The sequence below is a fragment of the Lynx canadensis genome, chromosome D3 (assembly GCF_007474595.2).
Source record: "Lynx canadensis isolate LIC74 chromosome D3, mLynCan4.pri.v2, whole genome shotgun sequence".
Taxonomy (NCBI): Eukaryota; Metazoa; Chordata; class Mammalia; order Carnivora; family Felidae; genus Lynx; species Lynx canadensis.
This window is the reverse complement of record NC_044314.2, coordinates 26,982,218-27,054,306: the sequence shown is the minus strand read 5'-3', so window position 1 is coordinate 27,054,306 and position 72,089 is coordinate 26,982,218.

The following is a 72,089-nucleotide window of genomic DNA, read 5'->3' as shown; positions in this document are numbered from 1 at the left end:
ACCAAAGCTACTTTGCAACCCAAATGCTCGTCTTACCAATCCATTATCAAAATGAGACTTGCTGGGTACCGTAGCGAGTCTTTCTGGGTTCTCTCCCTTAATGGGTCGAGTCCAAGCTGCCTCTATTATTGGGAGAAGCTGGGGGCGACTGAGCAGTTTAATCTGCTGATGAATGGGGAAGGGAAGGTAGAGAAAACATTCTCACATCCCAATGAAGAACGACACAAAAGGTGGGCGGAGCAAGCCTCAATTAGAGCCAGCTACGTCAGCTGGGTGGCAAGAAGGCGGTGTGTGTGCCTGCCGGTGGTTTGTTTGCAGGGGATTAATAATTCAGCCCCGGGAACCAGGTTAGGGCTTATGCACAGCAGACTTGCATAAAGGTTAATTGGTATTTATTGGGCAATGGTAAGTGGCATTTATGCTATTTTGGTATTTTTCGGGACTTGAGGGAAAGAGAAAAGAGACAGAGACAGGAGCAGAATGGGCTGTGGAGATCCAGGGAGGCCTTTTCTCGGGATCAGGATTTCATGAAATCGTTCTCCGGGCCCCAGCAGGGAGGGGCTGGGGGGCTCAGAGCCTTGACGGGCTTGAGAAATGAATTTCTGTGCCGCCTCCATTGTAAGCCTTACACACGCTATTTACACTTGACATGTCATAAATCTGATAGCACCCAACAAGATGGCACCGGCTTTCTGTCCACTTTTATTTGTGTGGTTGCAGGAAAGGAAGCTCCATGAGCAAGTGACAGGCCATGCAAGCCATTTGGTCCAGGGGACTTGGGGGCTGGGCCTGGGGACCCTAGAAGCGGGGATGCAGGGCTAGGGATCACTGCCTGATTTGGGGCATCAGATCTCCTTTGTCCAAATGGTGTCTGCAGGATGTGGGCTTAGGGTCAGGGCGTCTCTCTAGCTCCTGGAATAACGCTTACTGCGAGGTGTGTGGTGTGTGGGTGTGTGTGGTGTGTGTGTGTGTGTGTTTGAGCTACAAGAAAAATTATTTCTAGTTTCCCTGTATGTATAATCAACCGTCTCACTTACTAGGCCAGAGCTCCTTGGGGACAGCATGACATCTTGTTCATGTCTTTCAACTCAGCCTGAGACCTTGGTGTTCTTCTAGGTTGTGATTGTTAAATGGATAAATTGGTCGGTCTGTGCCTGCTCTGGCACATTCCGTGGGGCGGATGTCTTCAGTCTGTAGAGGATCGAGCAGCCATTTCAACGCAGTAATGACTTATCTGAGCAGCCCTAAAAGATTGTCCCGTATCCACACATCTCATTCACAGCCTCCTTGACTCCTTGGACCTCCACACTTAGCCCAACACTCCGTGCGTATCAAAAGTCTTCATTTCACCGGTGCCTCTTTATTTGACAACAATTCACAAAAGCCTCTGGTCCTGGAATCTGGGGACTGTCCCTCAGCTCCGGGTTTTGCATTAGACCTAATGTTTTGTTGTTAGCATTAGTGACATTCTTCTAAAGAAGAGTCTTGCTCTGAGGAACAGTTCCTAAGGTTTTCTCTTTCCTTTTCCTCTCCTCTCCAATCAGGGTGCACGAAAAGGCACTTCTCACATAACATGCTCACGTGACAAGGGTCCACTCTGCTGGTCTCGAAAGTGTCACTTACATTCTCTTGCTCTTTTTTTTTTTTTTTTTTTAAACGTTTATTTTTTTGGGACAGAGAGAGACAGAGCATGAACGGGGGAGGGGCAGAGAGAGGGAGACACAGAATCGGAAGCAGGCTCCAGGCTCTGAGCAGTCAGCACAGAGCCCGACCCGGGGCTCGAACTCACGGACCGCGAGATCGTGACCTGAGCCGAAGTCGGACGCTTAACCGACTGAGCCACCCAGGCGCCCCACATTCTCTTGCTCTTGAAAGCATGCTTCCTTCGGGACTGAATGTTAGCATTTTGGGGGAACAACTCCTTCTTTAAGCCAGCTCTCGCTGAAACATGAAGATACAGAACAGGAGACCCTCTAAAAGGGCTCTCCGTGCATGTTCTTGTTTCAGTGTAGGACTTTATTAAATCATCTGAAGGCCTCAAGATTCCCTGAGGAGATTCTCCTATCTTCTGTCTTCCGTGGCTTCAGACCCCTGTTGGTGTGAGTGTTAATTTGATTTTCTACTTACTCATCGTCCCGCTGAAAATTCAGCCCAAAGGCTTTCTGTGGACATCAAAATAGCTTGCTTCTCTTCCTTCCCTGGTGTGTGTGACCAAGGCCCTGGAGAAAGTGGAGGGTGTGACAGACACCCGGTATGGGGGCAATAGGAGGTATACATGCGTTCAGAGGGCCACAGGGAGAAATTCCCAAGTGAGTGTCCCCGGTCCCTATGTCATCATCCTCATGGTATCCCAGAAGCCTCCCTTGCCTTGCTCCCTTCCATCAGGACAGAGATGTCAAAAGCTGGCAGAGCTCTGGGCACTTAAACTGGCATCTGAGCCTGGAGTGAAAGGGGTGGGGTGAATGGAACGGGGGGGCCCTGAGCCAAGCTTCCTGAAATTAAACATGTTCCTCCTCTCTTCTGTCATGCTCTGATTGAAAGAGCCGGGGAGCCCCGGTTTGAATCCCAGCTCTGACGCTTAACAATCATGCGGTCTTTCGGCAGATTACACAACCTGTCGTGCTCAGTTTCCTCATCTGTGAAATGGGAACAGCAATGTCTGATGTATGGAGTGTGGTGAGATGATGTAGACAGCACTACGGGTGGCAGCTCAGAGCCCCGTCAGATCGCATGAGTGTGAATCGAATCCTTGTTCTGTTACACGCTAGCTTTGAGAATTGGGGAGAATCATTTAATTTACCCCCTGAATGTGGCAGTTACCCCGTCTGAGAAATGGGCTGAAGAGAGCGCCCACCTCACCTGGTTATCAACGGGTAGGTTGGTGGTGAAACGTGTGGCCTCTGAAACTAGACCACGTGGGTGTGAGTCTCAGCTCGGCCATCTCCCACCCGTGTGACCTTGGGCCATCCACTCGACCTCTCTGTGCCTCAATTCCAACATCTTTAAAATGGGCATTGTGTTAGGTACCAATCTGTAACGCCAATCTCTGTTGCGAGGGTTGAGTGAGTTAATATACACAAAGCGCTTAGAGCGTGGCCCGGCGTGTTACAAGTGCTGGGTCAGTGTTTGAAATTATTACTGAGAAAATTCGGTGGAACGATGCCTGAGGAGTCGCCAGAGAGGTGTCCGGTGCATGCTAATCATTCAACAACCATTTGCTAGGGCAGCTGGAACAAAGGGTGGGCCTTCAAAAAATATCACTTCTCTTTCCCCCTGTCCCAGATAGGTCGAGGGGGGAGCCCCTAGCCTCTTAGCCAACCCACGCAGGCCGGGCAGGCTGGCAGAGAAACCCCGAAGCTCAGCACCAGGGGGACGTGGGGGGATGGGGCTGTAACGTGGGCTTAGAGGCCGTTTACTCCACCGGCGCTCTTGTGGTTAAAATGCACCCAAGGAACAAAGGAGAAGCCCTGCCCTAGGCACTCTTGGTTTTGGTCAATATGCTGCCAGGAAGCAGAGGAGACACAGAGCGAAATGAAAGCAGCACTTATAAATACTTCAATAATAACGAAGACAGGATTCATCGAGGTTGCTTGCAAAGTAAATTATTCCAAGATGCAGAGACCTGTCAGAAGGATTGTGAACTAGTTAAAAGGTGATACTACAACTTGCGAGGAAGCACTTGAAGAGCGGCAGCTCGAGCAGTTATTCATGCCTCCGCGCATCCTAGCATAATTTAAGAAAAAGGGAAACGGACTTATCAGCTCTTCGTAGAGTATTCGTGCTCTCTTAATGTGAAAGGTTACCAAAATTATTTCCTGACTTACTGATTCCGTTAGGTTTTATGTTCCCCTTGGTATTGTTTTCTTATTTAAACCACGTGGCAGTGCTAACTAAGGCAGCACTGGCCTTCTATTTAAACAGTTCGCTTCTCTGGAGGTGTCTCAGGACCTCGGGAAATCTTGCAGGGGGCTGGGGTGGGGGGGGGGGGCTTTGGGGGAGGTCTAGGAGCATAGGGCACGAGAGGGGCCAGATGGCGGACCTGGATGTCCTTGGAAGGTCAGAGTTGGAAGGAGCTTCCTAGCTCTGGTCCAACCCCTAAACGGGAAACTGAAGGCTGGAGAGGACTTATCGAAGCCTCCACAGATTAAAGAGTGTCATGCTAGAGTCCTATCTGGTGACCCTAGCGCCACAAGGCACCCTGCAGTGGGCCCCCAGAGATCCATCCCGTGTAAGTGCTGACTGTGCGCATGGCACTGAGCTAAACACTGTGCCAACTGGGCATTAGGCTCAGATGCATGAACCGGAAAAGGCAAGTAAGGGCGACTGAAATGAAATAGCGGTTTTAAACAGGGGGCTTGGGTGTAAGTTGTTGGTTGTGTGAGTTAGAGCCAAGGTCTCGCCTACCTCCTTGGCCTTTCCCTCAGGCCCGCGACGTGGTCACAGTTCCAGCCATCACCTGTGTTCTCAGCAGGAGGAAACACCAAGGTAGAAAAAAGAAAGCAAGACTCTATTAGGCAAGCAGACATTCCCAGAATTCCCCACGGGGTTTCCACTTATATGTCACTCTCCAGCAATCCTCGGCTCCAGGGGAGCTGGGAAATTTCGTTTATTTAGCTAGGCTTAATGAGCCCCCACCAAAACGGGGATCCTGTTAGAAAGGGAGGAGAAACTAGATGTTAGGTAGGCACTGACAGTTCCTGCTATGCCGGGATTATTTTGCTTATCTCTCACAACAGTCCTATGGGACAGATATGACTATTATTCCCATTTTACAGATGAGAAAAGCGAGGCCCAGAGAGATTAGGTGATGTGCCCAAGGAACAGAGCTGAGACTTAAACCCAGGACCGCATGGCATCAAAGGCCTTGCTCTTGACGGCTGTGCCCTCCCACCTCTCTGGTAGGAAATTCTTTCCTGTTCTGAATCCGAGAACAGCTTCCCAGAGCCTCAATCTCTCCCTGAGCGGGTGGGCAGGAGGCATTCCAAAGCATCAGGAACAACTGAGGCAAAGGCAGCTCTGCCCAGCCCCCGGCACAGTGGTTTGCACACAGAGCATTTGCTGTGAGGAGGTGGGGAGGAAGAGAGGTGGAAATTCAGTAGGAGACGAATAAAACAGACACTTAGCAGCCAGTGTCAGCCCTGGGCGGAAGGGAAGGTGGTTTCCAGAACCTTCACCTCCTGCCCCTGTCCTGGTCTGTCCCCCCCTCTGTGGACCCACACTCTCCTTGCAGCTGGTCACTGTCCTGTGTACGGTTTCTGCTTTACGAAACCCTGCTTCGAGAAAACATCCTCTACCAGTTAGCTTGCACCCTAGCATGACTTTATAGAGAATCATGGGGGGGATGACGAAGGCATGTAATTTACTCCCACCCCCTCATTTTCTAGAGAAGGAAACTGAGGCCAGAGAGAAGTATATCCACACCATTTTATACAGAAGTCAGTGACAGATTGGGAAGGCGGCCCAGGACTGCTGACTCCCGGTCTAATGTGTGTGTATGTGCTTGTATGCACACATGTACCTGGTGTGTGCATGCACTTGGCCTTGCTGCTGGTGGGACGCAGGCTGCCTTGGTTAAGGGTGGGCCAAGGATTCTACCCTGAGGACTTTTCTTTGGCGTTTTATAAATCAGCCAGCAAGACAGCCACTTTCATGCTGCAATGTCATATTCAAGGCCCAACCCAAGATCAATTGCTGGCTGAGTTTGATTCTCCGTCACGAAGCCTGGGTCAGCCTGTCCCAATCTGGGATATTAGCCAAGCTTGGATTTTGATGCTTTCTACTCAGCCCTTCTTTCTTTTTCTGGTCCCACTCCTGCTCTCCAAGGCTCCCCTTTTTCCAGGTTCACCAAAGACTTTAACTCTAGGGTACTCTAACAAAAGAGGTTTGTTACCGTGAAAGAGAATACCCTGCAATTTGACCATGCTGCCATAAGGGGGCGGTAGTTCCATTGACCAGGTGCCATGAATGATAATGTTAAAGGTGAAAACCCACAGTTAAAGAATGTTTTATTTGCCACTGTATTTTTTTTTTTTTTAATCTTGAATTTATCACTAATATTTTAACATTAGGAGACAGCACATAAAATCCCAACTTGGGGCTTCTTTTGAAATAGCAGGACATTTGGCAACACTCCCTCAGGCCTACAGCTGGCTGGGGCTAGGTAAGGCTTGCCCCTCTTGGGAATGGCATGCAACCTCCGTTGTTGCTGTCCTCTTCTGGTTGACGGTCTCTTATTTATGTTACCTGTCTGCTTTCCCAACCCCCTGGTTTAAGCTTTAAGCATGCACTTGAGTTAGAAATAAACATTAAAAAAAAAAAAAAAAAAAAAAAACTAAAGTAGCATCACTTAAAAAAATCCAAACAACTGAATTGATGTGGCAATAAACAAACTCAATATTTGAATCTGATGTCTTAGGATCAACTTTTAGATTTTAGACAAAGATACCTTTCTTATGACGCTGATCTTAAACTTGAATCAGTTTCAGTTTCCAGGGCATTCCACACTTTCTCTTACTTCTAAGATGACAAACCATCCCAGATTGCCTGACTGAGGGATTTACTGGAATGTGGAACTTTCAGTGCCCAAACCAGGAAAATCCTGGGCAAGTCAGGACAAATCTTTTACCCTACTTAGCTCTGGACCTCCCTCTGCCTAGAACTCCTCTCCTTTGCCTGTGTCACTACCTTCTCACCCTTCAGGTCATGGCTAAGGCAAGTCAGTCCTAACTACCCTCCTTCCTCCGGCCACACCAGCCCTTTCCCTAACCCTGCACTCCCGCCTAGGCTAGCATACTTGCCCACCCGCTGGTCTCCCCACTTGACCCTCGGGGAGTCCCTGCGCACTGACTCATGGCTCTCCTGTTCAAGGGTGTGTTCCCAGCACACGACACAGTAAATGGCACATGGTAGGTGCTGAGTGCCGAATCTGGACTAATTCCTTAATGTCATGTGTAGTGTCTAATTGCTTCATATTCCTCACAGTCCTGGCACATAGGTGCCCAGTAAGAAGTTTGTTGGATTAGGGGCACCTGGGTGGCTCAGTCGGTTAAGTGTCCAACTTCGGCTCAGGTCATGATCTCATGGTTCATGGGTTTGAGCCCCGTGTCTGGCTCTGTGATGACAGCTCAGAGCCTGGAGCTTGCCTCGGATACTGTGTCTCCCCCCCTCTCTCTCTCTTTCTCTCTCTCTCACTCTTTCTCTCTCTGCCTCTCCCCCACTCATGCTATGTCTCTCTCTCAAAAAAAAAAAATAAACATTAAAAAATAAAAAAAAGAGAAGTTTTTTGGATTGCATTGTATTGGACTGGCCAAGGATTTGGATAGATGGTATCTCTTCTGATAAAAGAAAAGGATAAAGGAAAGTAATGATGTCCCACAACAGTCTCTTTTAGATTCTTTTGACTATGATTTACAGGGAGAAATGCATTTTGTATGGGGACCCAGTAAAGTCCGCTTTCCCCAACCTCCTTCCGCATGTGAAACAAAAGTGTTGTATTATGGGTGGTTCTCCTCACCACACAACAGAGGCTCTCGGCTATAGTCCAGTTCTATTCTTCTCTTTTCTCTTTCTTCTCTTTCTTCTCTTCTCTTCTCTTCTCTTCTCTGTCATCACAAACATTCTGGTGATACCTTATTAAACTGACCTCATCATCACTGATGGGTCACATCTTAGAGCTTGAGGAACTTCCCAGAGTGAAACTACTTGTCCAAATTCTTAGCAGACTTTGGACGTCCAATTTCAGGTCCTTCTCAGGCACAAAGATGAAGTGGAAATAACCCGATTCTTACCATCTGCTAAGTCTTGTCTCCACACAACCTCTTAATAATCCAGTTCATACTCATCTCTACTGATGACTGATGGTAATTACTATGTGCACCACCTTCTGAGATACTCTGTTTCCTTATGTTTACATTATATTGTTTGTCGCCCATATTGTTCTCTTTGCTTCCTCAAGGTTCCTCATCTTCCTAAGTAGATTCGAAGCCCCTGGTGAACAGCTACCATGCCCTATATATTTTCTATGTTCCTCTTTTAACAAGCATGCTAAAAGGAAAAAGCAAACTTGTGTTGAATTAGAAGTGTCTTATACCAAAATGGCATTTCTAGTGAGGGCCCAACCACTCTGTGTTAACCACTCTACCCCCTTCCGTAACTCCTGGTTGCCTGTGGTCAGTAAAGGCCCTGATCATCCATTTTCCCATCCCGCTGAGGACAAGAATTGTCCGAGTTGCATCAGACTCTACTTTCAGTAAGAGAGTTGAAAGCAACACAGTGTGCTTCCACAGCCAGTGATTTGTCTGAGTGCTTAATTGGGGACGATATTGCCATAGGTCTTAAAAATTAAGGGGTGGGGAAGGCTGATTTTCAGGACCTAGAATGGTATGACTAGCCCTTTCAGGCCCTGTTCTAACCCGAGATTTGGGGGCTTCTTGTGAGGGCACGTAGAAGCATGGAAGTGGCCAGGAGAAGGGCAGGGGATTCACCCCCAGGGACACCTCTGAGCACTGTTCACTCTTGCATGACCACAGTGAATGACTAGGATAGATTTAATCTCTCCATTGCCACGTTTCCAATAACACACCAGACTTCCTTGTCTGAGTGCCTTGAATTGGTTACGGGTTGCTGAGCTATTGATCCCTCCAGCCCCCGGGGCAGCCAGGATCCCCAGAATGCATACCTCTGGCCTCTAGGACTGCCCCCCCCCCCACTTACCTCCACATGCTTTACAAACAGACTCGTGTTCTGTCTGCCTTGACTCGAAAAAGGTGAGGACGCTCTTATACTGTGCTCCTGTGACCCCAAACATAACACAAGAAAGTGTGCTCCACCTGGTATCCAGAGACCTTGGGGCCCAGTCCTGGCTCCACCCACCATTAGGAAGAACACCTCAGACCATCATATTTCTCATCTGTGTTACGCTAATGGCCTCCAAAAAATCCATGCAGGTTACCAATGCTGCGGGTAAGAATACATATTTAGTATTTCTGGCCAGTGTGTGTTTTGTTAATTTGTGATTTCTGTTTAATACATAATATGAGCTTCTAATACTGAGTTGAACTTCTCTCAGCCACGATTCAACAAGGACTTTCAGGAGGGCCTTCTCTGGAACAGGTGTGATAGTCTCTGGGGATGCAAAGGTGGGCAAAGATCCAGCCTTGGTGTCTGCCTTCACGGAGCCCGCAGTCTAGGTCTTTCTAGCCTTATAACAGGAAGTGGGAGACCTGCATTCACCAGCACCGTGAACTTGCCCTGAAATGGGGAAATAGTGTCACCTTGCTGTGTGAAGGGCCAGCATCTCCTGACCTGCGTTTCGTACTAAGAGCACACATTTCATGACACTGCGTTTCTCCATCACCCCCATCCCCACCAACACACGGGCAGGTAGGAGAAATAGTACAAACTCATCTGGGAAATCTCGCCGAGGAGACTTCTGGGTGTGAGCGCATCACCGCGTCACTGGGCGCTTGCTGTCTTGTTGACGTCTGGCTGCATGCTGGACACTCCTACCATCACCACCCCCCTGTTCCTGGTCATCTGCTCTGTGTCACTGCCCAAATAACTCCTTTCCCAACAGGGCCAAGGGCATCCCTCTGATGAGAAAGGAAGCATTTGTTCCCATCATCCGCTATTCCAGTGAAGAAGCAGTTTCAGGCCCCTCTCTGGGGAGACCTGGGCTGCAGCATCTTTTGTTGAACGAAGCACCTTTCACATGAAGAAACGGCGGCAAGATAAAATGACACGTTGCTAATGATGTATTTTATGGACTGCCATCTGTCTCCGGAAAGGTCAGAGAAAAATGGCAACTCAGTTGCAGGCGATTGGGTGGCGGTGGTGGTTGGGGGGACAAATGGTTCTCATCGGAACATGACAAGGAGGTTCGGTGACATCATATAAATGCCCTAATTGGGAAGTGGTCAATCGAGCGGACCTGACTTCTGAATTTGATGTGTCAATAAACAAGCTCAAGGTGAGATGCTGGATCAATACCGCAGGACAAGAACCATCCGGCAAATTTACTGCAAAGTAATTGGGTGCAAAATGACTCAACTCAACCTTCACACTGCTGAAAAGCAAACAAACGGTTGGCCCACCGGCAAGCGTTTGTACGTGTCAGCGGCTGCTCGAGCGCTCACTGCCTGCTAATGGGTCCGGGTAAAGGGAGCCCCCGAAAGGGAGAGAAAACCATGCACCCTTTTGCAAATGCCGATTCCAGCAGAAGCATGCTCACGGTTGGGACTATGGCCTGGATGCCTCTACAAGGACTATGCAGTTTTTCATCTCAGATGATAATAACTATAATTATCATCATAGACTCAGTTTGTACTCTAAGTGGCAAAATATACGAGTCACAGAGAAAATCTGTATCTGTCTATAGACCTGTATACATATCCATATATCTCTATCTGTATTTATATATCTATATTTGAAATATCTGTATTTATATATCTATATTTGAAATATCTATATCTATATTTGAAATATCTATACCATCTAGTATGGGTGGCAGATTATTCTCTTTCCATCTCTGGGTATAGGGAAAAGGGGGTAAAGAACCTCAGTTGTGTCAACTTCAGGGTGTCCTGGGCTGGAAGTGGGTGGGGCGGGGGGAAGGAGGGCGCATCCTGGTTTGACCCAGTGGTGGAAAAGGTGTCCTGTCCTAGAAACCCCCTGCTGCCCCATCCAGACATGCAGACCTCTGAGCAGGTTGGGCGAGAGTGTCCTAGACCTGGCTCATACCAGCTCACGAGAGCTGATTGTTTAATATTCAACCACTGGTTGCTTGGAATCGGCCATATTCACACCGCAGACAGCAGCGAATGCTCTATGGCAGGTCTCTGGAGTAATTTACTAGCATACCACTGAGAGGAGGGTAGGGCCTGGAAGTCTGGGATCCAGCCAAGGAAGGGTGAGTCCAGGGCTGGGCTGTACCCACTGAGACTGGCCTCGCTAGTGGGTAATTACACTTTGGTCTGGGAGGCCTTGGCCGAGACAGAGGGGCAGCTGAGGACAGAGGAGAGCTGACGTCCGAGGAGATGCCATTGACATTTTGATCACCTTTTCTCAGAGTGGCCCAGTTGGGGAGGACTGATCGGGAGAGTAAAAGGAGCACCGGGTGGGTGTCAGTAGGCCAGCTTTGTCCTTCACCGAGTTGGCGGAATAGGAGAGAGCCAATAATCAGCTGATAGAGCCCATAGGGTCCTGTAGACTGTGATATGTTAAAATGCTGCTGTATTGGCTGTTGTCTGAGTCTGTTGGGGTATAACAAAATACCATAGACTGAGTAGCCTAAAAATAATAAGACTTTATTTCCTATAGTTCTGGAGACTGGGAAGTCCAAGATCAAGGTGCCATCATGGTTTGGTGAGGGCTTTCTTCCTACTTCATAACCGGCACCTGTACGCTATGCCCTCACACAGGGGAAAGCGTGAGGGATCTCTCTGGAACATCTTTCACCAGGGCACTAATCTCATTCAAGAGGGCTCCACCCTCGTGATATAATCACCCCCATAGGAAGTCAGGCCTGGGGGCTCTTCAGGCCTGAATAGCATTCACCCCGGGGAGAACTTTGGTGGCAAAAACACAAACATTCGACCATAGGAGTTTTCCAACGCCCTGGCGTGCCCTGTCCATAGCTCTGGTCCCTCTTCTGCCCGAGACTCCTTCCTTCTGTATCTCCTCACAACCCAACAACCGAAGGGCTGACCCCTGGCACACCTGAGGAACCTCAGGGACCCTGTTCCTGTGTTAGGCCAGCTTCGGGCCCGATGGGTCAGTGTCGTGCCTTGTCAGGAAACATAGTCTACACCGAGCTCTCTACAGGTGCCCCTTCCCCGGGGGTAGAAAGTGCAAAGGGCCAAATTTACTACCACCAAACCCGTGGAGGGATGGGGGCTGCTGGCAGAGGTGAGCAGAGTCCCCAGAGCATGAGGAAGCAGGAGGCCTGAGCTCCCTGGCGCGGGGCTGGTGGGTCAGCGCCCGCGGCCAACAGCGTAGGTTCAGACATTGGCTTGGCAGGTCGCTGATGCTGTGTGGCCTGAGGCAAGACACTGGACGCCCTCCGGGTCTCAGTTGCCCCACCTGTGAAATGAGGTTACTAGGATGGAACAAATCAATTGACAGAAGACGCTTAAAGCAGTATCTGGCTCTTGTGGGGTGAGCTTGTGAAACAGTCAGCTGTGACACTGTCACTATCTGACGTGAGCCTCATGGCAATTGTGTCAGAACAGACTTCATCACCCAACCCCCCATTTTTATGATGTAGAGACAGAGGCTGAGAGGCTGCTGCCTGGCCTGTGGTCTCATGGCCCCTCACTGTTGGAACAATCTGGAACCCAGCTGCTCCTTCTTTGTCCAGAATGTTCTCCACCATTCCGTTTGCTTGCGTGTGCCCAGGAGGTGTGAGGGGGAGGAGTGGGCTTGGAAGAAAGCAGGCCCAGCCGGCGAAGGACGGCAGGTGGACCGGAGGTGGAGGCCTGAGGCGGAGAGAGGCGCAGTGATAAACGTAGTCACTCCGGGGTAAAAACTGGTAAGTTCATGATTCTTCCCTTTCTCCTTTTCCTCCCCTTTTCCCTGAGAGGGAAGTGGTGGCTGTGTGTGTGTGTGTGTGTGTGTGTGTGTGTGTATGTGCATATTTCTGTATGGTTGTGTGTGTGTATGTGGGTGTGTGCTTGTATGTGTGTGTGTGTATGTGTGTGTACTTTGTCCTGGCACTGGGAGAGGGACAGGTCTGAACACATCCTCTGGCCTCATCCTTGGCCGAAGCGTAGTCCGTCGCATGTAACCTTTGGATCAGTCCTACCCCTGTAGCATTTACTCCAAGGACTGTGGACCCCGTGTCCTGTGGTCACAAGGCCCAGGCGGGCTGAGCTGTGTGTCCCTCATCACTTCGGGTCCCCTGGCTTCCCTCAGCCTTCTACGCTTGTTTGGCGGAGCTCAGGGCTCCTGTGCATACGGTCCCCTCCCCCATCACGCGTCGCCTTGGGGTGCCCCCCCCGCCCAGCAGCTCAGGTGCCCCTCCGACTTTCCATACCTGCACATACAGGTGCACACGGGGCCTCGAGGCTCCTGCCGTGCACCGCAGAATGCCGGGCGGCTCAGCCTTCCGTGGCCTCTACCATCCAGCCTGCTCCCCACATTCAGAGCCTGTTTGAGAGCTGGGCTCCTCCTCAGGGGCCTCAGCAGCGACCTCAAACCGCTGTCAGGCTCCCCGTTTTCTCCTTCTGTCTGCTGCTCAGCTTTCTGCCTGTGGCTGAGAACCGCCACGAGCAGCATTCTCCCCGCACCGAGTTCCCCGTGTGACCTCTGGGTGTCAAGGCCTCCAGCCCCTTGGAGAGTTAGGACCCCAAGTCCGCCTTTTGGCCTAAAAAGCCTCACGTCTTGATCAAGCTTCTAATTCCTTACAATAAAATATTTTGAAGACTAGCATGCCTCCAGTGAGTGAAAAAAAATTCGTTCCACAACTCCATTGACTTTATTCTAAGCCGGTCCCATCCCCCTGGTCTCCAGGACTGGAGACACGTGGGGCACAAAGGACAGACGGGAAAAAGCACGAGTCGTTTTTTTTTTTTTAAAACGTTATCCCTCTGCTTATGTCAATTGCTTAGGATGAGGCCTGGCATTTATCTGGTGGGAGCTCAGTTATTATCAGCTATCGCTATTATCATTGTCATTGTTAATTATTATTATTTTTTATTGTTGAGCTGATGGTACATGAGAGTAAAAGTGAAGCCAAGAGACAATTATAATCGTGCAGTATGGATGAGCACAGGGAGCCAGAGTCCACTGAGAGTTTTGCAGGGTTAGGGAAGCTTCTGGAAAGAAGTGAAGTGTGCGTGGAGACTGAAACTTCTCTGGCCACCCCTTAACCTTCGTGTCACCCTCACTCAACTCTGCAGTCCCAGAGTTGCTGGAGATCTCTGCTGTCCCTGCTCTCTCTGTGATGGAAACACTCTCTCCCCTCTGCCGTCCCCTCACCTGCCTTTAGTCTCCATCTTGACTGCAGCCTCATGAGTGACCCCGAGTCAGGACCCCTCAGCTAAGCAGGTCCCAGATTCCCGACCCACAGATCTCTTGAGATAATAAGTGCTGGTTATTTTTATAGATTTTTTTAAATGCTTACTTATTTTTAAGAGAGAGAGAGAGAGAGAGAGACAGAGGATGAGCAAGAGAGGGGCAGAGAGAGAGGGGGACACAGAATCCAAAGCAGGCTCCAGGCTCTGAGCTGTCAGCACAGAGCCTGTTGTGGGGCTCGAACTCACAAACCATGAGATCATGACCTGAGCTGAAGTCAGACGCTCAACTGACTGAGCCACCCAGGCGCCCCTAAGTGCTTGTTGTTTTAAACCACTAAGTCGTGGGTTAATTTATTACACGGCGGGAGATAACTGATACACGTCCACATTCTCCCTTGACTAGGAGGTTCATTACCATTCTAGCACAAGTTTTGGATCCAACAAGTAATTCAATAAATGAGAGGGAGGGATCTGTGGTAACGAATGGCTGAAAAGAGAAGCCAGGAGACGCAGACTCCTGGTGTGGTTCTGTCACTGCGCTGGGCACCTTGGGCCAAGACTCTTTCCTTCTCTGGACTCCAGTCTCTTTATTTTCGGATGAAGGGTTGAACCGGCCAATCTCTAAGGTGATTTCCAGAATTAACATTTGGTGAAGGTTGGTGAAAATGCTTTCTGATAGACCCCAGTTTTGCAGACAGGAACTAAATTTCATGACTGGGCTTGCCTAGTACACGTCTCGGCCTCCCTCTTCTTCAGGCTGCCTGTGAGGTCCATGGGGATTGGCCTGACCAGTGTATTTGACCCTGACTGGGGGCAAGAGGACAAGTCAGAAAGAGGCACTGGGCCCTTTGGGATGATTTCTGGCCTGATGTCCTGACCTCAGGGCCCTACCCGCCCATCAAAGACCCTGCTTGCCGGCTAGGAATATTCCGCGTGCTCCCTGGCTCAGTCTTGGTCCCAAGCCTCAAGTATCCTAGGATCATCAATCACGCTAGTTATTTTCTTCTCCGGCCTGAGAGGATTACCTGGACTGGATGTTTCACTTGTCAGTTTTATGCAGTGACACTTTCCTCCCCCAGCCCCACTTGGCCTGAGGACTCGGGCCAGCCAGGCTTTCTCCCAAGTCAGGCGGTGCCAGAGCTTCATTGTTCCGACGTCTCGAACTTTGATGTCAGGAAAGGAGAGGGATGTCAGGAGAGTCAGCAGGACAGAGGGGCTGATGGAGGTGAAAGTCAATGCAGGGTTGAAGGGTCCTGCGTGAACGGCCACCAGGCCCATCCGTTCCTGCTGGAGGAGACCCTTACCAGTATGACAGGGGCACTTTTGGCTGAACGAAGCAGAAACCCAATGACAGTGTCTTAAATTGAGACTGTTTTGGGGGCACCTCGGTGGCTCAGTCAGTTGAGTGTCTGACTCCAGCTCAGGTCATGATCTCGCAGCTTGTGCGTTCGAGCCCCGTGTCGGGCTCTGGGCTGACCGCTCAGAGCCTGGAGCCCGCTTCGGATTCTGTGTCTCCCTCTCTCTCTCTGCCCCTCCCCACTTGTACTCTGTCTCTGTCTCTGTCGCTCTCAAAAAAAAAAAATAAAACCTTTAAAAAATTAAAAAGAGGGAGAGTTTTGTTTTGTTTCTCCCCAATAAGAAATATAGTGGCAGGTGGAATCAGTCAGTGGCTCAGGCCAGAGCACCAAACATCCGAGGTAGGAAGGAAACGATGTCACCAGCGGATGCCTGCGCAGGTCTCGTTGTCCAGGCTGGGTGTCACGACTGCTAGCTGCACAGGAGGCTGAGGAAGCGTGAGTGTGGGAGGTAGGATCAGGAGAAGGGAAAGCTGTTGGAGGTTAGTCAGTAGCGTGTTGGTTGCAAGCGATGGAAACCGAGTTTAGACCGGGATAGGCCGAGAGGGAAATGAGTGGGTTCCCGTCGCCAAAGGTCAGGGAGGCCAGGGAGCGGCTGGGCTGGATTGCTAGGGTAGCTGGTTCTCCAGGGCTCCACTTCGCCTCTCTGCAGGTTGGCTTTTCTCTTGGATGCCCGTCTTCCTCCCGTCAACTGAACAGAGCCGCCACAGCTCCTGAATCGCACCCGACGGCAGGGCCTCCAGAGAGGGGTCGTTTGTCCCTTGTTCCGAGTGGAGAGTCTCTGGGAAGGTCTCTGGCCCGCCCGGGTTACATGCCTGTCTTTGGACCATTCAACCCGTGCTAGAGGCAGGTTGCCTGTGGTCAGGGTGTGGGGCAAGAGGTGGGGGTGTAGTAGCAGCTCTCACGGCAAAGGGGAGGAGCCAAGGTTGTCCCTACACCAGGGCCACAAGAGAGCCCAGGCAGCATTGAGTCCAACCCCCAGAGAGGTGAGGTAACTTGGCTTATGTCACACAGCAACTTGGTGGAAGACACGGAGCTAAAAGCCTGGCCTCCTGACTCCAGGGTTTCTCAACCTCCGTGCTATTGCACGTGGGGCTGGATACTTCTTTGCCGTGCGGGGCCCTGCACACCGTAGGATGTTTGGTCCAGGCACAGCTTTTGACTGACTGTGTTTTCTGCCTAAAATGAGCCGCTTCGTCTTTCTGGGCTTCAGTTTCCTCAACTGGCAACGACAGTAGCTGCCCGCCTGCTTCAGAAGGGTGGTCACAACAAGCAAAAGGGAAGGTTTGAGAATACTAGGTACGAGCATCCTTTGCGAAGCCAAAAGTATGATTCAAATGAATGGCATTGTTTTACAGCGATCCCTGACTCAACTTGATGTCCAGGCAAATGGCAGGGACTGTGTGTGTTTGAGTGAATGAGAGTGGGCGAGTCTGAGTGTGTGCGTTGTGCGTGAAAGTGTTGGTGTCTGAGCCTGAGTGTGTGTAACCACTTCTCTCGGAGGAATGAGAAATCTTTTCACCGGATTGGCAGTGAGAAGCTCTGTGCCCACTGGGTGAAGATTTCTGGGTGTGTGCGGGGGGTCAGTTCTGGCCCCCTCTCATTAATCCCCAGTGGGCCAGCATGTGGTGTCCGAATCAACCTTCAGAAAAGAGGCAGAGCCTCAAGGGTGCTGGCATGAAAGATGGCCATTGGCAGCTTCCCCATCAGGACCCCTAACATACTGGCCTCCATTGGCCTCTGACTTCCTCAACCCCCGAATGAGGTCATTTGTCAAAAAACTCAACCAACCGACCAGATGTCAACTGACAGAGGCATTGTGCTCAATGTAGAACAAGGTCTCACCAGGGGCAATTTTGTCCCTCTCCCCAGGGACATTTGGCAATGTCTGGAGACATAGCTGACACCCCTATCTCCTCCCTTACTCCAACGGCAGGGTCAGGTCAGCCCCAGGGCCTCTGTCACCTGCGTTGTAGGTGGACACAGTCCCTGTGATGGCCATGCCCAGGGCCCCTTCCGGGTAGGGGCGTCAGGTCACATGAAGACTGCCTCCTGTGTCAAGGACTGGGCAAGACCCCAGGAGGCAACCCACCAGGAACTGATTCCCCAAACCTTCCATGGGGTGGAGCCAGCCCTGGGTGGTATTCTTTTTTTTTTTTTTTTTTTTTTTAATGTGTATTTATTTTGAGACAGAGACAGAGCATGAACAGAGGAGGGTCAGAGAGAGGGGGAGACACAGAATCTGAAACAGGCTCCAGGCTCCGAGCTGTCAGCACAGAGCCCGATGCGGGGCTCGAACCCACAGACTGCGAGATCATGACCTGGACCGAAGTCGGATGCTCAACCGACTGAGCCAGTGGGTGGTATTCTTGAGACATCAGCAAGGGGCTGGGGGTCAGGGATTGCTTCCCGGAAGACACAATGTTTGAACAGGGCCTTGGAAAGCTGTGATGATGGCACACAGACCAGCAAGAGACACCAGCGTCTGGGTGGCCCTACCTTGACCCAGCTATGGACCCTCCAGGGATCCTCCCTGTGATTGCTCTACCTTGACTGAGCTGTGAGAAAGGCCAGGATTCTAAGAGCATTTCCTGAGAATCAAAGGAAAGAAAAGAGCATCGGAAGACACAAGCTGGTCTAATCCCTGTTCTAAAGAAGGGAGATGGGAGGGCTTTGTTGCAGGTCAGATGGGCTTCAAGGGTTTGGGATGGGCCAGAAAGAAACTGAGCAGTGGTGAAGTTCAGGAGCAGTGGAGGGAGGCACCCTAGTGGCTCACCGCCAGCTCCATTCCTTTCCTCTCCTGTGCCCAGGGGGCCCTGCTATGTGGGGGAGGGGGAGGGAGTGGTGACGGGGGGGGGGGCTCTCACTGATGACATTCTCATCCCTTCCCAACGTGACCCCGATTAAGATGGCACTTTTCACGTCCTGTCAAATCTCTTGCATCAGCCCGAAGGGCCTACGTGTCTGTGTGTCTTTGATCTTCGCCAGTGTCCTCACAAATTTGTCCCACGTTCTATTGAAGGGAATTTCATAAGAGCCAGGGGAGCGCCCAGCCTGGAGGAAGGGTTCACAGGAAAGAAAAGCCACGGCTTCTCCGGTAATTAAGGGACAAAACTGATCCGCAATAGACAATGTAAAAACTCTGTAATCCAGAGTTAAATAGAATATATTAAGTCGATTATTATTATTTTTTTTTATGAAATTTATTGACAAATTGGTTTCCATACAACACCCAGTGCTCATCCCAATTAAGTCGATTATTAATGAAGGCAAATTCGTGTGCTTTCTTTGGGCTTAAGTCAATGTTACGGCGTTAGCTGTCGTGGAGAGCTTCCTGGAGGAGGCAAGGGGGAAGGCATTCATTCCGGTGGGAGGAACCCCAATGTAAGGCAGGGCAAATTCCATCTTGGGGCAGGCGGGCTGCTGGATAGCCCTTCTCAACGTGGCTGACAGATCTTGCCACAAGCGTCTCTTAAGAGCCTGTGTCGCTGGCAGCACCTTCGTGGGCTCTGCGGGAGGTGGCTGGTGGGCTGATTTGCTATGGAAGCTTTCCCTGGGGCCATTACCTGTGCCTACATTTCTTCAGGGACAGACAACCTCCCTGGCAATTTCATTTCTGCTCAAGTTCGTGTTTTCACACAAGACTGAGTTTCCATCCACCTTCAAGTGTCCTTCCCCTTTCCCATTTCACGCTCCTGTCCCTAAATAATGTTTGCGGTTTCTATTAATAGGACTGTCTTGATTGTGGCTGGTCCAGCTGACCTATTTTCCCCAGTTTTTTATTCCAGAAACGGCACTGCCTGATTCTCCTGGCACCGTCTACCATTCAGCCATTTATTCCACATGTGGTGATGGAGCCCTTGCTGTTCAGAGATGGAAAAAAAAAAAAAAAAAAAAAGCATAAGATATCGTCCCAGGCCCCAGTGGCTTAAAGTCCAGCTGGGAAGTCAAGACAGGAAGAGCTGTGCTTTCTGAGTGCCGGAGAGGCACTGCCCATGTGTGTGCACGCCCTCTGCTCAGACAAGAGTGAGAGCTCAGGGCTGGGCCAAGCCTGGAAAGCCTCATGAGGAGGCAGGATCCCAGTGAGTTGTAATATTTTTCCAGGGAGAAGGTCCCGTAGGAATGCGCTTTCTTGCTTCCAGTTCATAATTTCTTAATTCTCCAAGGAATTTTCCAAGGCAAGGGGCCAAGAAAGAGATTGTTAGCGGGCATGCCAGACACTTGTGCTTCCAGCCTTGTTGCCAGAGACAGGTGGGTCTCCAGTCCCTCCCTGTGCATCCGCAATCTTGATTTGGGTCGCACATGCCCTCCTGGCTGTCCTCCCACACCAGACTCATACTCACCTCTATGCCTTTGCTTATACGATTCCTCTTTGTGGAATATCTTTCCCTTTATCTCCATCACTATGGTAGACTTAAAAAAAATATTCACTTCCTTCCCACCCACTCCTACCTCTTATGTGTATACACGCGCACACACACACACACACACACACACACTGCCCTGTTGAAGTTGGGCTTGGCTGTGTCATAGTAGACCGTGTGTACTTCAACTCTTCGATGAAAGGTTTGTCCATGTGACTCGCACGGGCCAATGGGATGTTAGCAGATATGACATTAACGTGCCTTCTTGTGTTTCTGTTGAGAAGAACAAATCCCAACTGACCTGCTTGTGCAAGAAGGGTAAGAAATTACAAGCACGCTTGGACCCGACCTGCAGCTTGGAGCCAAGTCCAGCAAAGCTGAGGTTGGATTAATGCGCCGCAGCAACATGGGTGAGAGTGAATGATTATTGTTTTAAGCCGCTGACTTTTGGGATGGTTTGTTATGCAGCATTAACATGGTAGTAGGTGACAGATACAACCACCAATGCGGGAGTTTCCATTTTCCCAGCACTTTAGGACCCCAAATTGCTTCCTTCAGGAAGTATTCCCAGATTGACCATGCCTACATCTCTGCTCTCTATTCCATGGCAGTCTAGCTCCCTCTGACTTCCTCTCTGTTACCCTCTGAGGATTTTCTCTTGCCATTTTCCACATGTGCTTCCTGCCTTTGTAAATGTGCTGGGAACCCGAAGAGGCTGGATCGAGGGTAACATGTCTGTTTCCTGTCACTGTGTCACTTTAGGGACCAGGCACTAGAAGGTTCCAAGTGCTAACCGATGCTTAAAGAAAAGTACGCAGTCGTTCTGACATCCTTGGGGCTCTTTGCCAGGACCTGGGTTAGGTGCCAATGTCATTAAACCATTTGGTATGTAGCGTATGTTTCTAGAATGTCCAGAGGCATTTCAGTGCAAGCTGGATCCCACAGGCGTGGCATCCAGGGGCAGTCAGGAGTGCTCCGGCACGTTTGGCCTGCTGACCTCACTGGCCACCTGAGTTTCAGCAAAACTATTTCCACTGCTGGACTCAGGCCCAGGAAATGCCACATACCTGAGTTAGGGCTCTAAGCCCATCTTTGTGGGTGTGGGAAGAAGAAGCATTTCCTGGATGATAAAGCTGTGGGTATTCTCCGAGGAGGCTGGTGTCCAAAAAGCATTCATCCATTCCATCGACACAATTTTGAAGTTGGAGACAACTTCCTCTCTTAGCACATCCCCGCGGGGCCCCACTGCTCCCGTCGCTCACGTCTGCCAGCACTCCTGTTCTTGCCTGCCAGAGGTCTCCTCGGCCTGCCAGGCCCGACCCAAGGCCACTTCCTCTGGGAAACCTTCTTACCCTCAGGCGGAATTTATGTTTCCTTCTCAGAGACCTTGATTGCTCCATCTTTTTGGACATGCAAAATTATATTTTAGGTATTTGCGTAAATACCCTTGACCTCTGAGCTCCTCCGGGGGAGAGTCCACTCAGCCCCTAGTGTATTTCCCTGGCAGAAGGAAGCACTCAGCAACTGCTTATTGGGCTGAGTTGAATTGCCATATCCCTCACTCTCCAGGCCTCCAGTCCCCATGCTGTCCCAGTCCCGTATCCCAGTGTGGCTTGTCTCTCCTTGGACTTTTCTCCATCTGGCTCGTTGCTTCTGAGTTTCTCTTTTTCACCCAAACTGCTTGTCACATGCCCCACTGTCTCCGAGCCTTGCTAAATGACCACCGAATTGCTCATAGCATAGCTTCAAGTTCACGGTTATTACTTACTGTGTCTCCTCAATGCTCTAACACAAAGATAAAAGTTTCCGGTCCCAAATGACGCTGATGGAGGAGAAGTTAGGGATAAGGGGAGGGTTTGAGGGATATCACAAAGGGGCTTCGACCATACTCCATGCTCAATTTCATACAGTGAGGCCTTAAAGGCAAAGTAAATCCCCTGTATCAAAATGGCCTCAGGTGCCCCCATCAGAGCTTTGAAAACATGTCCCCCCAGAGGAGGATGCTGTGGACATGTCATGGTGGGTCCCCAGCTCAGCCATCACCCCTGCTCAGCATCCAACATTCCCCGAGGCCCTCCACCCACGGCCAGGGAACAGGAGAGGGGGGAGAAGGAATTAGAGGAAGGAACCACCCTTCACTCTCTCTTCGCTGCTTTCTTCCACTAATATTCACATGCTCCCTGTTATGTGCTCAGCCCCATGGTGCAAGATGGTGAATGTGGTGGAAAGACTCTTAGACAAGGCTATTGCATCCATTAAGAATTTGGCTCAGCTACACACAATGGAAAAACCAAAGAGACTGTGGCATAAATGAGGGGGGAGTTTCTGAGAGAAACCCAGAGGTGGCATTGTCAGGTTGGTACCATGGCTCTGCCTTCCAGGCATCAAGGAGCCAATACCTTTCTGATTTCTGTAGCTCATGACTTATATCCTCAATGTGGCCTCATTCCAAGATGGCCACCAGCACGCCAGCCATCAGATGTGCATTCCAGGTAGCAGGATAGGGACAAGGGAAGGAGTGCACCTACCACTTGAGGCATGGGCCAGGTTGATGTGAGTGAAGGGAAAAGGCCCTTAGGGGGTTCCTGGGGGGATAAGGGGCAAAGATAGGAGTAGGCACTTCATGGTGACATCTTGAGTGAGAAGATGAAAGGACTCCATAGGAGGCTTTGAGGATTTGAGGACAGCAAAAACCCAATCCTTGTGTTTCACAGACACCTATATACACCCAACGATGACACTTTGTAGATGGAGGAAAGGACTAAAAATACAGTTTCCCAGAGGGTCGAGATGAATCCTGGAGGAGAGAATTCTTGAGAATCTTTAAGGGAGGCTGTTTGTCGAGGAGATAACTGTTCCTTCCTTTGGCACCTGGGGCAGAGGCAATCTCCAGGCGGAGGATGGTCTTTCTACACTCGTCTGACTGTTGCGACACGGTGTGAGGAGGGCTGCAAGGAAGCCAGCTGTTTCCGGATAAAGACAGACCTTCGGAGTTGGCTTGGAACCCAAGGGCTGGAAGGGAGCCTAGACCATTGGGGAATTCTTTCTTTTCTAGATGATGAAACAATCACCCAACTGAGAGTAATGGAATGAGAACACAGACCTTCAGTTTTCCCAGGATTGTGTGAAAACACATCTAAAGACAGCGGAGGGGTGAACTGGCCCCACGGGACATAGGGAGTGTTGAGAGAGAAGACGTGAGGTCAGCCTATGTCAGATACCCACTCTCTGGTCAGCATCATCCCCAGGGCACGGCTGTTTGTGCACCTTCTGTTGCCTTCCACTGCTGTTGAGGTTCGCCCCAGGCACCGGAGAAGGAGGACACCCCATTGCTGGACATTTTAATATCTCTTTCCTCTGCCTTTCTTCTTTGCTCTCCCTCCTGAGCACCATCCCCCTCCTTCTGCCTCCATCATATTGAATCACCAGGGTGTGAAATATAATAAAGCATTGTACCATTCAATCTGTCGGCTATTCCTTAAAGGTGTACTCCAGGTAAATATCCCCTTGGCCTGTGAAAAATGAGCTTACCTGCAACAAATGACTTTGATGAACCTCAGGAGCCGGCCCTCTATCATTCTTTTCCAATTGGCTTCCCCAGCCAGCCATGGTTTTGCCCGCACAAATTTGTCTTGCTGAAGGAAGAGTTTCTCTAATTCACTTCCCTCCCAATGCCCCAGCTTCCCTGCCTAGGCGTCCCTTTATCCGGCTACCTCTCTCAGAGATGTCTTTCTTCGGGAAGCCAGGGAGCCCCTCACACAGTCATCAAATGCTTCACCAAGTTGATCAGAAGCAGAATCCAAATTAATCAGTCCTTCCATGAGCACATCCTGGATGTGGCAGACTGGGGACAGCCTCTATCCGGATTTGGGAAATGGCGGTAGCCTGTGCTCCAGCCCTTTCCAGGCCTGTCATCTGCACCTCAGCGTCCTCCACTGTGAAGTGGGGACGCCTAATAATACCGGAACTTCCTCCAGCGCAGGGTTGTCTGGACATCAGACACATTTTTACGCGTGAAAATGCTTTGAAAAACGCAAATCGCGGGGCACCTGGGTGGCGCAGTCGGTTAAGCGTCCGACTTCAGCCAGGTCACGATCTCGCGGTCCGTGAGTTCGAGCCCCGCGTCAGGCTCTGGGCTGACGGCTCAGAGCCTGGAGCCTGTTTCCGATTCTGTGTCTCCCTCTCTCTCTGCCCCTCCCCCATTCATGCTCTGTCTCTCTCTGTCCCAAAAATAAACGTTGAAAAAAAAAATTAAAAAAAAAAAGAAAAACGCAAATCGCTGCACACATACAATAAAGGCTCTCCTTTGTCACTGTGGGCCTAAACTCTTCAGGGGATGAAAGGAAAGTTTGCTCATTTATTCAACAAAGATTTACAGGGTGCCTACTATGTGCGAGGGGCACTGAGGGTCGTTTAGGGAATAAAAGGGACGCAATTCTGGCCCTCGTGGAGTCTCGCTGCATTTCCTTACAACGTAGCTGGGACGACAAAACCAACATGCATAGGAACCGAATACAGGACAGATTGGCGAACAGGTAGATTGGCGAACTAGATCACGCGCCATCAAATAGAAGTTTCCAATACTTGAGTACCTACTATGTGTGCTATGATGCGTGATTTTATTTGAGAACGGCCGCACCAGCTGAGTATCTTTACAGTGGAGGCACCTGAGGCTTACAGAGGGAGATCATTTGTCTGAGGTCAGGAGGCAGAGCCGGGAAGGAGGCTGGGGCCACCGGACTCCCCCCCACCCCCACCCCCGAGCTCCTCCTCACATGGCTCTCAGCCTTGAGTCTGCGCACTTTGAACTTGCTCCACGAGTTCAGAGGCTGAGAGTGTCCCTGTGGCTGCAGCTGTCACGAGAACAAACTTCAAAGAAGCGGCCTCCACCTGGCTTCAGAGGAAAGGAAGGATCAGCGTGGCGAGCTAAGAAAGGCATTCCTGACAGTGAGGGAGCTGGGGGTGTGGGAACCACACAGGTCGCAGGGAGACTGTGCTGGCTGCATGGAAGGCCAACGTGGAACGGTGAGGTCGAACAGAGCCAGATTATGGAGAAGCTCAAAGCAAAGGCTCAGGGCCCATTCCTGACCAGACAGGCAGAGTGGAAGGTATCTTGTTGCTAACACAAGAAGCAGACCTCCTCCCTGCTCGAAGTTTCATTTCAGAGCTTTGTACCCAGAAAGCGTAGTTAGCCTGTCGCTAACTAGCCAAGTGACGCTGGGTAATTAACATCCTCCCTCTGGGCCTCAGTTTCCCCATCTGTCAGAGGAAAGGGTTGAAAGAGAGGGGCGCTGAGGCTCCTCATAGCTGTGCGATGCCTTGATTCTGTGATTCCGTAATGAACTCAACAGCATGTAAATATGCAGATCACAGCCACGTACCTGCGAGGGCTTTTTCCTTCTCCGCTGTTGTAATTTTAGATAAGTGCCAAATGCCTCTTTATTCTCAAATATAAAAACATCGAGAAGATTAAGCCACAGCCCGTCTCATAATAATCTGGGCATCCAATTCCAGCTTTCTGATGAAGCCACCACCGGTATAAGAAAATTGGAAAGTTTAATATTTGCAAAAACAAATAATCCTCCCCCACCACCTTGAATGAAGCTGAATGTTTCTGGGGACTTAGTATCGCTCTTCTCGGGTTCTCGACCCGTGGAACTTTATTTTGGGACATCGGAGATTTCTGGGAACACGCTGCGGGTTACAGTCCGCAACTCGGGTCTATTCTCTTCCTTTGAGGGTCACAATCACATGACCTCCGTAAGAGGCTGAGTCCCCAAGGTCAAACCTTAAAAAAGGACAAAGCGAATTGGAGGGACCTTGACGGGCCGCTTGTGGAAAATGATGATTGAGGGTGGTGATGGTGATGATCAGGCATATCTACTCTGTGCCAGGCAGGGTCCTAAGCACTTGACCGGCATTTTAATTCATTAATTCTCCTGACAGCCCTCTGAGGCGAGCGCTATTGTCACCCTCGTTTTGCAGAGGGGGAAAGAAACTGAGGAACAGAGAGGTTAAGAAACTTGCCTGAGGCCACACAGCCAGGCAGAGATGCAGTTGGAATCCGAATGTGGCAGCGTGGCTCCAGAGCACCGTTTCCCCATAATGTTTCACTGCCTTGCTAGGATTCCGGCTACTGCGGTCCAGAACCATTTCCCACCTCTCATCCACCCTCTATGGCTTTGCCTTCATTCTTCAAGCAGAATCACGTCACACAGCAAGCGGGGTGACTTTCTCATCGGGCGTCTGGCTGATAGACGCCCCCATTCCCCCACTGCTGGGCACCTACTTGTGCCAGGTGCTAGGGATGCGAGATGAAGCCAGGCTTTTCCCCAGGGATTTCACGTGCCAGCTGGGGCATCAAGAGACAACAGCTGGAGGTGGGGGGCACACTAGGTCCAGGTGGGAGTGACGTCCTTTGCGGAGACAGTGCGGGATGGGGGGCTCCTCCCGTCCTGTCTTCCTTCCTCACTACCGAGATTCCTCCAGCTTGTTGGGCTAAGTGCACCCCCTCTTGTTCCCAACTGCCACCCCCACGGCCTTCTGCCCTCTTGTCCCCCAGGAACCTCCTCTTGGTGGCCGTCTCTACTTCTCCTCCCCCTTCTGTGGTCAGTTGCCATCCTGCCCCGACGCCCCGATGCTCAGTACCAGGGCGGCTGTGGCTGGACCCTCCTCCTAACATCACCAGATGGGTACAACGAAACTAGGAAGTCTGAGCTGATGTGGGGGTGTTAGGATCACCGAGGCGACAACTCCCAAGAGGCGCAATGGGCCAGCGGAGAGCCTGGAGACCTCTTGATGTCGTTCCAGTCCGAGTTCAAAGGCCAGGAGGAAACCAGTGTTCCTCAGGCAATAAGCCAGGACCGCCCGCTTTCTCAGGCTTTCGGTTCGACTTAGGTCTTCAATTGATTGGACGAGGTCCACACACACGCTGAGGAGGGCAGCTGCTTTACTCAGCCGCTGATTCAAAGGCAGATCTCACCCAGCAACACCCTCACAGAGGCACCCAGAATAACGTTTGACCAAATGTCTGAGCGCCTGATGGCTCGGTCAGGTTGATCCTAAGTTAACCATCACGGAGGGCAGCTGAGGCGTGGACAGCAGTGGATTGGGTGGGGCCTCCAAGAGTCGTGTCACTTCCCCTGGAATGGAGGATCCTGTGAAGGCGGACGAGGCATGAGAGACAGTGGCATGGGCTCTGGAGTTGGGACCGCCTGGCTTTGTACCCACTCTCTGCCCTTGCTTTATGTGTGATCGAGGACACACATAAAGTATCCTCAGCCCCCAAATGGGGCTTAGTATCCTCAGCCCCAAAATGGGATTAATAATTATAACTACCTTTAAGACTATTACCTATTACCTGTAATTACCCATAAGAGTATTATAAATATTAAATGAGCTTATACATACAAAGCATCGGGAACAGTGCCCCATAAATATGTTATCCCAAGCTTCTGGACGGGGGTCCTACAGGGTATCTGAGTGATCTGATGGGGCACTTCCAGTCCCTGGGTGTTTCACCCTTTAGGGGTTGCTCGAGCAATAGCATTACTCACCACCACCCATGTGGGTTTCCTGGAAATTAGGAAATTAGGCAAGGGATTCAGGAGGCCCATTTAAACCCAAGCTCTGTTACCTCCTCCGCCCAGCTGGGAAGCTTCAGGACTCTCTCATGTGCTCATAAAACTTGCGTCGTCGTTGGGGACAGAAGCAGGGAATGGGGCCGGCTGCATGCTGGGGAGGGGGCGCTGGTCTCCCAAATAAGAGGGGAGGTGGGATTTCTGGAATGAAATGTTAGCGAGCCATGATTGCCACAGATCGGAAGCCGCCTCCATCGGTCTGGCAGCGATGCAGCCGATTCCCTCTCTGGTGGGATCAGCGTTTCCGAGTCCCAGTCTGTCTGGGAAGGGGAGTATTATTTATTGAAGCGTAAACTCTCATCAGGAGTCACTTCCTAAGTAAGGCAGAGGACTGGGGCCAAATAATTTCAAAGGAGAGTCGTTCCAAGGAGCTTCTAAATCCTTATGATGCTACCCCCATCTCACAGGTAAAGAAACTGAGACCGGGATGGGGAAAAGAGAGGGAAACTAATCATTGGTCACAGGACTCCCAACAGCCCTCTCCTATTGACGTTATTACCCGTTTTTACCATTGAAGAGCTAATGAGCCCACAGTTGGGCTGACAGGGTCACTCAGGGAAAGGGGGCCGAGTGGGAGGAGGAGGGACCTGCCTCAGGGCCTTGGGGGGTGAGCTTCCATCTAAGGAGTAAACAGATAAGCAGTTGCTGGTGGAGGAAGCGGAACAGAAGGGTTTGGAGAAGGAGACGCAGAACCAAAGGCTGGACGCTGTTACGAGGCCAAGAAGGCCAAAGTCTGGAGAAGCGAGGGGTCTGGAGAAGTGGGAATTGAGGTGAGTGAAGGCCGAGAGAAGTCCTGGGGACCCGGGGCGGGGGGGGGGGGGCATGCAACTGGCGATGCCAGTGACAGCAACTTTATTAGTGGGGGAGGCGGCATCCGGATGAGATCTGAGAGAAGCAGAGAAATTCCGGGCAGTGAGAAATTTTCCCCCGACAAGAAGGACTGATTCAGGATGTTGGAATGACGGAGAAGGGCACTGGGAAAGACATTTCCCCACACAGGAGCCCGCTGAGCATATTTTAGGACCTTAAAAATAAGGAGAGCAGCTACCATTTGCTATGCGACATCCCTATTCCAAAGGGAGCACTCATTTCATTCCCAAACTGTACGAAGCAGATGCTATTATTACTCCAATGTTCAGACATGCAAATTGAGGCATGGAGAGGAAAAGTGGCCTGCCTAGCTACTCAGTGGTAGGGGAGGGATTCAAATCCACGCAGTCTGACTCTGCAGAAGGGGAACGAGCCACTAGAGAGGGGAGATCACAGACTCTGGAGAGCTGGGGATGATTGATCTAGTAATGGTCTGGAAGAGATGGGAAGGCATGGGATCGATAGTCCAGGTGGAGGGGTGCACCTTGGCAAAGTAAGGAAATACGTCTTCCTTTGAGACAGGACGGGGGCTGAAAAGATGGATGATGATGCCGAGAGTCTCTGAGGCAGAGGGAAGAAGTCAAGGCAGTTCACGCTAGATGACCTTGATCTTCCCGGGGAAGTTGGTAGCAACCTACACTGGCAAAGCTGGTCTTCTTTTTTCACCCACCTCCTTTCCCCCTTCCCTGCCTGCCCCCCTTTTGTTCTCATAGGGCAGAGACCCCCCGGGGTTGTACTCTCTCACCTAAGTTGGGCATTTATGTGTAGACGAGGGATCTGGCTGTCGTGAATAACCCACCGGGGGAAACGGAAGAAGGTTAAAACAGATTGCACAAGGAAGGGTTCTGGGAGTTCATGAAGAAAGTGGAAGTGTGAAGGAATAGAAGAAGTGAGTACTGGTTTGATTTTATTTCAAGGACCACCATGGGGGAATGCAGAACTTGAGAGAAGCTCTCCTGCTCCCAAGAAGGAGGGAAACCTAGACGTTTGGAGTCTGTGAGTTTGGGGTCTGGGCTGAGGGAGGACGTGTGGTGGATGGATTAGAAAACAGAGATGTTTTTTAACGTAGCTTTTTAAAACAATTCAATTAATTGTTTAATTCATTTAATTAAACATGCATGCTAATAGCAGAATAAACAATGCATGCTGACAACAGAAACTTAGAAAGCACAAAAAAGTGTATGGGAAGGCCTCCACCTCAGAAAAATCAGTATTACTCTTCCGGATTTTTTTTTTTTCCTTCGGTTGTTTTCGGCATGCATTGAACAAAATTTGAAATCCCACCGTGTTGTGGTTTTACTTGATAATTGCATTCTAGGCATTTCCCCGTGTCATTAAAATGTCTATTAAACATGTTTTAAGAAATAGAGGACGGGCAGTTAAAATTATTGGTAGTTAATTGAGTTGCACGGTTCGTAAGTGTAAATATGCTTTTGCATTGCTGGAGAGCAATCCTTCCCACGGAATCTCTGCGTGTATTTAGCTGGTCCCCTCGTGCTGGGTTCCAGTCATTTGTTTTGGCGTCAAAACTCCGAGGGACATCTCTGTGCACAAACCTTTGTTTGCAGTTTGACTATTTCCGTAGGATAGATTCTTGGAAGTAAAACAACTGAGTTGAAGGGTATGAATATTTTAAAGACTGTTTCTAGTGGGGTTGCTTATCTGTTTACGCCTCATCCACAGGGGGCATGCAGAGATTATAGATCTTGGGCGTGTCCAAACTCTGGAAGGCTGGGGTCAGGAGGGGCAGCACGGGCATGCTGATTTGGATTCTGAACGTGGAGCCACTTGAGAGGTTGTTTGCTTGTTCCTCTGCTGCAGGCGTGAGTGGCTCTCTATCAGGTGTTCTGGGCTCAAGGCTAGAGACCTTGGTGAGTCCTGCCTCAGAGAGAGGCAAGGGCAGGGGTGCTGGGACTGTGTGTGAAAGTGCTAGTTGCAGGGGGTTGGAGAAAGCAGTCTTTGCCCCCACAAAAGGAATGTATCATCTGATCTGCAGTCCTCTTTCTTCCATAGTCATAAACCTTTTAAAAGTCTAGCGGACGTGACCAGCCTCTCCCTGCGCACATACACACAGGAGCGGGCACACCCACGCACGTGCACACGGACACTGGTGCTTTCTTCAATTTCAAGGGATTCATCGATCCACACAGGCTTAATGAACACTAGGTTAAGAACCTGTGCTTTAGAGACCATTAGCAGTTCTGGTCTTCTTTCCAGGTAGTTTAGCACTTGGGGGACCCCTTTCTGTACTGCAAATTTCAAGCCACATCGAGGAGAACCGTAATGGTCTGAGTCTGCCCTTTTCAGGCAAAACTTTCCTGTCTTGATAGCTCCTTACTGTATGTTAGGGAGAGAAATTCTTTCTAATTCTCGGTACTAGGGGTTAGGCAAGGTGTCTGGACCACTTGACAAGTTGGGGAAGAGTGCATGGGAGAGAAAATGCACACACATTCAGACATATATTTTCCCAGATACACATATACTCTTACACACCTACACACGTGCTAATACACATTACTCTCTCATGCCTACACGCACCCACAGACACACATATATCTTTCCAGACACACGCCGACTTTCCTCCCCACACCCCAGCTTCAGGACCTAGTCCTCCACGGCCTCTGGCTCAGCCCCGGGACTTCTCTTCCCTCCTTCCCTTGGTCTTGGCCTCGATTCCCCTCCCCTCTCTCTTTTCCTCCCTCAGTGGTAAATATACCCTCCTGAGTTCGAGCAAATGTAAAAGAAGCACAAGAGGAAAGTGGTAGATAAATTTAACAAGCATTAAAGTTAATATATAATTTAAATATGTATAAAATTATTCCGCACATCGATTAGAAAATGGGCTGTTGACCATTTCAAGGCAACAATCAATTTCAGAGTTCAGAGGTCAGGTCAAGTTTCTTTCTAACGATCTACAAAAGAAGCAGCATTAGGGAGATAATGAACTCCATGGGCTTACAGATGTGATCTATGGCCGAGTGGCCGTGGGGCCGCCCAGTGGCAGCCAGGGCCAGCTGCAGACCCCACTGTCTTGTGGGTCAGTGTAAAAGCTTCGCTGGGCTACAGCCCGTGATGTCATCGAGGCATCTCTGGGATGACTTATCTTGTTTTTCGAGACCGCGTGGCAGCTGAAGCTCTTGGTTATCCATGGGAACAGCGGTGGAGCCCCACGTATGTGGTTTGTGTGGAAAGCTTCGGCTTTTCTGAGAGGCGGAGACGGGCCAGCCAACACTGTTAATCACCTGGCCTGGCTGGGGCCGGGCAGCCTGGGGGAGGGTGCAGCCTGAGGGGATGTGACCTCGCTGCGGGTCTGTCCTGGGGCTCGGGCCACAGCCTGTCAACAAATGGGGATCCCCCAAATCACTGGATGATTCCACAAATGGAGCTGAAGGATATTTTCCAGGGGTATATCTAGGTCCCTTTTAATTTATTTTTACTTGTTTGTACTTATTTGTTTGTTTGTTTGTTTATTTATTTCTAATTTATATCCAAATTAGTTAGCATAGAGTGCAATAATGACTTCAGGAGAAGAATCAGTGATTCATCCCCTACGTATAACACCCAGAGCTCATCCCAGCAAGTGTCTTCCTTAATTCCCCTTGCCCATTTAGCCCATCCCCCTACCCATAACCCCTCCAGCAACACTTAGTTTGTTCCCTACATTTAAGAGTCTCTTATGGTGTTTCCCCCTCCCTCTTTTTATATTATTTTTGCTTCCCTTATGTTCATCTGTTTGATATCTTAAATTCCACATATGAGTGAGGTCATGATATTTGTCTTTCTCTGACTGGCTAATTTCACTTAGCATAATATCCTCTAGTTCCAGCCACGTAGTTGCAAATGGCAAGATTTCATTCTTTTCGATTGCCGAGTAATACTCCATCATATAATACATATATATGTATGTATATATATACATATATATGTATGTATATATACATACATATATGTACATATATGTACATATATGTATACATATATACATATGTATACATATACATATATATACATATACATACATATATATATCGCATCTTTTTTTTTTTATCTATTTATCTGTGGATGGACATTTGGGCTCTTTCCATACTTTGGCTATTGTTGATAGCGCTGCTATAAACATGGAGGTGCACGTGTCCCTTTGAAACAGCACATCTGTATCCCTTGGATAAATACCTAGTAGAGCAATTTCTGGGTCGTAGGGTAGTTCTATTTTTAATTTTTTGAGGAACCTCCGTACTGTTTTCCAGAGTGGCTGCACCAGTTTGTATTCCCACCAGCAGTGCAAAAGAGATCCCCTTTCTCTGCATCCTCGCCAACATCTGTTGTTGCCTGAGTTATTCATGTTAGCCATTCTGACAGGTGTGAGGTGATATCTCATTGTGGTTTTGATTTGTATTTCCCTGATGATGAGTGATGTTGAGCATTTTTCCATGTGTTGGTTGGCCATCTGGATGTCTTCTTTGGAGAAGTGTCTATTCATGTCTTTTGTCCATTTCTTCACTGGATTATTTGTTTTTTGGGTGTTGAGTTTGATCAGTTCTTTGTAGATTTTGGATACTAACCCTTTATCTGATATGTCATTTGCAAATATCTTCTCCCATTCTCTTGGTTGCCTTTTAGTTTTGCTGATTGTTTCCTTCGCTGTGCAGAAGCTTTTTATCTTGATGACGTCCCAGTAGTTCATTTTTGCTTTTGTTTTCCTTGCTTCCAGAGACATGTTGAGGAAGAAGTTGCTGCAGCCAAGATCAAAGAGGTTTTTGCCTGCTTTATCCTCGAGGATTTTGATGGCTTCCTGTCTTACATTTGGGTCTTTCATCCATTTTGAGTTTATTTTTGTGCATGGTGTAAGAAAGTGGTCCAGGTTCATTCTTCTGCATGTCGCTGTCCAGTTTTCCCAGCACCACTTGCTAACGAGACTGTCTTTATTCCATTGGATATTCTTTCCTGCTTTGTCAAAGATGAGTTGGCCATACGTTTGTGGGTCCATTTCTGGGTTCTCTATTCTGTTCCATTGATCTGAGTGTCTGCTCTTGTGCCAGTACCATAGGGTCTTGATGATTACAGCTTTGTCATACAGCTTGAAGTCCGGGATTGTGATGCCCCCTGCTTTGGTTTTCTTTTTCAAGATTGCTTTGGCTATTCGGGGTCTTTTCTGGTTCCATACAAACTTTAGGATTGTTTGTTCTAGCTCTGTGAAGAAAGCTGGTGTTATTTTGGTAGGGATGGCATTGAATATGTAGATTGCTTTGGGTTGTATCGATAGTTAAACAATATTTGTCCTTCTAATCCATGAGCATGGAATATTTTTCCATCTTTTTCTGTGTCTTCTTCAACTTCTTTCACAAGCTTTCTCTAGTTTTCAGCGTATAGATTTGTCACCTCTTTGGTTGGCTTATCTAGGTCCTTTCTTAAAACTGAGAGGAACCAAGGGGAGAGGGGTGAGGGGGCAGCAGAATCTGGGACAATTGGCCCAGAGACAATGTGGATTCCAATCCACATTCCACCCTTTGGCACCTGGAGGGCATGAGGAACCAACCTGGCTTCCAACTCCATTGGATCAGGAACTCTATTCTGTCTTCTAATAGCTGCTGCCTCGTGTCCAAATGGCCAGTGGACTCTGAAGGCAAGAGACACCAGTTCCCAGAGCTTCTGTGTTTCATCTTGAGAGGAATTTGTTCTTAAAAGGCCTTGAAATCTTTTGATGTGATGAGATGCTCTTAAAAATGTCTGCCCAACTCATTATACCTGAGTGGGTCAGCCCCCCTGTTGTTTGAAGGACAAGGAAGAAGGTGCACCTACCCTTCAAAATAGTTCTCTGAAGGGCCTGTTCTTGATGCCTGAAATTCCATCATCATTTCATGTAAGCATCCCATTTTCTTTCTTTTAAGATGTAAATCTGCCCCGAGGTCACTGGTTTGCTGGTCTGGAGGAGGTGACAAGTGGTCCTGAGAGGGAGGGAGAGATGGCAGACAAGGAAGGGGAGGAGTGGGGGCGCCATAGGCTGGCCGTCTTTTATGCCATGTGTGTGTGGACAGGGCTTCGCAAAGAGTCCCCTGAGGGTTTGCACTGGCCATGGGTCTCTGGGGATGCTTCCCCGGGAACTAGGGAGGGAAGGGGGAGGGAGAAGGAGGGAGGTGGGAGAGGAGAAAGAGAGGGAAGGAGGGGCGGGGTCAGAGAGAGTCACCCCCAAACTATCTTGGCCGCTTTGCAATTTCCATGCATTTGCACGTTCTGTGCCTTGGTCCTTCCTGCTGCTCCATTTCTGCCCTGTCAGTCTCTCACACTTCTTCCTTCCCATCCTTCCTTCCGTCCTCTCTGCCAGAGGTATGTTCCTGAACATCCCTCTCTTCAGCGATGAACGGTCCCTTCTCTGCACCCCCTTGGGGCCAGGTGCATGGATGTACATGATCAGTGGATGCCATGAGCAGTCTGTGCCTCTCCCAGCTTGACTGAAACCTCCGTGACAGCAAGAGCCTGTCTTTCTCACCTTGGCCTCCCTGGCATGCTCAGTAAATGGCCTCCCCAAGGTAGGTGCTCACCAAATGCTTATTGAACTGAGCACAGGCAGACAGCTTGCTGCTGGGATTCGTTCCAGTCCACGGATGCCCATCCAGGCCTGGAGTGAGCAGACCAGACCTAAGGAGTCTGGAATTCAGGGTCATTCCTAAGGGATGGTAAGGGCAGGGGCCGGGGGGTGTTTCTAGGGGGCCGGGGCTGGGCTAAATGACGTGATATGCTCCCATCCCTCTACAAGCATTAAAAAAATGGATCAAGGCTATACACATCAAGACAAGTTTTGTTGGGGAACAGAGCACAGAAGGGCAGCCGGAGGGGCCATCTCTCCTATTCTGTCCTAATGTTGACAGCAAGGGTGGCCTAGGGTGGTCTAAATGTCCAGGAGGCCCCCGATGTCCCCCTTGTTCCACTTGGAAACCTCACTCCTGCACCCTCCACCCTTTTGTCTTCATAAGTCTCTGACCTCCTTGGGGCCCCAGAGACCTTGGAATTTAGGCTCCTGCACTCAGGGCCAGCTGTGACCTTGGAACGCACACCTAGTTATATCCTTACGGGACAGAACCGAGCAATGACTGGAGGGGGTGGAAGTGGGGGTGGGGCAAGAAAGCTTTCGATGATCCTGGAAATCAACACGCCACCATGGCCATTTGGAAACAGCTGCTAACAAATGTGTGACATCGGGGCCACTGTGGGGGGAATTTATGGTGATGGTTCCGCTGAGATGGCACGTTTGCCCCCCCCCCCCCCCCCCCCCCGCTCACCGTCTCGCTGTTGACTGTGCCTCACATGCGTGGCTGCTGGAGGAGACGTACCTGGAGCTAAATGAGGAGGATACAGGCACCCAAACAGTGACGGGGAAGGTGGTTCAGATCATTTTTGGTCGTCGTCACAGGAGGGGTAAAGAACGACCACACAAACAGGTTTGTAACAACCTTCTTCCTCCCCCATTAATCTCGTGAAGTGGAGGAGAGGAGAGAGCTGGGTTCGCCCAGCAATGTGTATACATTACTGAATTAACCAGGCATGTAATTAGTGCTCAGGTGCTCAGCAGAGGAAGAAACGCTCACGATTAGTCAAATTTGGCTTTAATGCCCTGAAGTTGGGGGAGCCACCGTGCTGCCCGGTGCGTGGAGCTGCTTCATTGCCCACGACCCCCGGGATCTGCTCTCTCCCTACCCCCTGATGCCCGTGCACAGGGAATCTGATGTCTGGGGCATTTGCGGATGTTTATGGAAATTTATGTAACTCTTCTGAGTGCTGTAAATCATGTTCTGACAAGGCAAGTCTGTGATCCTGGTGCTCGGATATCAAGGAGCCTGCAGGAGCCGGTTCTGGGAGCAGCTCACCTTCCCTTCTATTTTGGAATCTTACACGGATTAGGTAGAGATTAATGCTGGCATTAATTAAATGTTAATGGGCGCTCGGCCACAAAGCCATCTTTGTAGTCTGTGTGGAGAATTTGTCCACCAGGTAACACCATGTTACAACGAAGTGCTGTTGTTGCAAAAAGGGATGCATGAGGTCTTAGTCCACAAAGGTGGCTTGGAGAGTGTCAGGACTCACTCCCTCATTTTGTAGGTGGGGAAACTGAGACCCGGATTGGGAAGCCGTTCGTTCAAGATCATGTGGGTAGCGGTTAAGTAGGACTTCTGGCTTTTAACGTCACATGGCCTTCATTGGACTCCTTGAGCAGGATCTGGTCCCATTCTAGACCAGAATGATCCCGTCCTGGATCAGTGTTCCAGAAGATTTTGTTATATCAGCAAGCCCGGGGAAGGGTTAATACACCTGTGTGTGTGGAGGGGTCGTCCTATGGAGGTGGAGTGTGGTGGGAGAGGAGGTGCTGCTTTCTCCTCTAAATGGAGATATTTGCCGTGCATTTCGGAGCTTAAGGGGAAGAACATGAATGAGTAAAAGTAACGCATGATAATTCATGCTTCCGGTAGAGAGAGCGTCTTATTCCTGCGTACGGGTGGCGGAAAAGTTTAAGACAGAGTAGGGTGACTGTTCCACGCTGTTCAGATTATGTCTCCTAGAAAGAAGACAGAGGGCAGGTGGTGGAAGCAAAGACAGACTAGTCAGTTTTCTGACTACTTCATCGCCTTTGGACGAAAGGTACCAGCTTGGGCACCCAGCTTGGGTTTCGTAAACTGGCTACCCCACCATCTAAGTATGATGTTCTGCCTCAGTCTTTCTTCCTAGCCTCATCTCCTACAACTTTCTGGTAACTATCTTCCCCGCAGCGGGCAAACCAATTAATCATCCCAGAGCATGGCTTGTCTTTTCGGGACGCTTCTCACTAGCCCAGCCTTATCCGGTCCAACTCTTAATCTCTGCCACGAAGCCTCCTCTGACTTGTGCTTTCGGGGAAAGAACTGCAGGAACGTGGAATCCAAGACTTCACTTTCCCGGGGCATGCAACGGGTCCGCGTGGTTGCCTCTGTGGCAAGGACTGCCAGCCGGGGAATGGTCACGTGTGGGACGGCATGTGTGAAGGACGGGGTGGCAGCAGAGAGGGACGAGGAAGATGGCGCTTAGGCTCGGCCCATGCCGCCAGGCCCGCGCACAACTTTGCCAGCTTCAGACATTTAAACTTGAGTTAGAACTATAGAAGCGTCTGCCTCAGAAGGTTGGGGGTTGGTGACAACAGGCTTAGTCCTAGAGCATAGATATTCTTAATCAGCTTTGTATTAATTTGCATGTGTTTATATGTTCACCTCGAAGGGGTTTAATACTCTTTTATGCGTGTTGGCTTATTTCCCTATTGAGATTCAGAACTGGAGTCCTCCAAGCTTTATGGATCCGGCCCAGCATACTGGTGCTCAGATTTTTCTGTGCGTTGACGCGGGTTCTGCATGTTCTACTATTTCAGCCTCCTCTCCTCTCATGTCTCTTGCCCTGAGCTTATAGGGCCGGAGGCAAGAGATGATCAGGCAACATCAGCGATGTAAGATTCCGTGACTCTACGTGAAATAATGCCATGCAGCCCACCGTGTCTGCACCCTTTTAGAAGCGTCCGGTTTTAGAGTAGTTGAATTTCACTATCTCCCGAGTCCCTGGTGTTTGCGCCGTATCAGAGAATTTCAGTGAGCTCGAAGATACCCCATGTTCGCCTCTGTCTCCAGTCATAACCGGCAGCCTCTATTTCATTTTGCTTTTATGCAAAACCATGACAACGGAGTTTCACAGCACCTTGGGATAGGAGACGTCTCGGAGCCTCTCTCTTGTCTCTGAGCGTTGTGTGCCAAAAGTTTATTGTTTGGGTTGTCGCTGATGGCCCTGGTCTCCCCTTCTTGAAACTGCTCCTTTAGATAAAACATGCTCTTTAATTAAAAACATCCTCTAGACGCCGCGACGGCTGCTCAGTCCCCATTCAGCAGCAGCGAAGCTGGAGGAGGAGTGGGAAGGTTAAGGGAAACGGCTGAGGCCCGTAACTTAATTCCGGTGCAACAGCCCTGTCCTGCATTTGCCCTTGCCAATCTTGGCTTCTCTGCTGGTGAAACAAGCCGGATTAGCGCATGATAAGAGAAGCCGGGGTCGTAATTACACCCTCTGCGACGGGGCAGCCGAACCACCAAATAAATCCCTGGACAATTATTAAAATGGCCCAATGCATTACACAAATTAGAACAGGCTGGGACTTTCGGGGAGACGGGAGGGGAGCGAAGGCCCAGTATTTAAGTGTTCTTGTAAGCCATCTAAGATATTAATGTTGCAAAGCGCCTTATGAATATTTAAGAACATAAAATGGAGCTCGCTGTAGTCCCACATCACCACAGAAGCCTGTAATACAGTTGAGCCCACTTAAGAAGCCAGAGCCCCAGTCCACGGCAGATTGAAGGCAGATGAAAACAGGGCTGGTGCGTTTGCAGGCAAAATGCTCGTCACGGCCGGTTTAATGATGTTGCATTATGTCCTCACAGAAGAGGATTTAGTTAAAGACTCCAACTTTTATGGGTGGGACTCCCTAGTGATTATTAACCCATTTCTCACTCCCCAATGATTTCAGAAGATTGATGTCATCCGTGACTGGGTTTTAACGCAGAACCAGTGAAGTCTTGATTTACTCACTTCATTCAAACCTAGACGCAGAGAGTTTCCTTGGAAGTGGAGTCATGGGCCCTCTTGGCTCTCCAAACAGGGCTATTTCAGAGCCGCATATGGATCCCTTTGAACCTGTTTCCTCGTAGGAGACAACTGACTAGATCTAGTTTCTTTTCAGGAGTAAACGGAGCCCTTTGGATGAAAGGGAAGGGCTCCTCTGTCTGATGAAGAGTCGCTTTCAGAAACCGAGTTTGATGGCGTCTTTCCCACAATTGGAGCCGGTGCGTCCCTGTGTGGGGAATGGAGAGCAGGCTCTTCTCTTGCAGGTGGTTGGAGACACCGAGTCAGAGGAACTCTGGGGAGGGGTGTTGGGAAGGACTCAGAGGCCTTGGTTGTGGCTTCAACTCAGCCCATAGTCTTACTTTGTGTCTGCTCTCTCCACCTGTCAAGCGGAATGAATATTCCTAGACAACTCTGTCCCTAGATGAAATAACAGACATGGATACGCTTAGGAAGAGGGATATGTGATAGGATATATGATATTTTGTAGACATACGACTGGTATTATTACTTTACCTGTTTTTTCTTATATTTGCCCGTGGTTCTGCTTTATCCCACTTCTTCTGCCTCCAGAGAAAGGGAAAGAAAGAAATGATGATCTTGCCCACTGACCACCCTTCCAGACACCTGGCCACATCTTTTTAGGATTTGGACTACTCCAAGCCCTGTGAGCCTCTATAGCATCCTGCACCTGCAGCGGCCCATGAGAAAGCAGACAAACATTTGTCTGCATGGAGGGATCTGAGGACCCCAAAGAGGCTCCTTTATTGAACAGTGAAATTGGGATGGCAGAGGGAAGGAGACTCCATGCTTCCGAGAGCTTCAGGCCCCAGACAGAGGGAAGGGAACACGGCCTAAAGCGCAGACGGACAGACAGTCTATACTGGCCCAGGCCATGCTAAGCCTGGCCATGGAATGTTCTGGACTTTCAGGTCCTCTCCACAGTCCAGGTGGAGAGCAGCACTTTCTAGGCAGGTGCCAGAGTTTCGTACCCAAATGGTCACAGTAGATACTGGAGGAAAACAGCCTTAAGACAGTCAACATTTCTGAAAGGTTCTCCTTAGGATCCCAATGAAGGATGTCAAACTAGCTCATGGTAATTAGAAAAACCATGAATTCTTCTCGATGGACTTCAAAGATGATCTATTTCAGTGGTTTCCATTTATGTATTTATTTATTTATTTATTTAAGCTTTAGACTTTCTTCAAACAAAAGCTTAGCTGGAAGCCTATAAGTTAAATTTGGAGTAAGCTTTTAAGTGGAGTGGAATGCCCAGAGCCTTGCATTTTCCCACTCCTACAGGGGTTCTGAGAGCCCCCTAGAGCTTCTTGGGAGACACTTTGGGAACCAATGTTAGTGACTATAGGGAACAAGTGTCATTCATTTTGGTGAATAGTAGCTAAACTGGCTCTCCATTCTGGGGGTAACATAATTTTAAATCCGGCTGACTTTATGCGTATGGGTGTACTTATCAAACGTGTTAACTCAAGTATTTGGGATTCGTAATTAGTTTCTTAGAGGACGTACTGAAACCTGTACTCAGTAATGGCTTATAAGGAATGAAAATAAGATGCCAGAAAATTTTGATACGATGGAAAGAATTTAAAAAAATTAGGTAAACATGGTTGACAAGGATTTATCACATGCAGCTTGCTCACTGCGCTCACTGTATTCCCTAAGAGGGACTAGAAGATATTTCCTTTACCAGGTCACTGGGAACGATCATGATTGCCAATATCTTTGAGAGCTGTAACGGCTCTTATCTTTAGGCTGAGAGTGCTGTAGCTGAAATGAGATCTTAGATTTCCTTGGGGATACTAGAATCCCCAGGGGAAGAGACCAGGGAGTGACACTTTCAAAACCTCCAGAGGCAAGGTGGTACGTGTATTGTCTCATGTTTTTAATTGCACCAGAATACATGTGGGCTGGCTTAAGCAGAAAGGGATTTTACAAAACCATATTATGTACCCCACAGGTTGCACTGGGCAGGGATGTGGCTAAAGAGCAGAGCCTGGGGCTCTGGGGCAGCTTTAGCGACACCACTGCCCCTTGGCACTGGGAATCTCTGGATGTGTGTGCCATGTGCTTGCCAGATGTCAGCTGTACTGCATTTGGCCTTCTATTCATTTTGCTCACTTCCAGATCGAATTTTCGCACACACGCCTATCTACTTTGTCATATTCTAAGCCACATAACTTTAAGGGAATTTAGTACTGGGAGAACTTTTAGCTGAGCACATTGTTGCACCATAACACGCTTTGTTTCTGTTGGCAAGGAAGATGTGGAGAGTAGCTATTGGGTGTGCCGCTAACTGCACAGCTAAAGGTGTCTAACAATGCAAGGTTCCATAATAGGCAGCGGGTTGGCATGCTAATCAGACCAGCCTGCACTCATAGCTGTCTTTGGGACGGCTAAATGACTGTGAAGTCTTTTGCACTGAAATATATGGGTAGTCTTCTAAGAACCTTCTTGGTCCATGTAATCAGAACAAACAAATAAACACTAGACCTAGAGAACAAAAGCCCTTTTGAGTCACCAAGTACAGAGAATTGTTGTTCTTCACCCAGTTCTTAAACTTGAGCCATAGACCAGAGCCCAGACACCTCTGGAGAAGGACCCTGCAATTATACCACGAGTATATACTATAAATCCCATTCCTGGCTATCTTCACAGAGATCTGGAGCCTTTTACCAAGGTAATAGTGGCTTGGTGGAAAAAGAGACGTTCATACTTTTCAGATCTTTCATTAGTTCTCAGCAAATTCCCGAGGATCCTAGGGGATTTATGGGAGTTAAGTGATCTATGGGGTTTTGACATCATAGTTTGCCTCGTGAATCCCCAAGTTCATTCCATGATGTTTTCTCAGTTCCTGACTGTAAGGTTGGACTAGATACATTCAATACTGGGCAGAATTATTATGTTGATTACTTGAAGGGTTTCTTTGTTAGAAAGTGCCAAGTGCAAGACTTAAAGTAGTAAGCCTAAAGTAATACCCTGTCCTTGGATGAAATAATTACAGCCATCAAAGACTCAAAAGGTGCAGGTGTGGTGACTCCTATTACAGCTCCATTTAAGTCACTTATTTCTCCAGAGCAGAAAATAACTATATCTTGGAAAATGGCGGTAGATTATTATAAACATGATGAAGTGGCCTCCAATTACAGCTATTTCAGATATGGCTGCCTTACTGGAGAAAATACCGAGTCCCTGATACTCAATCTGCAGCTATTTATATGGCTAGTGCTTTTTTAAAAATTCAGTTCCAATAAGAAGACACAGTTTGCTTTCACCTGGCAAGGACTGCAGTATACTTTATTGCGTCAGCTTTCCATCTCTATGTCGCAGTTTAGACCACAGAGATACTTAATCATCTCTTCATCCTACAAGCCATCGGGTTGATGATTCAGTATATTGACAACATCATGTGGATAAGATTTGGAAAGCAGAAGGTGCATGTACTGTAGATACCTAAGAGTGGATGCCAGAGGACTGCATTCCATGCAAATGCAGGCACCTAATGATCAACAAAAGCTTTTTATTTCTCTTTAATATCTTTTGCAATATATAGAAATATATTTTTTTTATTTTTTTTCAACGTTTTTTATTTATTTTTGGGACAGAGAGAGACAGAGCATGAACGGGGGAGGGGCAGAGAGAGAGGGAGACACAGAATCGGAAACAGGCTCCAGGCTCTGAGCCATCAGCCCAGAGCCTGACGTGGGGCTCGAACTCACGGACCGCGAGATCGTGACCTGGCTGAAGTCGGACGCTTAACCGACTGCGCCACCCAGGCGCCCCTAGAAATATATTTTAAATAAAACTGTATATAATTTAGATCAGTGTGATGTGGCTGTTTTGTTTTTCTAATTATCATAATTATATATATGCATTCACATGTGGACCTTGCCAGTGTTTACTTTGACCTAAAATGCCGTAATGTGTTTAGCTTTACTGTCCCATTAGAGCTCAGCTGTTATTGTTTTTTTCCTGGATTCTAAGTACTGTTGTTATAAATGTCTTCATATAAATTACTTTTATTATTATTATTATTATTATTAATTATTATTATTTGGTTTGGGTTATTTTTCAGGGTATACTCCCTAAAGTGGAAATACTATGTCAAAGGGTATGAGCAGTTTTAGAGCTTATGTTACATTTTACCCTATTGCTCTCCAGACAGATTGAATCAATTTACAATGCTACTAACAGTTCATGGCATGCTATTTCCCCACAGTCCACCCAACTGGATTTTATATATTTTATTTATTTTGGTTAATTTAATATCATGTAGTGATACCTTAAAGTTGTGTGAATATGCATTTTTTTTAATTGTTAGGAGGTCTGTGCATCACACAATGTGACATCATTCTTTGTCATTCTACAGTTTGTTCATATTATTCCGGTTTCCCTGGCAAAAGTGGAAGACTGTCCGTTATAGAGACTGTCCATCATCTACTTGTCTATCCATGCATTCAACATTTATTGAGTCTTTATTATGTTCCAGCCCAGGCACTGTGCGAGGTTTGAGGGATACTGGGGTATAAGATGTAGTCCTTACACTCAAGAGGCTGTCCTGTAGTTGAAGAGAACAAGATCAGTGATTGTAATTAAATGTGACCTGAAGTGTGCACAGTGTTAATGGGGTTCGGAAGAACACAAGGGTTTACCCTTTGTTGTCCTTGGAGGAACCATAGAATATTTTTACGAGGAACCATGCTGTATTCAGATATCCAGCCCCCAGGGAGGGTGAATCCAGCTTCAGAAGATAAGTAAAAGTTAGCCAGGAGAAAAGGGAGTGAAAGATGAATTAAACTCTTCAAGAAGAGAGAGCGGCATATGTAAAAAGGGACATGGGGGAGTAAGCGTATTATGTGACGTCCAAGAAGGGAATGAGCAGGGGCATGTTGGGAGAAAAGCTTTAAAGTTAAGTGAATCTGGTAAGATATTTTGGCTTCAAATAATAGAAAACTGATTTAACTGATTGACCTAGTGAGATAAATTCGTATTTAATCAAGTGAGGAGTTCTGAGGCAGAGGTGCCCCTGGGCTGGCTAATTTTATGGCTTGATAGCACCATCAAGAACTCAGGTTCCTCCCGTTTTTCTGCCTTGCTATCCTTGTGGGTTTCCTTTGAGGATACCAGATAGCAGGGTCCCTGTTCACAGCATCTTTTGCAGATGAACAATGGGAGGTAGAAGAAAAGGAACTGTCTCTTCCTTGTATCTCTTCTTAAAACAAAACAAAACAACACAAAGCAAACTTTCCCAGAAGCTCCACGGAAGACTTCCCCCTCCTTCACACACCTTCTCCCCTTCACTTGTTTTTCTACAGAATCCTTTGTTCCAGGAACTTGGTATGATATTGACATCTCACTGACCTCAACGCATACGTCATAACAAGAGTCGGATGGCTGCTACCAGCACTAGTCATGAGACCACTTTGAAGATATGAGGAACACAGCTGGCAGCACATTCCAGGTTCCTATCGAAAGCACCCAGCTCCCGTATTTTTCTATAAAACCCCTCATCCTTTTACCTTGGGCAGGTCTGCAGTTTTGAAGGCATGCGTCTGCTGCAGCCTCCTTTGCCTGGCAAAGTAATAAAACTAAAGTTCCTCTTAAAAACAATAATCAACCAAGTTCCAGCAAGGAGAAAGGCATTATCATGACTGGCTTAGAATGTTTTAGGACTTACATATGAATTGAGAATAGGATCATCTTCCTTGAGAGCTGGATAGACAACCAATGGCATTTACGATGTAAGGGAACTAGATTTTGTGTCCCTTATAGGGCTGGTTGGTTCACTGACTGTCACTTCCAAATTATTTCCCAAGGAGAGTCAATCATTCATCAGTTTTGAGCCATCTAGAGTCGTAGAAGTGATTGGAGAGTCATAGCCCTGCCTTCTTCTGCTCCCTTTCCCCTAGTAAAACAGTGGATGAAAAGAGATGAGAAGTCATGAAGTAAATATTCATTGCATGCCTACTCTGTGCCAGCCATGGATTCATGACCAGAATAAGATTCAGCACCTCATGCCTGCCCCCAGGAACTCATGGTGGGGTTTGGGGTGACATTGGTGAAGGCATGGTCACTCATCAATGAGAGCTGTCTTTTATTGAGTATCTTCGCTGTTCTACCTCAAAACTTTGCCCAGTTTTCTCACTTAATCTTTACAGTTACCCTTATTTATGTCCCCCATTTGAAGAGTGATCCTTCAGATTAGATGCCTTTTTCAAGTCCCCACAGGTAGTAAGGGTGACAGCCAGAACTCACACTGAGGTCTGCTGACTCAGAGCCCATGCTCTTAACTGCTCCACTGCCATCTTCCTGTCCTTACCCCAAACACTGAAGTGCCATGAATTCCCAGAAGAATGCTATGCTCCCTGTTGTCAGGGGAACACTGCAGAAATGCCATGTGAGCTGAGTCATGGGGGTCCAGAGGAGAAACCAGGCAAACAAGGTTGCAAAGGCCTTCTAGAAGATGTGCAAAGGCATGGAGGCACGGGAGAGCTGGGAGGTGAGGTACATTTGGAGTTGGGACTGAAGAGGTAGGATGGACCAGATGGAGACAGGCTTGTATCCTACACTGAGAGGTTTGGATTTGTCTCACTGATGTCTTCTGAAGTTTTTGAACCTTTGGATTCCAGAAAGAAACAACATGGTATCCTCACGGAAGATGGGTATGAAGGGGGCCAAATCCAAGGAGATCAGTTAGGAAGCTATTGTGTGATCCAGATGAGAGGCAATTATAGACGGAAGTAACTGGAAAGAGATTTTAAAGGTGATTCTACCTTGATTCTAAGAGGATTTGGTGACTGATTAGATTTGGGGGTGAAAGAAAAAGATTTGAGAATGACTCCCACATGCCTGGTTTGGGCAGCTAGATTGATAGTGATACTGTATATATTCAGGAATCCTGTATTATGGGTGACAAAAACTCAACTTAAGCAAGAAGAACTGCAAAGACCTTGTTGCTGGGGATAAGTTGATGAAGCCCCTGGAGTTGAGGGGAAGAGATGTGGGAACTAAGGGATCAATACTTCTGGGACACTGTGTGTCATCTTTGCCTATCTCGGCTCAGCATTTCCACTTGCCAGCAAAGATGTCCACTAATAGCTCCAAATATGCATCCCCCAACTTTGCGACCCTAGTGGAAAGACAGCCTCCTCTCACCCACAGGCCTGCTTGAACCATGGGTTCACCCTCGACCCATCTCTGTATCCAGGGACCTGGGGGTATTGTGGTGGTCAGGCCAGGACCAGCTGCTCAGCCCTGTGGCCAGAAGGAAAATGGTGCAGAATACAACGAGCAGCCCAAGATAATACCCATCATGGTTCACTTGAGATGTTATTGACCAAGAGAGAAGGCATTGGGGGAACAGCATTAAATGGCTTTCAATCCAGTTCTGATTTGGATGTGTGGGATTCACAGCATCACACTACCAGCCGACTCCAAATGCTGTAATAATTTATAGAAATCAACATGCTACTGAGACAAGGAGCCTGACAGACAGCAGATGGCTCCCACACAGAAAGGCTAATCAATTCCGACAAACAACAGCCATCATAAAAGAGTGGAACGTACCCAGCATGCACACGCATCTGAATGGCTCAGAGACAAAGACTCCTGCTTGGCCTAGCCAGGGAAGGTAAATAGCCTCTGTAAGGCCACATTGTCGCAAAGCCTGGGTATTTCAGATCCTCTCTGGCTGACCTTACCTCCCACCACTCACCTACACAGATCTCTGCTCTTCAGGATTCCTCAGACCCACTCTGGGCTCTCCCACCTTGGTGCCCTTACTCTTTTTTTCCCTGCCTGGGATGCCTGACCTCTCCTGTTTCTGTCCCTTGAGAACCAAGCCCGACCTCAAGCTCAGTACAAATCCTCTCTCTTCCTAAAGACTTGTATTGCTGTTAATGCTTCATGGATATGTTCGAGACAAATTTACCTCGCTGGATTAACTTGATTGCAAGCTTTCTCAGGACAGGTGACATGTCTTACACACCCTGCATACCCAGGAGTACCTAGCACAGGACTGTGAGCTACGTGTTTAATGAAGATCCATTCATTCACTTCCAGTGAGGAATGTGGGGGAGTCACATTTCTTAAGAGATAGAAAAAATATTTGCAACATACAGTAAAAGACTAATGATGCTCACATATTCAAACAAGCCTTTACGGATTGATAATATAGTACAAGAAATTCAATAGAGAAGTAGGCAAAGAAAAGTAACAGGAAATTTGCAGAACAGCCCTTACTTATGAAACAAAAGTCAACTTTACCAGCTATCAAAGAGATGCAAATTGAAACAAGGTGATTCTAATTTTTGCTTATCAAATTGGGGAAGATTTAAAAAAGGGTTTTACAGTGTGAGTAGGAGCGTGGTGGGGTAGCCACACATAGAACACGGTGGGACTGCACATGGCTACAGCATTTCCGGTGATGAAGTCGGCAATTTTTACTAAAAGTCTTAAAAATGTCCATACTTTTTAAATGTGTACTTCTACTTCCAGACTTTTATCCTAAGAATGTAACCAGAATGGTGGTGAATAACCTGGTTGATTCTCACTTATTTGGTGTCCAGAAGTCAGTCCCAGAAAGAGAAGTGGAATTTATACAGTTCCTTTCCATTTGCCTGACTTGACAAAACCTTAAAAAACCCTGAAAAGAAACCCCTGACTTCACTTCTGTTTTAAAAAGTCTTAATAACTGGATTGATGCCTGCTGGAATATGGTGACCAGCTTGCTTTCCATTGGCAGAGGACATTCTACCTTCCCTGGAAGACCTACACCCGGGATCTTTTGCTTTAGTCTAAACTAAAGCATTCCCATGCAATAGGGCAGGTTCCATAATTTTTCTGCTTATCTCTCTAGGCCTGGGGGTCTTTGGGGGACATGATACACTGTTTTAGAGGATGACCTAGTTGGTGGGGGTATAGACAGGAAGAAGGAACCTCAATTTATTATTGCCCAGGTTGCTTAAGCACTGTCAACACATCCATCCATCTACCCATCCAAATACATAGCCATCCATCCATCTATCCATCCATCCATCCATCCATCCATCCAAACAACCCTCTCTCCCCCCCTTTCGTATTGATTGAGCACATGCTATCTACTAGAAACTGTGCTGGGTGTTGGGTGCTAGGTTTGCATAGGTAAAAGGCATGGTCCCTACCACCAAGTTACTCACAGCTCAGGAGCATGTTGGACTAGGAAAGAGGCAGTTGGTTTTTCAACACACAAAGTGCTCTGGAGCATGGAGGCGGGATATTTAACCCATACGGTGAATCCCAGAGGGAAAGCCTAAGTATAGGTCTTCAAAGTTTCTATAAGTTAATCCTGTTATAGAGAAGGGAGAAAGGGACATATCAGAGAGAGAGAGAGAGAGAGAGAGAGAGAGAGAGAGAGAGGAGTGAGAGAGAGGGGAGAGAGAGTGAGACAGCAGCATGTTTAAGGTCTGGCACTGAGAGGAAACAGGGAGCACTGGAGGAACTATAGGGAATTTGCCATGACTGTGGAGTTTGGTGGTTCAAGGAAAGGCTAGATCTGGAAAAGCAAGGAGGTGCGAGAACGTAAAGGTTGTGTTGGAAATGCCTAGGAGTTTAACCCTTATCTGGGGTGAAGGGAAGCATTGGAAGCTTTAAGGGAGGGAAGTTTTAAGTATTTTTGAAAAATCAGTCTGGTAGCAGGGAGCGGATGTGAGAGGCCAGTTGGGACAAGATTGCAGGGATTCAGAGAGTCAAGAGATGTTACAAAGGTCCACTTGACAAGACTCAGGGATAGGCGTGCGTGGGGCCAGAGAGGGTGCTGAGGACGTTGCAGGGATGAGGGGCAAGGAGGCATCAGCAAAAACTCATGGATTTCTCATGTGAGGTGGCCAGTCTAGATTTAGATGTCACAAAGGCAGAGAAAATAATTTCTGCCCTTGCCCCATTTTCCATGGAAGCCCACTCAGCAGCCAGCCCCTTCCCCTCTCTTTTCCTCTTCTGTCTGCCTCCTAGAACTCTTCCAACATGGCTGTCGTGGAAAGCCCAGACAGTGTTACAGCTGGGGTCCAGCATACACACAATGTCCCGGACCACACATGGCTTTCCTGACAGCAAGTTCCATGGTCCGGTCTCAGGGATGCGCAACCGGGGGCCCTTGTTCCTAGTGAGAAGATGCCCGAATGCAATCTATACTTCATTCCACAAAATTTTGTTGAGGGAGAGTCTCCTCTGGACTCAGCATAGAGCAGGGCATGATGCAAAACCAATCTCTTAGACGTTGATTGCACTTTTTATTCTACTTTCAAAGCCCAGCTTAGATGAACCAGTCCTACAAAGTCTTTCTTATGTCCTCACCCTTATCCTGGGTTCCCATGGTTAGACCTCTAGTCCATTCCATTTGAACGATCAGTATCCGTTCATGCATTTATCCCTTCGGGACCACTTGGAGACATGGGCCACATGTATTTCCTTTGGCCCCTCCAGCATATGCCTGCCTGGTCCCCATCTTTGCTCTCCCTCATCCCCTAGTATTTTTGGACAGTGCTTGAGTACACGTCGTTGGGACTTCTAACTTCTCTGGCGGGGTGATGCTATCGTTCCTTTTCAGCCATGAACAGTTGCTAACGTTGTTGGGGGTCAGGCACAAACATTTTCCCAGGGTTTTAAAAGCTTGTAGCTGTGGCCTGAAGCTCTGAACACTCTGCTAACGACCTGATTTCTTCAGATCGGTCTGGTCTGCTTGAGGAAACGCATTTTGGCCGGGAAACGTGACGCTTTGAAGACGCCATAGGAAACAAAACACCCAGCTTTCCGCTTGGGAAAGGACTTGTGCCTTTAAGACCTGTCTTGGGAAATCAGCCTGAGCAATATAATTGCGATGAAATTACCCCAGATCACACCCACACATTCATTATGAGATTCCTTATTGACACCTTGACAATTTGTTTCAGAAGACGTTATTGCATATTCCTCCCTCTGGAATAGATACAGATGCATATAGACATATGAGCCCACACATAATGTATATGCATATCGGTGCGTTTTTATTATATAATTATACGAGGCTATCAATCAGTTTTCATTTGGAACTCTTTGCATTTATAGTTCAGGAAGTTATTTAAAATCAAGAGGTGGAGAAGAGAGCCCAGAAGAGCTACAGAGGGAGAGGTGGATTGGGTAAGCAGTGAGCATGTCTTTGCTGTTTGGGAGCTGCCCCTGCCCCTCCCCCGCCCTTCTCCCCACTCCCCTCCTTCATTATACCATTACACCCTACCAGTAGGGACTCAGGCCTAGGCAGCACCCACAAGAGGAGGGATCAGCTGAACAACTTGAAGGGGGAACCTCCTCAGGGTCATAAGATGCCATCTTTGGCCCCTGTAGACTCTCTGTTGGGCCTGGGGAAGACTTATGGTCACACTGATCTGCATACGATGGCATTTAAGGCGTTTAGCTGACAATGAGACTCATAGATCACCCAAGGTCCGTGAAGATCAAGCAAAATACCTTAGAGCAGGGTTTCCCGACCTTTTAAAGTCACGACACACACCAAGACAAGAATATTTGCGCTGCACATTATAATAAACTGCAGGCCATTTGGGGTTCTATCTGGGGCCTACGAAAAAAAGGCATTCCATTTTCTATACATTATACAAAATAAAATATAGTATATTAGGAAAGACAATATATGTTGAACAACGTTAAAATATTTTCGTAGTTTTCGCGAGAAAACTTGAGCTTGTTTCCTTCCGTGAATGTAACTTTTATATCAGGGTTTATGTTGGAAAGGACTGTATACACCATGCCTGATCAAGGCTCTTTTCATGATGATCTCTACAAGTTCTTGGTAGTCACCCTCCATAAGAAACTTTGCGCACGTAAGTGATAAAAAATTTAAAGCCATTTTTATAACCATTAAAGATTCATAACAGTTGAAATGATATTTCAAGTATTTAACAGCCTTCCTTTTCTTCCATTGACAAATGTAGCGTTGAAAGTTTTCGCGATGATGCAGGTGGGTTTCAAGTTCAATTGAACTCATTCACGTCAAGGAGTCAGAAGGATGATGGCATTCTGGCTTGTAGAACGTGGACATGGTGTCAGAGCATCACTCTGCAGCTGGCTTGGATGACACCCGAATGACACGCCAAACAGACCAAAGCATGTGACATCTACTGAGTTCAAGCTAGGGACATCGCCACCATGCCTGCCATTGAAATCCACGCAGCCTCTCTGCCCCTTTTCTCCTCGGGTGGTTGCATGTGGGGCAGCACCCCACGCCCCTTGGTACCTGGATTGCTCCAGCAGCTCATCAGACTTTGTCCGTGATGGTGGCCGGTGGGCTTGCGGCTGGCTGTTGGAGCAGGCGTCCAGATGTCAAATACCTCCTTGGTCATTGTCATCGCAGTTCTGAAGAGCAGCATGGGGTCAGAAGCCACTTGTCACGTTTACTATCTGTCGGAACCCCACGTATGCCGCCAGACCTGCCTGCCTTGAGTGGCTTTCTGAGGAGGTTGCTTGTGGCCACCAGAGACCATCCCCATGTACTGTGTCAGCTCCAGGCCCTACCCTGCTGGCTACAACCTTAAATGACCTGTGCATCTCATCCCCAGGCCTTTGCTCACACTTTGTTCCTTTCTGGAGTGACTTCTCATCTTCTGTCCTCATTGTCAGGTCTTACCTGGTCTATAAAGCCCAGCTCAAGCCCGTCTCCTCCACCAACCCCTGACTAACCCCAACTCTGTGTCTCACAGAGACCTACCTTTCCTTGAACTGCTAGAGCCTGCCCTCAGGTAGCTCTGAACTCACAGTAATTTGTGCTTTTTTTTTTTTTTTTTAATTTTAAGTTTATTTCTTTAAGAGAGAGAGAGAGAGCAAGTGGGGGAGGGGGAGAGCAAGAGGGAGAGAGAGAGTCCTAAGCAGGCTCTATGCTGTTGGCGGAGAGCCCGATGCAGGGCTTGAACTCGAGAACCGTGAGATCATGACCTGAGCCGAAATCAAGAGCCAGCCACTTAACCGACGGAGCCACCCAGGCGCCCCTGTGCTGTGTTTTAAAATCTAGATGTTCTCGGGGCGCCTGGGCGGCTCCATCGGTTAAGTGCCGGCTTCGGCTCAGGTCATGATCTCATGGTTTGTGAGTTCAAGCCCCGCATTGGGCTCTGTGCTGACAGCTCCGAGCCTGGAGCCTGCTTCAGATTCTGTGTCTCCCTCTCTCTCTCTGCCCCTCCCCTGCTCATGCTCTGTCTCTCTCTGTCTCTCAAAAATAAATAAACATTAAAAAAAATTTTAAATCTAAATGTTCTCTTGTCTCCACTGGAGAGTGAGCTCCCACGTGGAGCTAGTGTCTCAGGGGCCCCGATGGCAGGACTCTAGAATACATCATCCCTGTTCATTCCTGCACAGTGCCTTGCACAGAGTAGGTGCTCAATCATCCTATGTGAGTGATTGACAGGAAGCAAGTTGCACGTGGTAAAAATGATTCATAATGACGCTGGGTAACGAATACCATCAAAAAGAATGATTTTCAGCTCCTACGTTTTTGCAACATTCTGGGAATACCAACAACTTGTATTACGACCGACAAAATGTGCCAATGTTCTTCTCCCCTCGTTGAATAGTCAAACAAGTGTTCGATTACATTTAATATTAAAGACTCATTAGCATTTTTAAATACACTTTAGCAGCCAGTCCAGCGTTTTCATTTGGTCCAAGGGGCATTTCTGCTGCAAGGGAGGGCTACAGAAATGTAAGCTATTTTTGCACAGAGTGAGCCCTCTCCGCCCTGACTCTCTCAGCAGACTCTGCCAGGTGGGCAGTAGGTGAAAGTGTGGGGCCAGCAAGGTGGGAATTAACAGCCAGGTTAGGGACGTGCTAGGTAGCTGAGTTCGGAGTTCAGAGCCCTTGTTTGCCCGGGCGTCTGTTTTGTTTTTTTCTTAATTTAAGTTTGTGATTGACTTATTATGTGCACTGGCACTTTGAAGAGATGCGAATAAAACACAGTGAGAGTTCAGAACAAATGTAAATGGCCTCAAAGAAAAGGGAGGGGAAGAGACGGCGATAATCTTTTTTAATGGCTGTAAAATGTGGGAAGGATAGATCATGAGCTCTCTGCATGGGGCCCTCGTCTGATCTCAATCCAGGATTGTAATTTAGACATGACTTTTTATTTAATTTCTGACTGAGAAAGGGAAATTAGAAAACGGCATTATCTCAGCTGCTTCGTTATAATGAACAATATTTCACAGTGCCAGCCCTAGAGTTACCTTCAGAACTTCTTTTACGAGGCGGATGCCGACGCCCGTTCTAGGAGAGCTTGAGTTTTCCCACACACTGGTTGCTGGCGGAGCAAAAGCGGAAGTACGGGTTTTAATTAGAAGCTGGTTTAAGGCTCAGGCAGCCCACAGGTTTGCAGGTAGGGGACGGCAGTAAAACCTGGATGAGGCTGCGCTGGACTTCCTTATGTGTAAGTAACAGGCCCCTTTCAATCTCCCGACCCCGTTCGTTTATTTAATTTTTAAATCGGGGGGATTTATCCAATCGGTAATTAACCCTTGCCTCTGGCCAGAGCCGTTCTGCCTCCTGCCCCTTCCACTCCCTGCTCCTGGCCACTAAATACATAATGGTCTGATAAATATTTAAGCAGTGATGAGGGAGATAATGCAAGTGATCCATTAGAGCCTCCTGCCTGGGCTGGCCCGGTGGGGGGGTGGGGGGGAACAGCGGTGCGACATCCAGTGGAGTAAGTGCTAAGATCCCGGGCTGAGCAGCAGGCTAGCTGACCGCAGAGGGCCCTGAGCACCGACCCTGGCCGTGGGGCAGCAAGACACTGAGGCCCCGGGAGCCTTTTCTCCCACTTTGCCCTCCCGAGCGCTGGCCTGTGCCCTCTGGGGCAGCCTCACTGCTGAGTGGAATGGGGCCTGGCCCGTATTCTGGAATGGCATGGGAGTGAACGTCCCCTGTCCACGCTGCGGCTGCCAGGATCTCAAGGACAGCCAGGGTCACCACAAGCCCCAGCTGGCACGAGAGTTCCAGGTTGTGCTAGTTGTCCGGCATGGTCACTGATAGTGCTCTCTTTCACGTTCAAGCGTCCCAGTTTGGATGGTCAACTATACGGTCACCCTACCTATGACTTTCTAATAATATGCTTCTGAATGATGAAGGGAGGCGGAAAATCACAGCAGCAACGTTCCTCATATAACATGCACTGAACACAGCAGTCTGTGTGAGTCAAAAACCCAATGCTTAACTACAGAAGCCCTTCACCCAGGCACATGCATGTTCAAGGGCGTGTATGACTTGCCCCGCCCCCCGAATATGGCCTCTTGGCTTTTCCTAAGTCCTCTTGCACCGCCTCTGTATCTCTCTCTCGGCTCACTGCCATCTCTCCCTTGATTCTGATGTTGGCAAACACACCTCATTCCTTCAGGGTGTAACGTGGGTCTGGTCTGTTGTGGCACCCGCCATAGCTCCCAGCTCACTGTTGACTATGGCTGTGGAATGAATGAATCAGTCATGATTGTCAGTGATCGGGTTAAGTCTTTCTTATTATCTCGGAAGGTCTTTGACTTCGTCAAAAGTGTTTATTTATTTTTTTTGTCTCCTTTATCCAGGGTGTCATTCATATGCCCAAATATCCACCCACATGAAGCTCTCCTTGATACAAGTACACCTCAAAATCATCACACATGAACACATAATACTTCAAGTGTACTCCTTCAATAGCTCCTCTCCGCCCTCAGAAAATAGATCAAGTTCCCCATTTTTAATGAATCTGTCTCTACTAGCCTTCTCTTGTTTCCCCTCTTTGGAATAAGAAGTGGGGTGTCAAAAGTTCAAGATGGCGCCTCTTCTCCACTCCGTGAATCCTTCCTCTTCCCTTCTTCCCTTTCATTCAGCTTGTCCTTCATTTCTTCACTCACTGACTCCTCAGTCATCATTTATTCAATGCTATGTGCTGGGCTAAATGGATTCCTGGGTGACCTCGGACAAGTCCTTCTGAGGCCCTAGTTTCCTCATGACCAGAACGAGTTGAGCGTTGCATTGTTGGCTTCAGACACACCATCCAAAGCATTCCTCGTTGACAGAGCTGACATAAATCCATGTCTCTGCCTCCTCCCAGCTCCCAGGGGGCAGATCTGGAGAGTGAGGGGGGAAGGGGCCTCCAGGGACTTCACACCCCGCAGCCCATTTGACTTTCCCGCCAGCTCTGGCCTCTGGGTCAGACTGTGCCTGATGCCGCTGAGCTCTGCTCCTCTGGGGAGCTGTCTTGGCCAGAGCCCAGCTGCCCCAGCCCTCCAGGGTCATGAGCCTGTGTGGCCTGGGCACCAGCTCCCTCCCTATGGCAGTGCCCTCGGTGAGGGGGTTACTACAGTGCTGGGTGCCCGCAGGCCCCACTTCTCAGAAGCGAACCTGCCTGCAAATGCAGGCCTTCGTGCTTTGCTAGTCATTTGGAAGCTTACTCTTCTGCTGGTCCTGTCCTCACTGCTGGCCGAGATATCATTATTCACACACACACACACACACACACACACAGATACACATTATATGTATGCACAACATACATGCATTAATAAATGCCTATAGCTTGCAAAGATAGTTCACAAAATCAAAATATTTGCATACCTATCAATTTATGTGCACACACCCTTTGTATGCATATATGCACACATATATTCAACATACATATGAGCATGCACACCCTGAAATCATAGAAAACACGAGATAGACACCAGTCTTCAAACATCTGCAGGGCTGGTGGGTGTGGAGCACTTCGTTACATGCCATGTGGGTCAGAGGAGTGAAAGCATCCGCAGATATGTGCGTTCGGAACAGACACGTACTACCTTTCCTTTCTGTCTTTCATATCTTTTCATATCAACGTATCTTATGTTGTTACTGGCATTGCAGGTGGCTGCTTGTAGCAGTTTAGTTTTATTTTAAAGACTATTTTTTAAAGCCCTTTTAGGTTCGCAGCAAAACCGGAGCGAACGGAGATTTCCCCTATATTCCCCTCCCCAACCCGTGCATAGCCTCTCCCATTACCAACATCCCCCACCAGAGTGCTTCGTTTATTGCAATGAATGAACCCACAATGACCCATCATTATCGTCCAAAGTCCATCGTTTACGTTAGGGTTCATTCTTGTTGTTGTACATTCTGTGGGTTTGGACAAATGTATGATGACTTGTGTCCACCACTGTGGTGGCAAACAGAATAGTTTCATTGCCCTGAACATTTTCTGTGCTCTGTCCATTCCCTCCACCCCCCACCCCACCAACCCTTGGCAACCACTGATCTTTTGACTGTCACTGTAATTTTGCCTTTTCCAGAATGTCATGTAGTTGGAATCATACAGCGTGTAGCCTTTTCATATTGGCTTCTTTCATTTAGTTTTATGCATTTAAACATCCTCATGTCTTCTGATTGCTTGAGAGCTCACTTTTTTTTTTTTAGTGTCAAATAATATTTCACTTGTCTGAATGTGCCACCGTTTATTTATCTAATCAGCTTCTGAGGGACATCTTGGTTCCTTCCCAGTTTTGATAGAAACTTTGATATATAGCAGGGATAAGCTGCTAGAAACATGCATGTGCAAGTTTTTGTGTGGATGTTAGGTTTTCAGTTCCTCTGGGTCAATACCAGGAGTGTGATTGCAGGATTATAAGGTTAAGTGTGTGGTTAGTTTTGCAAGAAACCCCCAAACTGTCTTCCAAAGTGGCTGTACTGTTGTGCCTCCTCGCCAGCAATGAATGAAAGTTCCTGTTCTACATACTTGTCAGCATTTGGTGTTGTCAGAGTTCTGGATTTTGACCATTCTAATCAGCGTGTTACTGGTATCTTATTGTTGTTTTAATTTGCATTTCCCTGATGACATATAGCAGATAGCACCTTTTCATATGTGTTTTTTGCCATCTGCGTATCTTCTTTGGTGAGGTGTCTGTTAAGGTCCTTGGCCCACTTTTATTTATTTTTTTAAAAAAAATTTTTTTAACGTTTTATTTATTTTTGAGACAGAGAGAGACAGAGCATGAACGGGGGAGGGACAGAGAGAGAGGGAGACACAGAATCGGAAGCAGGCTCCAGGCTCTGAGCCATCAGCCCAGAGCCTGACGTGGGGCTCAAACTCACGGACCGCGAGATCGTGACCCGAGCTGAAGTCGGACGCTTAACCAACTGAGCCACCAGGTGCCCCATTTTGGCCCACTTTTAAAAAATCAATTCTTTTTTTTTTTAGTGTTTATTTTTTTTTTTTAATTTTTTTTTTTCAACGTTTATTTATTTTTGGGACAGAGAGAGACAGAGCATGAACGGGGGAGGGGCAGAGAGAGAGGGAGACACAGAATCGGAAACAGGCTCCAGGCTCCGAGCCATCAGCCCAGAGCCTGACGCGGGGCTCGAACTCACGGACCGCAAGATCGTGACCTGGCTGAAGTCGGACGCTTAACCGACTGCGCCACCCAGGCGCCCCTGTTTATTTATTTTGAGAGAGAGAGAGAGACAGACAGACAGACAGAGAGAGAGAATCCCAAGCAGACTCCACACTGTAAGTGCAGAGCCCCATGTGGGGCTCGAGCTCACAAATCATGAGATCATGACCTGAGCTGAAATCAAGAGTTGAACGTTTAATTGACTGAGCCCCAAATCAGTACTTTTTTATTGTTGAATTTTAAGAGTTCTTTGTACATTTTGGCTAATTGTCCTTTACCAGATGTGCCTTTTGCAAATATTTTCTTCTCCTATTCTTCTGGTTCTCTTTCTCATTCTTTTGACAGTGTCTTTCACAGAGCAGAAGTTTTTAATTTTAATGTTAGCCAGTTCATCACTTGTTGCCTTCATGGATGTGTCTTTGGCGTTGCCTCTAAAAAGTCATTGCCACACCCAAGGCCCTCTAGGTTTTTTCCTATGTTATCTCCTAGGAACTTTACAGTTTTGTGTTACATTTAGGCTATGATCCATTTCACGCTAATTTTTGTGGAAGGTGTAAGGTCTGTGTATAGATTCATTTTCTTTCCATGTAGATGTCCAGTCATTCCAGTACCATTTGTTGAAAAGACTCTTTGCTCTATTGTATTGTTTTTTCTCTTTTGTCAATATGATTATTGACATTATCATATCATTATGATATTATTATTATTTGCCTGGTTAGAGGCTTATTGGTTTTATTGATCTTTTCAAAAACCAATTTTTGGTTCAGCTGATTTTTTTTCTATTGATTTCCTTTCACCAATTTCATTGATTTTTGCTCTCATTCTTATTATTTGCTTTCTTTTGATTACTTTGGATCTAATTTGCTCTTCTTTTTCTAGTTTCCCAAGGGGAAAACTTAGATTGTTGATTTTAGAGGCTTCTTTTCATATACATATGTATATACGTATACGTGTATACATATGTATATTCAATGCTATACATTTCCCTCTAGGTACTACTTTGTCTGCATGCCACAAATTTTGATAAGCTGTATTTTCATTTTTTCATTTAGTTCAAAATCTTTTCTAATTTCTTTTGATATTTCTTTTGTCTATGTGTTATTTAGAAGTGCATTGTTTTAGGATTTTTCCAGTTCTATTTCTTTTGTTGATTTCTAATATAATTCCATTGTAGTCTGAGATCAGACATTATATGATTTATATTCTTTTAAATTTGTGAAGGTGTGCTTTATGGCCCATCATGTAGTTCAGCTTGGTGAAAGTTCATGTGAGCTTGGAAGAATGTGTCTCCCGTTTTTGTTGGCGAAGTAATCTATGAATGCCAATTATATCTAGCTGATTGATGGGGTTGTTGAATTCAATTCTGTCCTTACTGATTTTCTTCTAGCTGTTTCTGTTTCTGACAGAGGGGTGTCAAAGTCTTCAATTATGGTCGTGGATTCATCTGTTTTCTATCAGTTTTTGTCTCATGGAGTTTGACACCGTTGTTTGGCACATTCATATTAGAGATTGTTATGTCTTCTTGGAGAATTGGCCATTTGATTCCTTATGTATTGCTGATTGTTTGAAGTCTGCTCTGTCTAGAAGTAAGAGAGCTAAATAAAATAAAATAAAATAAAATAAAATAAAATAAAATAAAACAAAAGTAAGAGAGCTACTCCTGCTTTCTTTTGATTAGTGCTAGCATGGTATATATTTTTTCCCATCCGTACTTCTAGTCTATATGTGTCTTTATATTTAAAATGGGTTTCTTGTGGAAAACGTATAGTTGGGTTATATTTTTTTGATCCACTCTGATAATCTGTCTTCCAATTGGTGCATTTAGACCCACTGATTATTCAAAGTGATTACTGATGGAGTTGGATTAATATCTATGATATGACTGTTTTCTATTTATTCTTGTTTGGTCTTATTTTTGTCTTCCACTCTTTTTCTGCCTTTGGTAGTTTTAGTTGAGCATTTTATGTGATTCTATTTTCTCTCCTTTCTTAGCATACCAGTTATACTTCATTTTTAACTTTTTTTTTAGTGGTTGTTTTAGAGTTTGCAATATACATTTATAGCTAACTCAAGACCACTTTCAAATAACACTATAGTCCTCCATGGGTTGTGTGAGTCCCTTAAGATGACAGAATAATCCTAATTTCTCCTTCCCATCCCTTGTAACATTGCTGTCATTCATTTCATTTATATATAAGCACACATAAATGCACACACATAAGATATATACATAAGCACATATAATTGAATATATTGTTACTATTATTATTTTGAACATACTGCTGTATGTTAACTAAGAAGAAGAAAAAAAGTTTTTATTCTACTTTTACTTATTTTTTTTCTCCAACGTTCTTCCTCTCTTATGTAAATCCAAGTCCTTGAATTATAGTATTTTCCTTCTCTCTAAAGAACTTTTAATGTTTCTTGCAAGATAGGTCTTCTGGAGAAAATACCCTAAATTTTTGCTTGTCTGAGCAAGTCTTCATTTTTTCTTTACTTTTGAGGGATAATTTTGTGGGGTACAGAATTCTAGGTTGGTGGTTTGTTTCTCTCAACACTGCAAACATCTATCCCTGCTCTCTCGTCTTGCTTGTATGGGTTCTGAGGGAGAAGTTGGATATAATGCTTATTTTTCTTCCTCTTGAGGTAAGGTGTTCTTTTCCCCCTCTGGCTCCCTTCAGGACTTTTTGTTTATCTTTCATTTTCTGTAGTTTGAAAATAATATGTCTATGTGTAGTTTTTGTTTTTTGACATTTCTCCTGTTTGGTATTCTCTGAGCTTCCCGCACCTATGGTTTGGTGCCTAACAGTAAGTTTGTACATTTCTCAGTCATCATTATTTCAAGTATCTCTTCTGTTCCTTTCTCTCTTTCTTCTTTCTCTGGTATTCCCATTTTGTGTATGTTACCTGTATGTACATGTGTATGTTACATGTATGTCCCACGGTCCTTGGGTGTTCCTTCTGGTTCCTTCAGTCTTTGTTCTCTTTGCTTATCAGTTTTGGAGATGTCTGTTGCTACATCCTCAACCTCAGGAGATTCTCTCCTTAGCCATAACAACTACTAACAAGCACATCAAAGGCATTCTTCATTTCTGCTATAATGTGTTTTTTGTTTTTTTATCTCAACATTCCTTTTCAGTTCTTTCTTTGGATTTCCATCTCTCTGCTTACATTCCCCATCTGTTCTTGCATGGTGTCTACTTTATCCATTAGGGCCCTTAGCATATTAATCATAGTTGTTTTAAATTCTTGGTCTGGGGGCGCCTGGGTGGCGCAGTCGGTTGAGCGTCCGACTTCAGCCAGGTCACGATCTCGCGGTCCGTGAGTTCGAGCCCCGCGTCGGGCTCTGGGCTGACGGCTCAGAGCCTGGAGCCTGTTTCCGATTCTGTGTCTCCCTCTCTCTCTGCCCCTCCCCCGTTCATGCTCTGTCTCTCTCTGTCCCAAAAATAAATAAACGTTGAAAAAAAAAATTAAAAAAAAAAATAAATAAATTCTTGGTCTGATAATTTCAACATCCTTGCTCTGTCTGTCTCTTCGAATTTTGTTTTTCTGCCTTTTGGTATGCCTTGCGATTTTTTTTCTTGATAGCCAGACATGATGTGCTGGGTGAAAGGAACTGCTGTAAATAGGCCTTTAGTAATATTGTGGTGAGATTGTGGGGGGCGGTGGGGAAAGCATTCTATAATCCTATGATAGGTCTCAGTCTTTTAGTGGGTCTATGCCTCTGGATGATGAACTTCACAAATATTTCTCAGGTTCTTCCCCCCACCATGTTAGGTGGGAAGGGATGGCTAGAACTGTCTGGAGTCAGGTATTTCCATTTTCCCCCACTGTAGGTTAGAGTTGGCTGAAGTTGGGTCGTTTCCTTCCCCCAGGCCAATCAGGCTTTGGTAATACCCCAGCAGGTGAGGCTCTGGTGAACCAGCTTCCCCTGAGAGCTGGCCTTGTTAAGAAGAACAGAGGGCTCTGGCTTATTTCAAAATGGTTCCTTTTCCTCTCCCGCTGCTGGAAGAGCCAGAGGCTATTTACTGTGAGAACCTGGTCAAGCTCCAGTACTGTGGGGACCCCATATGAGTGGATTTACCTGGGGTTTTTAACTCTCAGACTTGTCCACACCGAACCTTCAGCAATTTGTCAATTCCGCTTCAGGTTTCCCTACTCCAGCGCTGGGTCGCACGGTGGTTTCCACTGGTGACCTCGCGTCTTCGCCTGTCTGTCTCTCCAGTGTTGGGGGGCAGTGGTGTGCCCTGTGATTTTCCAATCTGTTTAGGTCTATACTTGTTAGGATGGAGTGGTGACTTCCAAGCTCCCTACATGCAGAACCAGAAACTAGAAACCCCAGAACTTCAGTTTTGTCCTGTCTATTCAGGGATGAGGCCCATTGAATTCTGCAGGGGCTTTTGTGCCAAAAGAAAACCGCATCTTGAGTCTAGAGACCTGTCGTCAAGGACAGCAAAACTGTGGGCCAGTGCTAACATGCCCTTGGCATGACCACCTGGCCAAGCACGGGGCTTTGCTAACAGAGGAAGATGCATGTGGAGAGGCAGTTTCTGCCCCTGGGGAGAAACTACATCCATGAGAATGACACCAGGATAGCATAGAGTTGGGTCTATATAGTGTGTAGTTGGGTCAGATTGACTCGAATTCCAAGCACGGTGAACTTTGGCGTGTTCTTAGCAACCTCTCTAAGCCCAGTTTCTTCTATGAAATGGGGTCAATGTCAGACCTTTCTCACGGGGTGTTGTGAGGCTTGAGAGAGGATAAGTGTTAGCAGAGGGCCTCTTTCATAGTAAGTGCCCAATATGGGCTGGCTGTTATTACCAGATGAAATATACATACCAAAAGACTGTCTGCTCAGATGGTGAAAGGGAGCAAGTTAACTCCTTATTCCTGATTCTTGCTTAAACTTAATCTTTGCCCCTTTCTCTTTGCCTCCTTTGCCTGTGCTATGCGCAGGCTGTTAGTTTCTGAAGGGACTGCCCCTTTGGCCTCGTTATAAGATCCTTGCTGTGGCACTGCCTCATAAGTCTTACGGGTGTTTCCTCAGGCTGGGAAGCCTCAGGGGAGAAGGATGTCATAGCTGGAGAACATTTGACTTCTAGAACCTTCTCCCAAGGTCTTCCCCACACAGGTATGAAGGGCGTATACGTTAAGACAGGTGTCCAGGCTTTTTCACCATCATTTGTTTCCTTGGGGACTGTCACTGGCCTCCGTTTCTGCCTCCCTTTGAGACTGGTATAAGTCACCAGGGGTAGATTTACACAGCTTTGGATGAGTGATAGGGTGTTGGTAAAATCCAGGGGAACCATCTAACACCTTGACTAGAAACATCATACATGTTCCGCCATAGGCTGACCAGCCAACCAATCAACCAAAGAGCAAAATGGAAATGTAGTAAGTAACATAGCCAGACCTGACATAACCAGGTGTGCTCCAGGTGGTTCATGGAGGGTAGGATCCGGAGTCATCCTGGGGAGGGGATGTTTGGGCTTCTAAGCCAGTCACACCATGGGAACCTCTCTGCACTCCCTGACATTGCCACGTAGGACAAGATAAACATTGGTGACAGCCTTGGAGGACACACAAAGCACAAGGGACCACACTGAAAGAAATGGAGGAGGAGGGAGAGGAGTAATCCCTTCCCCCACCCATGACTTATCTTGGTGACGAGAAGTGACAGGGCAGAGAACTGAGGCGTGTGCTCATGGGCTGCCGAGGGGGTATTACCGTGTCCCCCAAATCCGTGTGTTGAATGAAACTCTAATGCTCAACCTGATGGTATTTGGAGGTGGGGCCTTTGGGAGGTCATTAGGATGAGAGGAGGTTCATGAGGGTGGAGTTCCCACGATGAGATTAGAGACGAGTGCCTCTGTAATGAGGAACCAGAGCATTTTTCTCTTCTGACATGTGAAGGCACAGAAAGAAGGCAGCCATCTGCAAATCAAAGTGGGTTCTCCCCAGAACCCGATACTGGCACCCTGATCTTGAACTCCCAGGCTCCAGAACGATGAGAAAGACATTGCTGTGGTTTAGGCCGCCCGGTCTACGATATTCTGTTACAGCAGCCTGAACTGACTGAGATAGGTGTGGATACATATCAACCGTGCCTAACACTAGCTGTGACTTCCTCCTCTTGCTTCCAGCTCCTCGGCCAGGAGCCTGGCCTGTTCAGCAATGAGGCATCCCCAGAGTGTTTGCTGAAAGTGTTGTCGTCATCTGGAGAGAAAGTCCTAAAGCTCCCAAGGGCACATGTCAACAGGATCTGGTGTAGAGCCCAGGCCCCAGCAGTCTTGCCTCTGCAGGGTGGCCAGAGGTGAAACGGCCCAGAGCCTTATGGAATAGAAGGAGCCTTCACTTCCTGGCCAGGACTTATGTCCAGAATACACAATGATGTATATTCTAGTAGGCTGAGCCCTTGACTCTGTACGGATTCATATCCTTCCCTAGTGGTGCGTGTGTGGGGGCCTGTGTGAGGCCACACGGTCCCCCTTGTGGGGTCTCCTAAAGCCTGCACCTGCTTGTGAAACAAGGTGATTGTCCATTTGGGTCCGGAGTGGAGACCTAGCTGGGACCTGGGAATTAGGGCAACTCGTCGTAGCCCTGGGAGAACCGAAGATTCCATCTGGATTCCCCAGCCATTTCAAGCTGGTCAGGTGTCTTGCCACCTCTGACCGGAAGGAAGACAGCAGGGTGAGGTGTCCCTCAGGACCCTCTCCTCTTCGCTTGGCACCTGTCAGAGGGTCTGTTCCTCTCCTTGCCCTTCTGCCGCCCAGACCATCTGGAGCCACACACCTGACCGATCGTCACCAGATGCTGCCCTGTGCTCTGAGCCGTCCCCTAGCATCACTTCTGCAGAGATCTTCTGGCTGGACGTTTCCCTGAAAGAATCTGACCGTCTAAGTCCTGGGAGGCTCTCAGATTTCATGAGGCTGTAATGTACTCTTCCTTCCTGAGGTTAATCCCATGTTACGAGGGCATAGCTCACCAAAACGATGAACGGAATTTTTAGGCATCAAGAAGTAAGTCAGGAGTCCCTGGGATCTCAGCTGACTTCTTCCCTGGACAAGCCCTGGTTAGGGTTCCCTTCACGGCGCCTCAGGGGTGTCAGAAACGCCACCTGCAGCTGAAAGGGACCCATTGCTTGTAACCGACGGTGAAGGCTGAGAGAGCAGTCACTTGGTGGGGTCAGGGATGGGAGAAAGTTTTTTCAGACGTCTGCATGTCGCACCTGGATCAACAAACAGGTTTTTTTTTTTTTTAATTGTTATTCATTTTACAACTCAATAAAGCTTAATTATGAGGAAGCAGAAAGCAAGCAGAAGCCATGCTCACATAATATTGTATTCCTCGCAGCAATTCCTGCGGGGCCCTCACACTTGCATTGCAATGTAGAACAAACCAAATTACGGGGACTATTCAAAATTCATTTAAAAACATCATTGAGGAGCATCATAATAAAAACACAATGAAAAAGACAAGCTTGGGTTGTTAACTTGCAGTGCCGTGCATGTTCACGGGGGCCTGTGTGCGTGTGTGCGTGTGGGTGTGCGCGCGCACACGTGGCCTGATTCGCTCTGCTGGGAGCAGCCGGGGGCTGAGGGCTAGATGGTCGGAGACCATGGACTGGACAAGCACAGGGGGGACATGGAGAGGGCTGGGGACCGCTGGGAAGTGTCTGCTGTCCCGTCTCCTGTTTTGGACAAAAGTCAGCAAGGTAACGTTGGGACTTGGGGCCCAGAGCAGTGGCTGGGGTGACCGGGATGTTGATGAGGGGCTGGGGGCGTCCCAGGGGCTAGGCTTGCCCCCCAAGCTGACTCTGCCTCTCATTCACCTGGTCTAGCAGAAGTCCCTGCTTGCCCCCCCCCCCCGCAGACAAAGAACCCCCCAACTCTGATTAGCTCTAGGGCCACCCGGGAGGTGCTGGTGGCTCAGAAGCATTTAATTGTGTGTCAACCGCCAATTTACCAGGTGACCAGTGTGTCCGTCACTCAGAACCTTTGCTCGGCCTGCAAAGGACTCAGGCCCTTTGCCGGGAGCCCATCCAGCCTGGGTTCTGATTGAGGGCACCGGAGCCCTGGGCCATAGCACCTGGCGTTTACTGGGACTCAGGCCAACAGCCTCTGTCGAGCTCTTTGCTCTGGTTCCATCCTGCTTGGCTTCCAAGGCCACCACTTCAGCTTGCTTTTCTCCAACCCTGGGCCTGCCCTGCCCGGCCTTCTTGGTGCCCAAGCCTTAGCCTGTGGGAGCAAAGTTGGTCTCACCCCTGTTCTCCATCCCAGCCCCATTTTGTCACTTGAGCCCTGTTGTGACCTTGAGCCCAGGGCTTTGGGCCTCAGTTTACCCATCTGGAAGACAGGTGTCATTAAGTATGCCTTCCCTCCCTCCAGGAGTGTTTTCCGAATTAATTCATTCTCTTAATTAATTAATTAAGTAAAGCGCTTTGAGATGCTTAGACAAAAGGTGTGCTAGAAGGTGCAAATTATTATTTATTCTTAATGAACCCTTCTTTGGAGATAATTTACTCCTGGTTCTGAAGCGAAGCACAGTGGACCCCGGGGGAGGGGGAAATGACGAGGTTGGTTTTTTGTGTTGGTTTGGGGGAAGTAGAAAGGGGGGTGGGTTATTATTTGGAGTTACTCTCTCCGTAGGCTGATAGTGAGAGAATTAGGCAAGCGTTCGTTGCACCGCTCTGTCGCGCGGCCTCGGCCAGAATTGTTAACCTCTGCAAGTGCAAAGGCAGACAGCTCCGAAGACAGAAGGTTTTCAGATCGCATCACGACCTGCTTTTAAGACTGGGAAGTCAGAAGTGCGAGAGAGAGAGAGAGAGCCAGGGTGCAGGGGAGGAGCGAGAGAGAGAGAATAGGAAATGGAGAGAAGAAGAAGAAGGGAGGCTTGAGTGTATCATCACCTGTTGCCAAGTACAGGTCTCTGCCAAGGGCAGAGACAAGGGCAGAGGCTGTGTGTCGGGGTTGCCGGCTGCTCAGATGTGTCTCTTGGCCAGATCCTGGCCCCCTCTGCACCCTCTAAGGTTCTTCCCGGGACGGACTGTATCCAGACTTCTGTCTTCTCCTCCCTCTTTTTTTCCTTAGGCTCAGACGTTAGCAAAAATGTGACGTGTGCACATTTCGTGGACAGGAATCTTCCCTTCTGTTGTATCCCCCACCCCCACCCCAGTCTGAGACCACTTTGTTGCCAACCAGGCACATGGCCTCCAGGCTCTTTCCGGACTGCTCTCAATCCCTCCTCGCAGAAGGAGAGGAAACTGGGGCCGGGGCAGGCCGAGGGGGAGGACTCATCTGGGAGGGCCAATGACCTAAGGTGAGCAGCTGACTTCTAGGCCTGCGAGTGGGCAAGGTGAAGGCGGGAGGAACGGGAGGAGCTTTAATTATTTCCCCTCCGTGCTTTTGTATAGTTTGACATTTTTTCCAGCTAGATGCATGATTTTTATTATCGCCATCTCCTATCCCAGGCAGACGAACTGACGGCCTAGAGAGGACATTTAAGGCATTGGCCAGAGGAGGGGGGCCATTCTTCTCCTTGACAGTCCCGATGCTCCCGACATCGCCCGCCTGCTGTGGGAGGTGCTCGGGGGCTCACCTGTGAGGAGGGGAGGCTGGTCAACGGGGTCAGGGAGAGGGGACACTAGCGGGGGAGGCAAATAGATGAGAGCCGAGAAACTCCGATGCAAACTCGTATCTCCTGAAGCCCTGTAGATGCTGGATTTTTGCACCACTTGAGAGCGTTCCTGTAAGGCCAGGCCTCCTCCAGAGCCGTGCAGGAGGTGCTCTGTTAGAAGTGAGCTCGCACTGCCCTGCACTGGTGTCTGGTCCCAATGGAAGGATGGGAGCTGACGGGCCGGGCGCACCGTGGCTGCGGGGCGGTCTCCGCAGGCATAGGGCCCACGCTGGAGTCACTACTTTGCCCCTTGCTTGCTCGTAACCTTGGGCAAGTTCTTAGTTTTGTCGTCTGTAAAATGAGATAATAGTAGCATCTGCCACGTAGGGGTGTTGTGAGGATGGAATGAGTGAAATGGCACAGCTCTTGAATAGTGGCTGGCAGCGGCCATGACTTAGCCTCCATGCACGCAGCAGGACCCGGGCCGGCCTAAGCTGGGCAGGCAATGCAAGCTTAGGCACATCGGTGCGTGCGTGGGGTGAGCAGAGGGGCCTGCCTCGGTCTACCTGCACGTGACACCAAGCAGGAAGCTGCGGGGGAGGAAGCCCTTCCAAGGGTCCAGGTCTGGCGAAGGAGTGATTCCCCACAATGCCTTGCTTTCAGGCTGTGCCCCACCAGGCCCCCCGGATCCCAGACTGCTGTCTAGAGGGGCCCACGGCTGCAGGGAAATACAGAACGAGTGACGACTGCGAGAGCTGGCGACCAACAACTCTGTGAGACACAGTCCCAGGCAGCACCCGCTGCTTCAGGGCTGGTCACACTGAGCATGGGGCAAAGAATAGGCCTCAGGAAACGCAGTGGCAGGGGTGGGGGGGTGGGGGGGTGGGGAGGGGTGGTAGGGCAGGGCCTGGGGAAAACGGACCAGCCTCCAGTGGTGGCTCGAGGTGCCTATGGGACTCCTCGGCAAAAATGTGAGCTGGTAGCAGTGCCCAGAGGAGAGGGCAGGATCAAGGCCTGAAAAATGGTGACCTTGTTATTATAAAAGGAAAAAAAAAAAAGCAACCAACAACATAAAATGCTCTTTATGATGCTCTCGGCCTCCCGAAGAGAGTGAGCCCTGTTTCAGGGAAGGCCACGGGCCCCCTACAAGGTTTCTCAAACCCTTGGCTTTGAAGGAGCAGGTTATTTTTTTTCTTTAATTATCAATATGTCATGGATGGATACTTTTATCAAAGACGGTAAAAATGAATTCCTAGGAAAATGAAATGATAGGGGGATGTACAACATACAAGTGCCATGTTTTTCACTACTGAGGTCAACAGACATAAAATCACCCTGTCACATTGCTGTTAAGATTTTAAATGTTTACTCTCAATTTCTGAACTTCTCTCTTTGCAGACTGTTATCAAACGTTTGGGGGCTTGGGGAGCCTACGTGGCTCAGTCAGTTAAGCATCTGACTTCAGCTCAGGTCACGATCTCGCTGTTGATGGGTTCGCGCCCCGCATCAGGCTCTGTGCTGACAGCTCGGAGCCTGGAGCCTGCTTCGGATACTGTGTCTCCCTCTGTCTCTGCTCCTCCCCTGCTCTCTCTCGCTCTCTCAAAAGTAAACATTAAAGAAAATTAGAAAGTTTGGGGCCTGGCTTGGGTCCAGGGACCACACTAAGTCTCACCTGGACACCGACCTCATGGAGTCGCTTGGCACTTAGGGGCGGCAGGGGCAGGGATGTGTGCCTCTGGATCGAGCAAATGCAAGAACAGAGAGTCAGCTTCCTTGGGCTGCTGTAACAAAGCATCACACTCTGCCTGGCCGAGAACAACAGAAATTTACTCTCTCACAGTTCTGAAGGCTAGAAGTTCAAAGTCAGGGTGCCTACAGGGCTGTGCTCCTTCTGGAGGCTCCGCGAAGGATCCTTCCTTGCCTCATCCGGCTTCTGGTAGCTCCTGGCGATCCCTGGAATCCCTTGGCTTGTAAACGCATCACTGCCCCGGTCTCCATGTGGCCTTCTTCCTGTGACTCCAAATCTCTGTCTCCTGTGAGGACACCAGCCATTGGCTTTAGGGCCCACCCACATCCAGTATGACCTCAACCGAACTTGATTACATCTACAAAGACACTATTTCCAAATCAGGCTCCATTCTGAGGTCCCGGGTGGATGTGAATTTAAAGAGGTGGAGATACTATTCACTGTTCCACTGGGCACTGATAGCACACATAGCCCCAGACACTGGAGGCAGGTGGGACCAGAAAGGCATGGTCAAAGTCAGGGGTCATCTTTGGACTTTGGACCTGGGAAAGTCTGAGTCAGTTATTTCCGGATCACCACAGGGCAAGAAAGTCCTGTGGGACACCTGAATACTCACTCTAACCATAACCATATTTGTACTCCTGGGCCCTGATGGCCAAAGGGAGTTCTGCTTCTAAGGGTGGGAAGGGAACCCCAACGGTACTTGGGGCTTCTGAGGATGCAGAGGAGATGAACAGCTGGAGCCTGAAGCCAAGCCAACCCATCTCCATACCCCGAGAGCCTTGGACAGAGCTCTGGAGGGAAAGGCGAGGCCTTTTGCACACAAGAGTGAGTGCCTCTCACACACTTTCTGTTGTGGTTGTTGTGGAGTCCAGCGGTTAGAGCATCAGCGCTGGCATCAGACTGCTGGGCTGTAAGTCTGGCTTCATAACCTTGGGCAAGTCACTTGCCTTTCAGTGCCCCATTTTTCTCATCTGTAAAATGGGGCGAATGGTAGCTCCCATTTCTACGACTGTGGGGAATAATAAGTGTGGTAATGTATGTAAAGAGCTAGGCACAGTGCCTGGTACATGGTAGGCACTCAAATGCTATCTGTTATCAATATGATGATTTTTAGATGGACCAGGGAAGTGACTGACTGCCATCCTGATCTGTGCCCAGTAGGGAAAAGAGACTTTGTATTTGTAAACACCTTCTATGCACCAAGTATTGTTTTGAGTGATTTACATGTTTATATAATATCAATAGATGTTTTTGAGAGGTTAACTTGCGATTAATTTATCAAATTAACATATCGAGGTTTTATTGAGCACTTACTATCCGCAAGAGGCAATGAGGAATCCAACTGCATTTAAGGAAAGGCCACTGCACTTTGGACAAAGAAATGAGTCCAGGTTGGTTCTTAATGAGGTGTCAGCCTTTAAGGAAAGATTTTATGCGGTTTTGCTTGAGATGGGAGATTTGGTTAATTGATCTCTTAGGACCTTCTGACCCTTGGTTCTGCAGGACGATGGAAGAGGAAGGTGAATTATTTTCATCAATGTGAAGCTTCACTATTAGTGCTTGTCTTTGTTTATTTTACTAAGACCCTATTACTAATTTGAACTCTTAAGCAGTTTCTCTGTTCTGTTCAAGAAAAGTCTTTTCAGTTCATTTTGGAAAATACCTTGCTTTATTTCATTCCTATGATAATTCATAACAAAATAAAAAATATGAGTTATAGCCAAACTGGATTACTAATATGTAACCCGTAGCATTGCTTAATTTGGCTTGCTATTAAAGTTTTAATAGAAAATATCATTTGATTGCAATTTAGAAATAAAATTTGATTTCTATATTATAACTAATATGAATAATAAGCCCCAAAAAGTCTAATAAACTTAGGCATTTCTATTAACACAATGAATATGTTTCGGATGTTTCCAGCATACTAATTCAAAGTTTCATTGTCTCCTCGTATTTTTCCTGAGCGCTCACTGACCTCACCCAGGCAGCCTCTACTGGCAATTAGTTTTCAGCTGAATTAGCCCTTCGGAGAGCCACGATAATTAAAGTGTTATGCTTCTTTAAATGAAGTTGGCTGCCGGTTCCAGCCAGAATTGCTCTCATAAGAGTGCCCCCTTTCTCTCTGTGTGGTCTGGGGTTATGGGTAACTCTGCATTCACAGCTCCGGGCTGGGACCTGGACCTCATTTACTCATAATACTTGTCATTTCCAGATCCCCAGGCTTGTTCTGTCTTACCATAAGAAGAGAGGATGTGTGTTTTCCCTCCCTCATACACAACTGCTATTCATTCACTCACTCACTCACTCATTCATTCAATTCAAATAGGAATCAATAGCCCACCTACCCTATGCTAGCACTATGTCACATGCTGGAGTCACCACGGCGATTAAAAACAGTTACCGTCACAGAATTGAAAAATCACGATAAAGAATACCTACGTATGTGCTATGGCAAAGAGAAACACGATTCTGAGCAAGCAGTAAGAAACTGTCATCATTGGAGTTCTTTAAATTTTTTTTTCAACGTTTTTATTTATTTTTGGGACAGAGAGAGACAGAGCATGAACGGGGGAGGGGCAGAGAGAGAGGGAGACACAGAATCGGAAACAGGCTCCAGGCTCCGAGCCATCCACCCAGAGCCTGACGCGGGGCTCGAACTCCCTGACCGCGAGATCGTGACCTGAGCTGAAGTCGGACGCTTAACCGACTGCGCCACCCAGGCGCCCCATGTCATCATTGGAGTTCAAGGGAGGTTTCCTGAAAGAAGCTGAAACCTGAAAAGTAAGTAGGAGTTATAGAGGAGAAGATGAGCTGGAGAGCGTACCAGGCACGTGCAAGTGTCCTGGGTAGGCCACAAGGTCAGGGCGAACGGGGTGTCGGGGGAACGGGGAGGAGGGACGCGTCACAAGAGGAGGCTGGGAGGAGCGGTGCTCTGCAGAGCCTTCCCGGCAATGGGAGGACGCCGTTCCCTATCCTAAGATCGAGGGGAAGGTCCGGAAGGGTTTTAAGCTGCATGGCCAGATGCGCATTATGTGGCTTGGGAGAACCCAGAGCTGCTCCTCCTCTGAAATCTCGTGTGCGGACAGCCCCTCCTCTGGCCACCATCTCTGTCCGTCTCTTGGCAACGTCTACGTCTTCACCCGCACAGTCGAACGTGTTGGGGTCCTTCTCATCTGAGAACCAACCGAACGAAACCACGCCCTCCGTCATCCACCCCCTCTCTGGGGGCCTGCGCTGTTCTTTGTCCCGGCCTCCTGCGTTCCTCTCTCGCCACCGCCTGGCTCACGGCCTATCTGATCCTGCCCACAGGATGTACCGCAGGCAGGTCAAGCTCAGCTCGTCCACACAGAACGCTTACTCCCCCTGAAACCTGTCTGACCATCACCAGTCTCAGGGACGAACACCACTGTCCAAGCCAGGAACCCACGCCAGGCCCATATTTACCCG